Source organism: Ciconia boyciana, chromosome 26, assembly GCF_034638445.1.
Source record: "Ciconia boyciana chromosome 26, ASM3463844v1, whole genome shotgun sequence".
Classification (NCBI taxonomy): domain Eukaryota; kingdom Metazoa; phylum Chordata; class Aves; order Ciconiiformes; family Ciconiidae; genus Ciconia; species Ciconia boyciana.
The window spans coordinates 3,186,839-3,242,122 of NC_132959.1; the positions used below are offsets into that span (position 1 = coordinate 3,186,839).

General features: G+C 71.3%; 7 protein-coding genes across 13 annotated transcripts; 6 read left to right on the plus strand and 1 right to left on the minus strand.

The window, feature by feature from the left end:
* Positions 1-2,183: 2,183 nt before the first annotated feature.
* Positions 2,184-6,761, plus strand: LOC140644257 (uncharacterized). 4 transcript variants are annotated; one of them, XM_072846896.1, is made up of 4 exons: positions 2,198-4,243; positions 5,643-5,816; positions 6,033-6,167; positions 6,445-6,758. In XM_072846896.1, the coding sequence occupies exons 1-4, from the start codon at positions 3,025-3,027 to the stop codon at positions 6,510-6,512; spliced, it is 1,596 nt and encodes a 531-aa protein (XP_072702997.1). In that variant the 5' UTR covers positions 2,198-3,024; the 3' UTR covers positions 6,513-6,758. The 4 variants fall into 4 exon arrangements, with proteins under 4 accessions (XP_072702996.1, XP_072702998.1, XP_072702997.1 ...); XM_072846895.1 differs by having other exon boundaries at positions 2,184-4,243; positions 6,033-6,761; XM_072846897.1 differs by having other exon boundaries at positions 2,196-4,243; positions 5,676-5,816; positions 6,033-6,760.
* A 337-nt stretch (positions 6,762-7,098) lies between these two features.
* NECTIN4 (nectin cell adhesion molecule 4) lies at positions 7,099-18,535 on the plus strand. Its single transcript, XM_072846656.1, has 9 exons — positions 7,099-7,568; positions 11,459-11,812; positions 12,939-13,229; positions 13,789-13,903; positions 15,160-15,323; positions 16,194-16,341; positions 16,427-16,505; positions 16,986-17,090; positions 17,521-18,535. Exons 1-9 carry the CDS (start codon positions 7,490-7,492, stop codon positions 17,776-17,778), a joined length of 1,593 nt encoding a protein of 530 aa, XP_072702757.1. The 5' UTR covers positions 7,099-7,489; the 3' UTR covers positions 17,779-18,535.
* A 595-nt stretch (positions 18,536-19,130) lies between these two features.
* Positions 19,131-26,850, plus strand: ARHGAP30 (Rho GTPase activating protein 30). The gene is made up of 12 exons (XM_072846494.1): positions 19,131-19,239; positions 19,728-19,830; positions 22,063-22,207; positions 22,304-22,386; positions 22,463-22,570; positions 22,673-22,800; positions 22,893-23,046; positions 23,334-23,434; positions 23,563-23,637; positions 23,884-24,351; positions 24,441-24,643; positions 25,345-26,850. Exons 1-12 carry the CDS (start codon positions 19,131-19,133, stop codon positions 26,800-26,802), a joined length of 3,135 nt encoding a protein of 1,044 aa, XP_072702595.1. The 3' UTR covers positions 26,803-26,850.
* A 418-nt stretch (positions 26,851-27,268) lies between these two features.
* Positions 27,269-32,288, plus strand: USF1 (upstream transcription factor 1). Of its 4 annotated transcripts, none has more exons than XM_072846812.1 (11): positions 27,269-27,415; positions 28,481-28,549; positions 28,806-28,855; positions 29,097-29,215; positions 29,446-29,550; positions 29,634-29,826; positions 29,956-30,043; positions 30,282-30,340; positions 31,191-31,285; positions 31,397-31,525; positions 31,637-32,288. In XM_072846812.1, exons 2-11 carry the CDS (start codon positions 28,542-28,544, stop codon positions 31,724-31,726), a joined length of 936 nt encoding a protein of 311 aa, XP_072702913.1. In that variant the 5' UTR covers positions 27,269-27,415; positions 28,481-28,541; the 3' UTR covers positions 31,727-32,288. The 4 variants fall into 4 exon arrangements, with proteins under 4 accessions (XP_072702913.1, XP_072702915.1, XP_072702914.1 ...); XM_072846814.1 differs by having other exon boundaries at positions 29,103-29,215; XM_072846813.1 differs by having other exon boundaries at positions 27,270-27,415; positions 29,449-29,550.
* An 898-nt stretch (positions 32,289-33,186) lies between these two features.
* On the plus strand, positions 33,187-38,617 carry F11R (F11 receptor). The gene is made up of 10 exons (XM_072846817.1): positions 33,187-33,335; positions 35,616-35,672; positions 35,978-36,091; positions 36,193-36,336; positions 36,569-36,771; positions 36,848-36,950; positions 37,416-37,520; positions 37,617-37,626; positions 37,808-37,856; positions 38,137-38,617. Exons 1-10 carry the CDS (start codon positions 33,251-33,253, stop codon positions 38,170-38,172), a joined length of 906 nt encoding a protein of 301 aa, XP_072702918.1. The 5' UTR covers positions 33,187-33,250; the 3' UTR covers positions 38,173-38,617.
* Positions 38,618-39,904: 1,287 nt separating this feature from the next.
* Positions 39,905-41,047, minus strand: KCNJ10 (potassium inwardly rectifying channel subfamily J member 10). Its single transcript, XM_072846794.1, has one exon. It carries the CDS (start codon positions 41,045-41,047, stop codon positions 39,905-39,907), a length of 1,143 nt encoding a protein of 380 aa, XP_072702895.1.
* Positions 41,048-48,806: 7,759 nt separating this feature from the next.
* KCNJ9 (potassium inwardly rectifying channel subfamily J member 9) lies at positions 48,807-52,599 on the plus strand. Its single transcript, XM_072846697.1, has 3 exons — positions 48,807-48,855; positions 49,870-50,777; positions 52,280-52,599. The coding sequence occupies exons 2-3, from the start codon at positions 49,883-49,885 to the stop codon at positions 52,597-52,599; spliced, it is 1,215 nt and encodes a 404-aa protein (XP_072702798.1). The 5' UTR covers positions 48,807-48,855; positions 49,870-49,882.
* The last annotated feature ends 2,685 nt before the right edge of the window (positions 52,600-55,284 follow it).

A 55,284-nucleotide genomic window follows, 5' to 3' on the forward strand; every position in this document is an offset into this window, starting at 1 on the left:
CGGTGACGCTCCCCGTTGTCCCCAGGGCCCCCAGCGCCGGCCCTCGGCCATGGCCCAGCCGAGCCGGCCGCAGGCCGCGGTGACCCGTCGGAGCGCTGCGGGCCGTGCCACAGCCCCCACCGGGCCCGGGCGCAGGCCAACGGCACGCTGGGTGCCAGCGTCACCCTGGGGTGCCCCGTGGCGGGTGTGCCCCTGGGCCAGCTGCTGGCCGTGCACTGGCACTTCTGGGGCGGCCCCGTGGGTGCCGGGGCCGCCGTCTGCAGCCAGAGCCACGGCCGCCCCCACTGCGGCCCACCCTACCGCGACGACCGCGCCGTGCTGCTGGCACCCAGCGGCACCCCGGGGGTCCTGGTCCTGCGGCACCTGCGGGACGAGGACGCCGGCACCTACACCTGCCTGCTGCTGGGCGAGGCCGACTGCGCCTGCGGGGAGGTGACGCTGCTCCTTGGCCGTGAGTGGTGGCGGGGAGCCCCTCGCCCTGGCGTCGGGGCTGCGGGTCTTACGGGCATGGTAGGGGGTGGAGCCCTTGCCCCTGGCGTCGGGGCTGCGGGGTGGTGGGAGCCCCTCGCCCTGGCGTCGGGGCTGCGGGTGCTGTGGGGATGGTGGGAGGTGGGAGCCCCTCGCCCTGGCGTCGGGGCTGCGGGGTGGTGGGAGCCCCTTGCCCTGGCGTCGCGGCTGTGGGTCTTACGGGCATGGTAGGGCGTGGGAGGCCCCTGCCCTGGCGTCGGGGCTGCGGGGTGGTGGGAGCCCCTCACCCTGGCGTCGGGGCGGGGGGTGCTGTGGGGATGGTGGGAGGTGGGAGCCCCTCGCCCTGGCGTCGGGGCTGTGGGTCTTACGGGCATGGTAGGGAGTGGGAGCCCCTTGCCCTGGCGTCGGGGCTGCGGGGTGGTGGGAGCCCCTCGCCCTGGCGTCGGGGCTGCGGGGACGCGGGCAGCCCCTGAGTGGCTCCCCCCGCCCCCCCTCTCCGCAGGTGCCCCCTTCAGCCCCGGCCGCTCCGCCGCCCCCCCCCGCAGCAGCCTCGGCCTCGGCCTCGGCCTCCTCCTCCTCCTCCTCCTGCTGCTGGTGCCGGCCCGCAGCCTGTGACCGGGGAGTGCGTGTGCGAGTGCACGTGTGTGCGCGTGTGTGTGAGTGCGCGTGTGTGAGTGAGGGTACCGGCGCGTGCAGGGGCACACGCGTGTCAGCGTCCCCGTGAGCCTGCGTGTACACGTGTGTGCGTGAGTGTGCGCGTTTGCGTGCCTGCACGCGTGTGCGAGTGTGCGCGCACGTGTGCAAGGGCGCAGGGGTGCGCGGGCAGCGTGCGTGTCAGGGGCGAGGGCGCGGGGGGACGCGTGTAGGGGTGTGCACACGCGTGTGCACGAGCACGCCTGGCCCCGTGTGACAGCGTGTGCACAGGGATCGTGCGTGTCCCCCTGCCAGGGCACACGCGTGTGCAGCACGTCCCCCCCTGCGCGTGCCACCCGGACGGTGGCACCGGGGGGCGGCCCCGCCCGGCGGCTCCTTGGCCACCCCCGGGACTGACCCCCACCCTGGGGGCTCCCGCCCCCGTGTCCCCAGTGTCCCTTTCCTCTGTGTCCCCACGTCCCCCGTGTCCCTGTCCCCCCATCCCCCCCAGCCCAGTGTCCCCCATGTCCCTCCCTGTCCCTGCTGTCCCCAGTGTCCCCCATGTCCCCGTTGTCCCTGTCCCCCATGTCCCCATCCCCAGTGTCCCTGTCCCTGCTGTCCCCAGTGTCCCCCATGTCCCCGTCCCCGTGTCCCTGTCCCCCATGTCCCCATCCCCAGTGTCCCTGTCCCTGCTGTCCCCAGTGTCCCCCATGTCCCCGTCCCCCGTGTCCCTGTCCCTGCTGTCCCTGCTGTCCTCAGTGTCCCTCATGTCCCCATCCCCCGTGTCCCTGTCCCTGCTGTCCCCAGTGTCCCCAGTGTCCCCATGTCCCCATCGTCCCTGTCCTCCATGTCCCCATCCCCAGTGTCCCTGTCCCTGCTGTCCCTGCTGTCCTCAGTGTCCCCCATGTCCCCATCTCCCGTGTCCCTGTCCCTGCTGTCCCCAGTGTCCCCAGTGTCCCCATGTCCCCATTGTCCCTGTCCCCCATGTCCCCATCCCCCATGTCCCTGTCCCTGCTGTCCCCAGTGTCCCCCATGTCCCTATCATCCCTGTCCCCATGTCCCCATCCCCCATGTCCCTGTCCCTGCTGTCCTCAGTGTCCCCCATGTCCCCATCATCCCTGTCCCCGTGTCCCCATCCCCAGTGTCCCTGTCCCTGCTGTCCTCAGTGTCCCCCATGTCCCCATCATCCCTGTCCCCCGTGTCCCCATCCCCCATGTCCCTGTCCCTGCTGTCCCCAGTGTCCCCCATGTCCCCAGAGTCCTGTCCCCAGCCGGGTGGCCGTGGGGTCCCCAGCCCCGCCCGGGACTGATCCTTCCCGTGGTGGTGGCACTTGCTGTCCCCAGGGTGCTGGCGCCCCGACAGGGGACCGAGGGTGGGACCCTGGGCTGTGTCCCCTGCCCCCCGGCAGTGTCACCGCGGCGGGACACCGGTGGGGACAGGCTTTCGCTGCGTCAGCACCCGGGTGGCAGCAGCACCCAGAGCCTTCCCCGCATTGTGTCCCCGACAATGGCAGTGCCACGTGCGCCTGTGGCCCTGACCCCCCCGGGGGCCCTGTCCCCATCCCGGAGGGACAGAGGGACAGAGGGACAGAGGGACAGGCGGCCACGGGGCACCCGGCTGGCGGGTGCTGAAGGCGGGTGAGTGGCCGGGGGTGGGTGCCCGGGGGGGTCTGTCCCCAGTGTCCCCACCCGCCTCCCAGAGCTGTCACCCCTGAGCCCCCCCCCGCTGTCCCCTGGAGATGCCCCTGGTGTCCCCCAAGGTGCCACCCCCCGGGTGCCCCAATGTCCCCAGCGGTGCCACCCCCATCACTCCAGAGACCCCCACGATGCTGCCCTGATTACCCAGTGTCCCCAGAGGTACCACCCCTGGGTACCCCCATGTCCCCCGCAGTGTCCCCATGGGTGTCCCCTGCGTCCCCCGGAGATGCCACCTCCAGGTACACCCCTACCCCTGGAGATGTCCCCAAGGTTGTCCCCAACATCCCCTGGAGATGCCACCCACGGGTACCCACTGCGTTCCCTGGAGATGCCACCCCTGGGTACCCCCATGCCCCTGGAGATGTCCCCATGGTTGTCCCCAGCGTCCCCTGGAGATGACACCCCTGGTAGCCCCTACCCCTGGAGATGTCCCCAAGGTTGTCCCCTGCGTCCCCTGGAGATGACACCCCGAGTACCCCCTGTGTTCTCTGGAGATGCCACCCCTGGGTACCCCCATGTCCCCTGGAGATGTCCCCATGGCTGTCCCCAGTGTCCCCTGGAGATGCCACCTGCCTGGGTACTCACCTACCCCTGGAGATGTCCCCCCAGTTGTCCCCTGTGTCCCCTGGAGATGCCACCCCCGGGTACACCCTGCGTTCCCTGGGTGCCCCCACCCCTGGGTACCCCCATGTCCCCCGGAGATGTCCCCATGGTTGTCCCCAACATCCCTGGAGATGCCACCCCGGGTACGCCCATGTCCCCATGTCCCCTGGAGATGTTCCCATGGTTGTCCCCTGTGTCCCCTGGAGATGCCACTCCCTGGGTGCCCCCTACCCCTGGAGATGTCCCCACGGTTGTCCCCAACATCCCCTGGAGATGCCACCCCTGGGTACGCCCATGTCCCCTGGAAATGTCCCCATGGTTGTCCCCAACATCCCCTGGAGATGCCACCCCGGGTACGCCCATGTCCCCATGTCCCCTGGAGATGTTCCCATGGTTGTCCCCTGCGTCCCCTGGAGATGCCACTCCTGGGTGCCCCCTACCCCTGGAGATGTCCCCACGGTTGTCCCCAACATCCCCTGGAGATGCCACCCCTGGGTACGCCCATGTCCCCTGGAAATGTCCCCATGGTTGTCCCCAACATCCCCTGGAGATGCCACTGCCTGGGTGCCCCCTACCCCTGGAGATGTCCCCACGGTTGTCCCCCGGTGCTGCCACCCCCGGGTGCCCCCCGGGGGTGGCAGCAGCCCCCACAGCCCCTCCCCGGCGCAGGGGGATGCCGGCGGGCGGGGGGCTGCTGTGCGGGGCCAGCGGCCTGGGCCTGCTCCTGGCCGCCACCGCCACCCGCTTCTGGCTGCAGCGACGGGCACCCGGTGGCACTGCCAGCCTCGGGCTGTGGCACGTCTGCCTCGGGGGACACTGCCACCCCCAGCCTGGCACCCCGGGTAGGCACCGGAGAGACGAGCTGTGCCCGGCCTCTGCGGGTGGGGACGGGGGGGACACTGCTGTGCTGAGCTGTGCCTGGTCTCTGTGGGTGGGGATGGGGGGGACACTGCTGTGCTGAGCTGTGCCTGGTCTCTGTGGGTGGGGATGGGGGGACACTGCTGTGCTGAGCTGTGCCCGGCCTCTGCGGGTGGGGACAGGGGGGCACTGCTGTGCTGAGCTGTGCCTGGTCTCTGTGGGTGGGGACGGGGGACACTGCTGTGCTGAGCTGTGCCTGGTCTCTGTGGTGGGGACGGGGGGACACTGCTGTGCTGAGCTGTGCCTGGTCTCTGTGGTGGGGACGGGGGACACTGCTGTGCTGAGCTGTGCCCGGCCGCTGGGGGTGGGGGCGGGGGGGACACTGCTGTGCTGAGCTGTGCCTGGTCTCTGTGGGTGGGGACGGGGACACTGCTGTGCTGAGCTGTGCCTGGCCTCTGTGGTGGGGATGGGGGACACTGCTGTGCTGAGCTGTGCCTGGTCTCTGTGGGTGGGGACGGGGGACACTGCTGTGCTGAGCTGTGCCTGGTCTCTGTGGTGGGGACAGGGGGGCACTGCTGTGCTGAGCTGTGCCCGGCCTCTGTGGGTGGGGACGGGGGACACTGCTGTGCTGAGCTGTGCCTGGTCTCTGTGGGTGGGGACAGGGGGACACTGCTGTGCTGAGCTGTGTCTGGTCTCTGTGGTGGGGATGGGGGGACACTGCTGTGCTGAGCTGTGCCTGGTCTCTGTGGTGGGGATGGGGGGGGCACTGCTGTGCTGAGCTGTGCCTGGTCTCTGTGGGTGGGGACGGGGGGGACACTGCTGTGCTGAGCTGTGCCTGGTCTCTGTGGTGGGGATGGGGGGACACTGCTGTGCTGAGCTGTGCCTGGTCTCTGTGGTGGGGACGGGGCACTGCTGTGCTGAGCTGTGCCCGGTCTCTGTGGTGGGGATGGGGGGCACTGCTGTGCTGAGCTGTGCCCGGCCTCTGCGGGTGGGGACAGGGGGCACTGCTGTGCTGAGCTCTGCCTGGTCTCTGTGGGTGGGGACGGCGGGGGCACTGCTGTGCTCAGCTGTGCCTGGTCTCTGTGGTGGGGATGGGGGACACTGCTGTGCTGAGCTGTGCCTGGTCTCTGTGGTGGGGACGGGGGACACTGCTGTGCTGAGCTGTGCCTGGTCTCTGTGGGTGGGGACGGGGGGGGCACTGCTGTGCTGAGCTGTGCCTGGTCTCTGTGGGTGGGGACGGGGGACACTGCTGTGCTGAGCTGTGCCTGGTCTCTGTGGTGGGGACGGGGGACACTGCTGTGCTGAGCTGTGCCCGGTCTCTGTGGGCAGGGCGCGGGGGCACTGTCCTGGGCATGTACCCGCTCAGGGTCCCGTGTCCCCCAGGTGTCCCCAACGCCTCTGTGTGTCCCCCCCCAGCCTTATGGGAGGCCACGCGGGTGCTGATGCTGCTCTCCGTGGTCACCGCTGCCGCCGGCCTTGCCGTGGGGCTTTCCGTCGTAGCCAGTGCTGGCCGGCGGGCACGTGGCCGTGTGGCCGGTGTCACCCTGCTCCTGGCTGGTACGTGGGGACGGGCAGGGGGAGGCGGGCTGGGGCACGCGGGCCTCGGGGACTGTCCCCAGGGGAGTCACTGCTGAGCTGAGCGGTGCCCGGTCTCTGCGGGGCTGAGCTGGGCCTGGTCACTGCTGAGCTGAGCTGTGCCCGGTCTCTGCTGGCCTGGCTGGGGGCTGGCAGGCTGGGCCGGCCCATGCCGCTGACCCGTCCCCTCTGCCGCAGGTCTGCTGGCGCTGCTGGGGCTGGCGGTGTACACGGCCGGCACGCTGAGCCTCCTGGGGCCGGCCCGCACCGCCTGGCGCTTCTCCTGGTCCTACATTCTGGGCTGGGTCGCCGTCGTCCTCACTGGCTCGGCAGGTAGCGGCGCCCGTGGGGCCTGGTCACTGCTGCGCCGAGCTGTGCCCGGTCTCTGCAGGGCTGAGCTGGGCTGGTCACTGCTGTGCTGAGCTGTGCCCGGTCTCTGCAGGGCTGAGCTGGGCTGGTCACTGCTGTGCTGAGCTGTGCCCGGTCTCTGCAGGGCTGAGCTGGGCCCGGCCAAGGGCCGAGGGCACCCATGGGTGGGGCGTGGCAGCGAGGGCTCCCATGCTCACACCAAGCCGTCCCGCACCCCACGGCCTCCTCTCTACCCCCCCAGGGCTTTTCCACCTCTGTGCCGCCTCCAAGGACCCGTCTCCGGAGAGCTCTGAAGTGGCGGGTGCCTGAGGGGCCCTGGGTGCCTTGCGGGGCCCCCGCTCCTGCCTTCACCCCCACCCTCCTCCCCACAGGAATCGGATGGGGGCAGCCCGGGGTGTGGGTCACTGCTGTGCTGAGTTGTGCCCGGTCTCTGCAGGGCCAAGCTCCCCCTCTTCTCCCACCCCCTCACCCCCACCGCTCTTTTGCCCCCCCTTCCCCCCCCGACTCTTGCTGTGCCAATAAACTGCCATGCCCCCCCCCCACGCGGGCTGCACGGTGGTGTCCGGTAGGATTTGGGGACCCCAAATTTTGGGGAGGGTGTCGGTGCCAGCCCACAGCCCTCCCCCTTCCTCTGCCCCAGGGTTTGGGCAAAACCAGGGATGTTTGTGGGGTCTCACGCTGGGGGGAGTATGGGGGGGCCCGAGGGGGCAAACTGGGAGGCACTGGGAGGGACTTGGGGGTTAATGGGAGACCGTGGGGGAGAGGGAATGGACCGGGAGGGACATGAGGGGCACTGGGAGAGGCACGGGGTTACGGGAGGGTCACCGGGGACACCGGAGGTATCACGGGGGGGGTCACCGGGAGCCGCCGTCTGACGCGGCGACTGAGCACCCGGGTGGGGCCCACCCCGCCCCGTCGGTGACTGTCGCCCCTTTAAGGCCGCGCCCTCGGCCCCGCCCCTGCCCCGACCTGCCAGACCGGTCTGCCCCGCCCTGCCCCGCCCTGCCGACCCCACCCACACAGGCCCCGCCCCCGCCGATCCCGGCTCCGCCCCCCCCCCCGCCCCGTCCCGTCCCGGCTCGGAGCGGCGAAGCACCGGCCCCTCCGCCGCGCTCGGCCCGGAGCCGCCCGGCTCAGCCCGGCAAGGCTCGGCCCCGTTCGTCCCGGTGCAGCCCGGTTCGGCTCGGCTCCGCCCGGTTCGGCTCGGTTCCGCCCGGTGCAGCCCGGTTCGGCCCGGATGGTGCTGGCCGGGGGCCGAGCAGCGCCGTGAGCCCGCAGGTGTCCGCATGGCCCCCCGCGGGATGCGGCCCGGGACGCCCTCGACCCTCCTCCTCCTCCTCCTCCTCCTCCTCCTCGCCGCCACCGGTAAGGCACGACCGGCACCGGGAGGGGGACCGGGACACGGGGTGGGAGCGGGACCCTGGGGCGGGGAACCGGGACCGGCAGCTCCGGCTGCTCCGGGCTGGGAGACGGGACCGGGGGTGGGGACCGGGGCGGGGCCGGGCCCGGGGGCAGCGGCTCCGGCTGCCCCCGGGGTGGGAAACCGGGAGCGGGGGCGCAGCGGGTGCGCGGGGGCTGCGGGCCCGGGGGGCGGGGCACCGGCAGCCCCGGGGCGGGGGACCGGGGAGAGAGCGAGCGAGCCCGGGGCGGGGGGGGGGGGGGCGGGAGCCCGGGCAGGTCCCGCGGGGAGTGGGGTGCACACGCGTGTGCAGACGGCGGGGGGAGCGTGTGTGTGTGCAGGCGGTGGGGTGTGCACACGCGTGTGTGTGTACGTGTGTGCGCTCGCGTGTGCACCTGTGGCTCCGCGCACCTGTGGCCGCGTGTGCGTGTCCGTGTGTCTGTGTCCGTGTGCGTGTCCGTGTGCCCAGGCAGGCAGGGTCGCGCTGTGCGTGTGCGCACCGTGCCGGGGATTGTGCCGTGGGCGCCGCACACGCGTGTGCGCGCACCCCCTGTGCGTGTCCGTGTGCGCGCACAAGCGCGTCCGCGTGTGTCACCCCCCCCACCCCCAACCCCAGACGAACCCCTCTGGAACACGGGGGACACGCACCGTGGGAACGGGGCGCACCCCTCGGGGGACACCCGGTGCGGGGGGGGGGACACGGCGCGGGGGGCACCGGGCAGCCCAGGGGGTCCCCGCCCCCTCCCCATTGTCTGCCCCGCGCTTGGGTCCCCCCCCACTCCCCCCGCGCTGTGCCACGCTGGGTGCTGCACCCCAGGGTGCCGCAGAGCCGGGGGGGGGTCCAGTGCCCTGCCCCTCCCCCCCGCCGTGCCTCAGTTTCCCCACTGGCGGAGAGCCCGTGGGAACGGGCTGGGCGCCGCGGAGGGTGACGGGGAGGTGCTGACCCCCCCCCGCCATGACTCACAGCTCGGGGAGGGGGGGTCGGGGGCTTCATACCGCGAGTGGGAGGTGGCCCAGCCATGGCCCCCGCTAGCCGGGGGCACGGAGCCGCACCGAGCCCATCGCCGGGCGTCAGGCCTGCCCCCCCCCCCCCCAACTCGGGTGGGTGCTGCCGCGCCACCCACGAGTGGGGGGATGCGTGTGCGCACACGCGTGTGCGCAGCGTGCATGGGGCGAGCACGCGTGTGTGGGCGCTCTGGAGAGGGGTCCACGTACGTGTGTGTCCGTCGGGGCTGCACACGCGTGTGTGTGTGTCCCGGGGCACGAGCGCACACGCGTGTGCGGGCACACGGCCCCCGCGCACACCCCAGGGGCGACGCTGCCCTGTGCACGCGCATTGGTGCCGAGGCGAGGCCGCGCCTGCACACGCGTGTGCACCCCCCGGGGCTCACCCCCCACCCCCCACCCCCCCCCGGGACCCCCATCTCCCCGGTCCCGCATCCCGCGGGCGCGAGCCCGGCCGGGGCGTGGGGGCTGCGGGATCCGGTCGAGCCGGTTCCCGGCTCCGTTCCCACGCGCTTGGCCCCGCTGGGTGGGGACGCCCCGCGGCGGGGGCCGCCCGCCAGCCCCGACGGCACCCGGCACCCACCCCGGCACCGGCACCCCGGCCCCGCCGGGACCCCTCGGGGATCCCACCGCTGCGCGAGGGGAAACTGAGGCAGGGTGGGGGCCGCGCAGCCGTGACTCACGGCCCGGGCAGCGCCGCAATTATTTAATTAGTCCGGCGACTAATCGGGGGGTAATTAGGCCGGGCACGGCGAGCGGGGGGCTCGGCAGGGAGGCCCCGGGGGCCGGCGGGGGCGGGAGCCCTCCGCAAGCCACGGCAGAGCCCGGCATGCGTGCCGGCCGGTTGGGCTGGCCACGCCGGCCCGGCCGCTTCCCCCGGCGTCGCCGAGCGGCTGGGCGGGCCCCGCGCCCCGCCCCGACACCCGCCGGCCTCGCACGCGTGCGTGCGGCTGGGGATACGGGAGCGCGCGCGTGTGCGCGCGGGGGAATACAGGAGCGTGTAGGAGCGAGCGCCAGCGTGCAAGCGGGCCTGAGTGCGTGCAGGTGTGCGTGAGCGTGCCCAAGCACAGGTGAGCGTGTGTGCATATGTGTGAGGGTGCCCAAGTGTGCGTAAGCATGCACAGGTGTGTGTGAATGTCTGCAAGCGTGCCCAAGCATGCCTGAGTGTGCCTGCACATGTGTGAGTGTGCCCGAGTGTGGCTATGCCGGCGTAAGGATGCCCAAACATACATAAGCATGTACAAGCGTGCAGAAGCACGCCCGAGCGTGCAGGAGCGTGCATGACTGTGTCCAAGGATGTGCAAGCGTGCCCAAGCATGATAAGCCTGCGTGAGCACACCCAAGCATGCATGAGCACCTCCAAGCATGCATGAGTGTGCACGAGAGTGTGTGAGCATGTCCAAGCACGCATGAGTGTGTCCAGGGGTGCACAAGCATGCATAAGCATGTACAAGCATGCTTGAGCATGCTGGAGCGTGCCCAAATGTGCATGAGCATGCCCGTGCACGTGCAAGCGTGCCTAAACACACATGAGCATGTGTAAGTGTGCCCAAGCGTGCCTGAGTGCGTGCAAGCATGAGCACGTCCAAGTGTGCACAGCCGTGCCCAACCACGCTGGAGCACGTCCAAACGTGCACAAGCATGCACAAATGTGCTGAAGCGTGTGTGCACATGTGTGAGCACACCCAAGCACGCATGAGCGTGCGGAAGCTTGCCTGAGTGCTCACGAGCATGTGCAAGTGTGCCCAAGTGTGTGTGAGCGCACCCAGGTGTGCATGAGCATGAGAGCGCACCCATGAGCGTGTCCAAGCACACCCGAGTGTGCAGGAGCGTGCAAGCGCACCTAAGCCTGTATGAGTGTGCGCAAGTGTGCCTGAGCACACACGAGTGCGTTCAAGCATGCCTGAGTGTGCAGCTGTGCCCAAGCGCGCCTGAGCGTGCGTGAGTGCACCAAGGAATGCACAAGTGTGTCCAACCACGCCCAAGCCTGCACGAGTGTGCGCAAATGCACCCAAGTGATTGTGGGTGCACGCGAGGATGCACGAGTGTTTGTAAGAACAAGTATGTATGAGTGTGCACAAGCGCGCCTGAGTGTGTGCAAGCGTGCCCAAGTGTTCCTGCGTGTTTGCGAGTGCACCTAAGCATGCATGAGTGTGTGCAAGCACAAGCGTGCCTGAGTGTATGTGAGCGTACCTGAAGAAATGCATGGATGTGTGCAAGCACAAGCGTGCCCAGGTGTGCTGGAGCATGCGCAAGTGTGCCCAAGCATGCCTGTATGTATGTGAGTGCACCCAAGCACTCACAGGAGTGTGCAAGCACAAGTGTGCACAAGCATGCTGGAGTGTGTGCAAGCGTGCCCAAGTGTGCCTGGATATACGTGAATACACCCAAGCATGCACAAGTGTGCACAAGCATGCCCAAATGCTCCCAAGTGTATGTGAGTGTGCCTGAAGAAGCGCACGGGTGTGTGCAAGCACAAGTGTGCCCAAGTGTGCCAGAGCGTACGCAAGCGTGCCCGCGTGTGTGAGTGTACCCAAGCATGCAGGGGTGTGTGCAAGCACAAGTGTGCCCGAGTGTGCGCAAGCGTGCCTGCACGTGGGTGAGTGTACCCAAGCGTGCACGGGTGTGTGCAAGCACAAGTGTGCCAAGCATGCGTGAGCGTGCCCGAAGAAGCGCACGGATGCGTGCAAGCACAAGCGTGCCCAAGTGTGCCGGAGCGTGCGCGAGCGTGCCCAAGCGTTCTTGCAGGTACGCGAGTGCCGGCGCGAGCGTGCGTGAGCACGAGCGTGCCCGCGCGTGGCGGCACGAGCGCGCCGAGCGAGCGCGCCGGTGCCAGCCTGGGTGCCCACAGGCTGCCGCTCGGGGGTGGTGGAGGTGGAGCGCAGCGTGACGGCGGTGCTGGGCCAGGACGTGGTGCTGCCGTGCCGGTACCGGGCGCAGGAGCAGGAGCAGGTGGTGCAGGTGACCTGGCTGAAGCGGGGCCCGGCCGGACGCAGCGCCGAGGTGGCCGTGCTCAACCAGCAGCACGGGGAGCACGTGCAGGAGCCCTACGCCGGGCGGGTGCTGTGGCGGGCGGGCGGGGCGCTGGAGGACGGTGCCATCATCCTGAGGAACGCGGTGCAGGGGGACGAGGGCGACTACGAGTGTCACCTCATCACCTTCCCCCTGGGCAACTTCGAGGGGCGTCTCACCCTCAAGGTGCTGGGTGAGTGCCGGGGCGGGGGGCAACGGGCACGGGGCATCGGGCAAGCGGTGGGGGCAACGGGCATGGGGCATCGGGCAAGCGGTGATGGGCACGGGGCGGGGGCATCGGGCAGCGGTGATGGGCGCAGGGCGGGGGGCATCGGGCAAGCAGTGATGGGCGCGGGGTGGTGGGCAACGGGCACAGGGCATCAGGCAAGCGGTGATGGGCACAGGGTGGGGGCAACGGGCACGGGGCATCGGGCAAGCGGTGATGGGCACAGGGCGGGGGCATCGGGCAAGCAGTGATGGGCGCGGGGTGGTGGGCAACGGGCACAGGGCATCAGGCAAGCGGTGATGGGCACAGGGTGGGGGCAATGGGCACGGGGCATCGGGCAAGCGGTGATGGACACAGGGCGGGGGGCAATGGGCACGGGGCATCGGGCAAGCGGTGATGGGCACAGGGCGGGGGGCATCGGGCAAGCAGTGATGGGCGCGGGGTGGTGGGCAACGGGCACAGGGCATCAGGCAAGCGGTGATGGGCACAGGGCGGGGGGCAACGGGCACGGGGCATTGGGCAAGCGGTGATGGGTGGCGGGCACGGGGCATCGGGCAAGCGGTGATGGGCACAGGGCGGGGGCATCGGGCAAGCAGTGATGGGCGCGGGGTGGTGGGCAACGGGCACAGGGCATCAGGCAAGCGGTGATGGGCACAGGGTGGGGGCAACGGGCACGGGGCATTGGGCAAGCGGTGATGGGTGGCGGGCACGGGGCATCGGGCAAGCGGTGATGGGCATGGGGTGGTGGGCAACGGGCACAGGGCATCGGGCAAGCGGTGATGGGCGGGGGGCAACGGGCATGGGGCATCAGGCAAGCGGTGATGGGCACGGGGCGGGGGGCATCGGGCAAGCGGTGATGGGCGCGGGGTGGTGGGCAACGGGCACGGGGCATCGGGCAAGTGGTGATGGGCGCGGGGTGGTGGACGATGGGCACTGGGCACAGGGTAACCGGTACTGGGCGCCCAGTAAGTCGCACTGGGGACAGGGTTGGGGCAGGCGGGTCTGGGGTCACCGGTGCGGCAGAGCCTGGCGGCGGGGGCAGCACCCATGGGTGCCAGCGCCGGTGCAGGTCTGACGCCGGTGCCGCCCGCAGTGCCGCCGCTGCCCATCCTGAACCCGGGGCCGCCGCTGGAGGAGGGGCAGGGCCAGACGCTGGCGGCCTCGTGCACGGCGGAGGGCAGCCCGGTGCCCTCGGTGCGCTGGGAGACGGAGGTGCGGGGCACCAACGCCACCCGCCACTCGGCACACGCCCGCTCCGCCTCCGTCACCAGCGAGTTCTTCCTGGTGCCCGGGCGCAGCATGAACGGCAAGACCCTGACCTGCGTGGTGGCCCACCCCGGCCTGCGCCACGAGAAGAGGATCACCCACCTCCTCAGCGTGGCCTGTGCGGCACCGGGACGCGGGGGGACGCTGGGGACGTGGGGGGCATTGAGGGTCGTGGGGGCATGGAAGGCGTTGAGGGACGTGGGGAGGATTGAAGGACTTGGGGAGCGTTGGGGACGTGGAGAGGATGGGGGACGCTGAGGGACGTGGAGACCGTGGGGGTCACTGGGGGCACTGGGGACATGGGGGGCATTGAGGGACGTGGAAGGCACAGAGGACACGGGGAGCTTGGGGGACACTGAGGGACGTGGAGGATGTTGGGGACATGGGAGGCGTTGGGGACACGGAGAGCATTGAGGGACGTGGGGGGCATTGGGGAGGTGGAGGGTGTTGGGGACAGGAAGCACATGGGGACATGGAGGGCATTGGGGGACATGGAGGGCGTTGGGGGACGTTGGCGTGGAGGACTTTGGGGACATGGAGGATGGGGCGTTGGGAATGGAGGGGACATGAAGGACGCTGGGGACGTGGGGGAGAGGAAGGGCACGGGGGGGCACAGCAGGACCATGGGGACACGGGGATCGTCCCTGCTCATCCCCTCACTGTCCCCTTGTCCCCAGACCTGTCGGACGCCTCGGTGCTGGGGCACACGGAGCAGTGGCAGGAGGGCATGGAGGGGGCGACGCTGACGTGCCTGGGGGACGGCAACCCACCCCCCACCTACAACTGGACACGGTGAGGACACTGTCCCTGTCCCCTGTGCCTGGCCCTGCTGTCCCCCCTGTGCGTGTGTCGGTGGCCCTGCCACACGCCCGCGTGCCTCCCTGTCCCTGCCGTGGTGTCCCCTTGCCTGTGTCCGTGTCCCCTGCGCACATCTGTGTCCCTGCCGGGTGTCCAGAGCACGTTCGTGTCCCTGCTGTGTCCCCTGCCTCAGCTCTGTCCCCTGCCTGTGCCCATGTCCCTGCTGTGTTCCCTGCCACATCCCCTGTGCCGGTGTCCCTGCCATGTCCCTCCACCCACGCCATGTCCCCTGCGCCCCTGTCCCCGCCGTGTCCCTCCACCTGCGCCCCTGTCCCTGCCATGTCCCTCCACCCGTGCCGTGTCCCCTGTGCCGGTCTCCCCGCCGTGTCCCCTGCCCGCGCCCCTGTCCCTGCCGTGTCCCTCCACCCATGCCATGTCCCCTGTGCTCCTGTCCCTGCCGTGTCCCCTGCCCATGCCCCTGTCCCTGCCGTGTCCCACGGCTGGTGTCCCTGCCATGTCCCCTGCCCGCGCCCCTGTCCCTGCCACGTCCCCCGTGCCCCCGTCCCTGCCGTGTCCCCCGCCCGTGCCCCCGTCCCTGCCGTGTCCCTCCACCCATGCCGTGTCCCCTGTGCCGGTCTCCCTGCCGTGTCCCCTGCCCGCGCCCCTGTCCCTGCCATGTCCCCTGCCCGTGCCCCCGTCCCTGCCGTGTCCCTCCACCCATGCCATGTCCCCTGTGCCCCTGTCCCTGCCGTGTCCCCTGCCCATGCCCCTGTCCCTGCCGTGTCCCACGGCTGGTGTCCCTGCCATGTCCCCTGCCCGCGCCCCTGTCCCTGCCACGTCCCCCGTGCCCCCGTCCCCGCCGTGTCCCCCGCCCGTGCCCCCGTCCCTGCCGTGTCCCTCCACCCACGCCATGTCCCCTGTGCCCCTGTCCCCACCGTGTCCCCTGCCCATGCCCCTGCCGTGCCCCCCACCCGCGCCCCCGTCCCCGCCGTGCCCCTCCGCTGCCTCCCGCCCGTGCCCGTGCCCGTGCCCGTGCCCGTCCCCGCCGTGTCCCTGCCCGGGCGTGCCCGTGCCGAGGGCCGCGGCGGCGGCGAGCGCGGCGGGCGGTTCCGTGCCCGGGCAAGCCCGGCCGGGGCCGGGGCAGGGCGTCAGCCGTGGGAACCGGCAGCCCCGGCTTTGATGGCGGCGCCGCCCGCGCCCGCCCGGGGCCGAGCCGGGGCCGAGCCGGGGCTGAGCCGCCGCCGCCGCAGGCTGAACGCGCCGCTGCCCGCCGGGGCGCGGGCCGAGGGGGCCACGCTCGCCTTCCAGCGGCCGCTCGCCGCCGCCGACGCCGGGGCCTACGTCTGCCGCGTCGCCAACCGCGTGGCCGCCAAGGAGGCGCGGGCCAACGTCAGCATCAAGGGCAGGGCGGCAGGTGGGCGTCGGGCGCCCGCGTCCCCACCCCGGGGTGCCGCGGCGGGCGGGGGTCCCGGGTGGGCGGTGGGAGCCGGGCCGTGCCGTGCCGCGCCGCGCGCGCCCGTCCGTCCGTCCGTCCCCGGGCTCTTCTCTGGCTGCCGCCCGCCTGTCCCTTCCCGGGCGCCCGCCGGCGCGCCCGCGTGCCACCCCCCGACTCTTCCTACGTCCGTCCGTTCGCCCGTCCTTCCCCAGGTGCTCCTTTCTGTCTCTTCACCCGTTTGTCCCTCTGCCTGCCCGTCCGTCCATCTATCTGTCCTCTTGTCTGCCTGCCCGCCCGCCCGCCTGCCCATCCGTGTGCCGTCCATCCGGCCCCACCGCTTCACTCTACCCACCCACCTCTCCCTCCATTTCTTCATCCGCCCACCCATCTGTCCATCTGTCCGTCCATCCATCCCCTTTCGCCTCTCGCTGTCCGTCGTTCATCCGTCCCTGTGCCCAACCGCACGCTCGTCCGTCCCTCCGTCCACCCATCCATCTACTCATCCACCCACCCAGCTACTCGCCCGTCTGCTCACCCGCCCGTCCCTCCAGCCATCCGTCCATCTGCCTGCTCCTCTGCCTACCCATCCGTCTGTCCATCCATCCTCCCACCGTCCATCCCCCTCCCACCTCTCTCTGTCCCTCCGTCTCCCCGCCCGTTGTTCACCTAACCCCCCGACCACCCATCCGTGCACTCATCCGTCCACCTGCCCGTCCGTCCATCCGTGGACTTGTCCGTCCGCCCATCTGTCCACGGATGTACTCGTCTCTCCGCCCCCCCACCTCTCCACCCCCCCCGTCTTCTCGTCCCCCCTCACCGCCCCTGCCCGCCCCACGGGTGTCCCCGCAGACAACGAGGTGCGCAAGGTGGACCTGGTCTCGGCCTCGGTGGTGGTGGTGGGCGTCATCGCCGCTGTCCTGCTCTGCGTCCTCGTCGTCGTCGTCGTCGTCATGACCCTCTACCACAAGCGCAAGACCAAGCGCATCTCCGAGAAGTAGTAAGAGACGAGGGGGCGGAGGGGGTGGGGGTGGCGGTGGGGGATGTGGGGGGCCCGTGCTGAGCGCGTCCCCCCGTGCCCCCAGCGAGGAGGAGCTGACGCTCACCCGGGAGAACTCCATCCGCCGCCTGCACTCCAGCCACAGCACCGACACGCGCACCCAGGTGGGGGGGCCGGGGTGGTGGGGTGCCCAAGGGAGGGGGTCTTGGAGTACTCAAGGTGATGGGTGTTGGGGTGCCCAAGGGAGGGGGTCTTGGGGTATCCAGGGTGATGGGTATTGGGATGCCACGGGTGTTGGGGTACCCAAGGAAGCGGGTCTTCAGATACCTTGGGTGATGGGTGCTGGGGTGCCCAAGGAAGTGGGTGCTGGGGTGCCCAAGGAAGTGGGTGCTGGGGTGCCCGGGGTGAGGGGTATCGAGGTACCTGGGTGCTGGGTATGGGGGTGTCGAAGGAGGACTGGGGAGCAGGGTGCCCATGGGGCTGGGCAGTGGGGTGCCTGGGGGGCTGGATATCGGGGTGCCCAGGAGGAGCCAGGCCGTGGGGAGCAGAGGGCGCTGGGTGGGGGGATGCCCGGGGCGATGGCCGGGCCGTGGGGTGCCCGGGGGCTGGGCTGTGGGGCGCTGGGTCTCACGGGGCTGCCTCAGCTGGAGGAGACGCTGCAGCTGCGCACGGAGAGCCGGCAGGGCAGCCTGCGCGGGGACAGCCTGCGCGGGGACAGCCTGCGCGGCACCAGCATCTGCTCCGCCATGGTGAGAGCCGCGGCAGGGCGGGGGGGACGGGGGGACGCAGTGGGGCAGGGGGCCCGGCTCAGCCCCACGCCTGCTCCCGGCCCAAGGCTGCGGGTGTCAGAGCGTGTCCTCTGCCTCTGGCACGCTCCTTCCGTGGGTGCAACCCCCTCCCACGGGTGCATGCTCCCCTCGGGGTGTTCAAACCCCTTCCGTGTGTGCAAACCCCCCTCTTGCGCACGTGCAACCCCCCTCGCACGCGTGCAATCCCCCTTCTGGGTGTGCAAAGCCCTCCCGCCTGCACGCACCTTTGCACGCCCGCGCACTGAGCCCTCGTGCACCTTCTCGTACCCGCGTCCCTGGCCATGCCCCACAGCAGCACCCCAGCCCCGTGGGGGTCCCCGGGGGCGTTCGGTCGTTAGCGGTGACCCCGACCCGTCCCTCGTCCCCGCAGAGCGAAGAGCCCGAAGGTCGCAGCTACTCGACGCTCTCGACGGTGCGGGAGATCGAGACGCAGACGGAGGTTCCGGTGGCACCGCTGCTGCCCGCCCCGGCGGGGAAGGAGCCGAAGGAGGAGGAGGAGGATGGCGGCAGCAGGGGGGATGACCCCATCAAGCAGGCCATGACCCACTTCGTGCAGGAGAACGGGATGCTGCAGGCCAAGCCCACCACCAACGGCATCTACATCAACGGCCGCGGGCACCTGGTGTGAGCCGGGCGGGGCTGGGGGGGACGCCCAAGGGACCCCAGCGCCCCCCCCCTGCGGCTCCCCCGGCTCTGCCCACCCACCGGGCTGGCTCCGGTCCCCGAGCGTCACCCTGCTGCTGGCATGGGGTCAGGGACACGCACCGTGCCCCAGGATGGGCTCTGGTCCCCGAGTGTTACATCGCTGCTGGCGTGGGGCTGTGGACACGCATCGTGCCCCAGGATGGGCTCTGGTCCCCGAGTGTCACCTTGCTGCTGGCACAAGGCTGGGGACGTTCACTGCTGGCCAGCCAGAGAGGAGGTGACAGCAGCATCCAGGACCCACGGGTGCCGGAGCTGCCGGGCACCCACGGGTGTGGGGACACCCACCAACACGGGGACACCCCAAGGACAGGACAGGGGCAGGAGTCCCTGGCGGGGATCGGCCCCTCCCAAATATCCCTTCGGACTCTGGGTCAGCTCCTTCCCACGCGGCGCTGGGGACACGTGGCCGTCCCCACTCGGGATGCGGTTTGCCGGTGGCACTTGGGACGCTTGTGTCCCCTCCCTCCCCATGGCCCCCGAAAACCCCCCAAGCCCCCTGTCGTCGTCCCCCCCCGAAACTGCCGAGGGGACCCCCTCCCCCCCCGGGGCCGGGTCCCCCCCCGGGCACGGGGCTGGCGGCGGGGGTCCCTGGGGACAGCGTGCCCCGTGTGTACATACCTGTATAGGATGGGCCCCCCCGCCACGGCCCGGCCGCGCTTGTAAATAAACCCCCCCGCGCGGGACCCTGGGACCCTGTGTGAGCGCTTCTGGTCTCAGCAGAGGGGGGACACGGGGGGGGCTGGTGCTCCTGGGACGCCGCTCGTGCACGCGTGTGCGAGGACGGCCACACCAACCGCGTGCCGCTGGGCGTGCGGGTGAGCTGCGTGCAAGCGCGCACGAGCACGCCAAAGCGCGCACAACCTCGTGCAAGCGTGCACGAGCATCGCAAGCTTATACAAGCGTGCCCGAGCACGCGCGAGCCTGCCCGAGCTCGCGCAAGCACGCACGAGCGTGCAAGAGCGTGCGGAAGCGCACACGAGCGTGCGCAAGCGTGCCGCCCGCGCCCTGCCCTGCGGTTTCGACGCGCTGAGGAGCAGGAAGCGGCCTCGAAGGCGGCAGCCGCCTTCCTGCTGCCGCCAGCGGGACGCCCCGGGCCCTCGAGGCTGCGTCAGGGCCCCGGGGCTGCCACACTTCCTCCCCGGGGGCCGCTTCCGCTCGCCGCCCGCCTCCCCCGGCCCTCGCCGCCACCGCGCCGGGGCTCTGGGGCACCCGCGCCCGGCTCGGGCCATGGGCAGGATCTGACCCCGCCAACCGGGGGGGGTCCGCGCCGCCTCCATGTCGCTGGCGCTGAAGGCCCGGCAGAAGGTGAGGCGCAAGGGCGGTGCCAAGGAGCGGGTTTTCGGCTGCGACCTCCTGGAGCATCTCCAGCAGTCGGGGCAGGACGGTAAGCGCCCGCCGGCGAGCGCCGCCACCGCCCGCCCCCTCCGCCCGCGGGGTCCCACCGAGCCCCCTCCTTGGGGGGGTCGCCCCCGTGGATGCCGGAAGCCGGGAGGGTGCCGCGGGGAGGGGACGGGGGGTGACTCACGCCACGCGGTTGCATCACCGGCAGTTGAGCAAGCGTCGCAGCCGGGGTGCCTCCCGGCAAGGCCCCTCCGAGATTTGGGGGGTGGGGGGGGGTCCCGGTGCCTGGGCACAGCTCCAATCTCGGTGCCCCGCTGCGGCCCCGAGGGGACGCGGATGGGTGGCCCCGGTCTGCCAGGGGCTCCGGTGCCCCCGGGGCCCGGACGTGGCCGGTGCAGGGACCGGCCGCCCCGTGGGGACGCCGGGGGTGGGTGGCCCCGGTCCCCCCTGTCAGCCCCGGCTCTTGGCGGGGAGCTGGTCTGGGGCCGGGGGGAGGTGGGTGATGGCGGCCTCGGGGTGCCCGTCCCGCAGTGCCCCAGGTGCTGAGGAGCTGCACCGAGTTCGTGGAGCAGCACGGGGTGGTGGATGGCATCTACCGCCTCTCGGGCGTCTCCTCCAACATCCAGCGGCTGCGGTGAGCAGGGCCGGGTGGGAGGGGTGGAGACGGGATGGGGATGATGGAGGTGGTGTGGAGATGGAGCGGATGGGATGGAGCTGGAGACAGGAGGAGATGGAGGTGATGGAGGCAGGAGCAGGAGGAGATGGAGGTGATGGAGATGGAGGCAGGAGGAGACGGAGGTGATGGGATGGAGGCAGGAGGAGATGGAGATGATGGAGATGGAGGCAGGAGGAGACGGAGATGGAGGCAGGAGCAGGTGGGATGCAGGTCGGAGGCAGAGGGAGCTGGGATGGAGCTGGAGCTGGAGACCAGACGGGATCGAACAGGAGGGAGAGAGGTGGAAGACGGGGATGGGATGGCGATGGGAGCAGACAGGACGGAGGTGGAGACTGGAGGAAGAGGGGGCTGGGACGGGAAGGGAGGGAGATGGGGAGGGGTCGGAGATGGGACCAGGTGGGATGGAGACGGGGAAGGGGACAGGAGGGAGGCGGGACCAGAGAGGACAGAAATGGGGATGGGGTGAGGCGGGAACAGATGGGACGGAGACAGGGATGGGCTGGATGTGAGACCAGGCGGGATGGAAGTGGGACAGAGACGGGGTGGGATGAGACAGGGCCAGGGGGGAGAGCGGTGGGAGAGGACGGGGATGGGACCAGGTGGAGGGAGATGGGGACGGGAGGGGACAACCCCGGTGCTGAGGCGGCCGGATCCGGCCCCGCCGCCCCTCGCAGGCCCCGTGGCCCCTTCCTTCCCCGTCCTCCCCCACGCAGCGCTCGGCTCCGTCCCGCTCGCCGCTGCCTCGGCCCTTCTCTCGCTTGTGCCTTTTCTTCCTGTTTTCCTTCTGTTTCTTTTCTTTTCTACTCTTCCTTTCTCTCTCTCATTCCTTCCATATTTGGTTTGTTTTTTTCACTCTTTTGCTCTTTCGGGTCTTTCCTCGAGTGGTTTTCTCCTCCCCTTTTCCAGCGTCTCCAAGAACCCCAGCATTGCCAGCGTCCCCTGTGTCTGCAATGTCCCCGACAGCCCCAGTGTCCCCAACGCCCGCATATCCCCAGTGTCCCCAGCATCCGCCTGTCCCCCACATCCCCCATGTCCCCGCAGCCTCTGTGTCCCTGTATCACTGGCACCTGCAGCATCCCCCTGTCCCCAGCATTGCCTTGTCCCTGCCATCCCCCTGTCCCTGCCATCCCCCTGTCCCCGCCATCCCCCCGTCCCCGCCATCCCCCTGTCCCCGCCATCCCCCTGTCCCCGCCATCCCCTGTCCCCAGCATTGCCTTGTCCCTGCCATCCCTGTCCCCAGCATCCCCCGTCCCCAGCATTCCTGTCCCTGCCGTCCCCCTGTCCCCAGCATCCCTGTCCCCGCCATCCCCCTGTCCCTGCCATCCCTGTCCCTGCCATCCCCCTGTCCCCAGCATTGCCTTGTCCCTGCCATTCCCATCCCCAGCATCCCCTGTCCCTGCCGTCCCCCTGTCCCCAGCACCCCCATGTCCCCAGCATTCCCGTCCCCGCCATCCCCCTGTCCCCAGCATTGCCTTGTCCCTGCCATCCCTGTCCCCAGCATCCCCCCGTCCCCAGCATTCCTGTCCCTGCCGTCCCCCTGTCCCCAGCATCCCCATCCCCACCATCCCCCTGTCCCTGCCATCCCTGTCCCTGCCATCCCCCTGTCCCCAGCATTGCCTTGTCCCTGCCGTCCCCCTGTCCCCGCCATCCCCCTGTCCCCGCCATCCCCCTGTCCCCACCATCCCTGTCCCTGCCATCCCCCTGTCCCCAGCATTGCCTTGTCCCTGCCATTCCCGTCCCCAGCATCCCCTGTCCCTGCCGTCCCCCTGTCCCCAGCACCCCCATGTCCCCAGCATTCCCGTCCCCACCATCCCCTGTCCCCAGCATCCCCCTGTCCCTGCCATCCCTGTCCCCAGCATCCCCCTGTCCCCGGCATCCCCATCCCTGCCATCCCTGTCCCCGGCATCCCGGCCATGCACACAAGGACCCGGCTGACAAACCCGCCCCATTTGCAGCCCATGGGGGCTGCATCCAGGCCCCGGGGACCGCGGTGGCCCTTGTGCCTCCCCGAGCCCCGCTGGCAGGGACCAGCCCCGACACCCTCCCCACCCCCACAAGCACGGGGACACCCCGGGGACGTCCCAACCCACCCTGGTGAAAACCCTCCACGGCACGGCAGCGGAGCGGGGCCGGGGAGGAGGACTGCGCCGTCCCCGTCCCCCCACGCCGAGCCGGCCGCCTCGCTCGCAGGCAGGAGTTCGACAGCGACCGCTGCCCCGACCTGCAGAAGGACGTCTACCTGCAGGACATCCACTGCGTCAGCTCCCTCTGCAAGGCGTACTTCCGCGAGCTCCCCAATCCCCTCCTCACCTACCAGCTCTACGACAAATTTGCCGTGAGTGTGTGTGTGTGTGTGTCCCGCCCCCGGTGCTGCCACTTGTCCCCAGCCCCGGGAGGTGGCACTTGTCACCCCGTCCCTGTCCCCCGGCAGGATGCGGTGGCCATCCAGATGGAAGAGGCTCGTCTGGTGAAGATCAAGGAGGTGCTGAAGGAGCTGCCGGTGCCCCACTATAGGTAGGGGGGTGCGGGGGGACCCCACACCCGGTGTCCCCTGCGGCGTCGCTGTCCCTAACGCGCCCGGCGCCCGCAGGACCCTGGAGTTCCTGATGAGGCACCTCCTGCACATGGCGTCCTACAGCAGCCAGACCAACATGCACGCCAGGAACCTGGCCATCGTCTGGGCACCCAACCTGCTGCGGTGAGCGCCGGGGACGGGGCGAGGGGACGCGGGGTGACGAGCGTCCCCCGTCCCTGGGGGAGCCTAAGAGCCCCCCCTCCCCCCCCGGCATCCCCACGGCAGGTCGAGGGACATCGAGGCGACGGGGTTCAACGGCACGGCGGCGTTCATGGAGGTGCGCGTCCAGTCCATCGTGGTGGAGTTCATCCTCACCCACGTCGAGCAGCTCTTCGGGGACGCTCCGCTCTGCAGTACGTCCTGGCCGGGGAGGGGGGGACGACGGCACACAGACGGTGAGGGGGTCCCCAGCGGGACCCTGACGTCCCGTCTTGGTGGCCCGCAGGCAGCGAGTCCCCCCGGCGGTCCCTGCTGCTGGCCGGGGGGACGCCGGGGGACGGGCAGTCCCCGCCGTACCACGTGCCGGCCGTGCTCAGCCAGGGTGACGGGCCCCCCCCCATCCGGCCCTACCACACCATCATCGAGCTCAACGACCACAGGTAGGACCTGCCGCCACCCCGTCCCCTCCCGGGGGGGTCCCTGGGGACCCCGCGGCCCGGGCAGCGCCGCCAGCACGCGCGTGCCACGCACACGCGATCCCACGCACGCGTGTTCTTCCGCGCACGAGCGTGGGCACGCGCTCTCCTGCACGTGTGCTCGCAGGCGTGCATGAGCTCTTGCACGTGGCCCAAGGCTCCATGTGTGCTCGTGCACACACGCAAGCGTGCCCAGGCGTGCCCAGGCGTGCCCAGGCGTGCCCGCCCCCCTGACGCCCGGGGTCCCGCAGGAGGAAGGGCTCCCTCAAGGCCAAGAAGTGGAGGTCCATCTTCAACCTGGGCCGCTCCAGCCACGAGGCCAAGCGCAAGCTGGTGAAGGCGGAGGAGAAAGGTGGGGAGCCCCGGTCCCCCCGCCGGGGTCCGGAGGGACGGACCCCATCACTCGGGGATCGACGTGTCCCCAGACCCAGCCCCGCTGGTGCCCCGCGCGTCCCCATTCCCCTTCTCCTTCTCCCCCAGACAAGTGCGGTAAAATAAGCTTGCGGCCAGCCAAGAGCATGGACTCGCTCAGCTCTGTCCCCTTCGCCAGCGACGGTAAGAGGGACGGGACGTGCCGCTCTGCGGGAACCGTCCCCGTCCCTGGGGCGGGATCATCAGGACAGGGTGGGGATGGGGAAGGCGGCACAGGGATGGAGAGGGCACGGCGGGCATGCACGAGCCGCCCGGCATCGCCCCGGCCCTCCAGCTCGGCAGCTCCCGTGGTGCCGGGGTCCCCAGCAGCGGGGAGGTCCGGGGACAGGGGCCACCCCCGGGCCCTGACTCTTCCCCCGCTGCGCGCAGATGACCCCCAGCTGAGCAAGAAGCGGTCGGCGAAGCAGCCGCCGCAGCGCCGGGAGAGCTTCGACACCTGCCCCTCGCCGCCGGCACCGGAGAGCTGCCCTGAGCTGGACGAGAGCCTGGAGGAGAAGCTGAAGGGGAAGGAGGAGCTGCGGGGCCCCGAGTCGGAGGGCGAAAGCAGCACCAAGTCGGAGCCCACCACCCCCAAAGCCGGCCGGGCCTCGCTGGTGGCCCCCGGCCGCTCGCCCAAGGCCGCCCGCAGCCGTGCCGAGAAGTGCGCGGGGGTCCACATCTCCGGCCCCTTCTCTGTCACCGTCCCCTTCCACATCACCTCCAACCTCTCCCGCCTGACACGGGGGCTGCCGTGCCCGGCGCTGGCCCAGGCGGCTGCGGGCAGAGAGCCGCCCGCCAGCCCCCCGCCGCCCGCCCGCCGCTCCGCCGGGGACCCCGAGGCGCCCGAGCCCCGCACCGGTGAGAGGCGGCCGCGGGGACCAGCCGGCGCGGGAGCCGCGGCGTGCCGGGGGGGACGCGGGACTGAATCCCCCCATCTCCCTCCGCAGGCGAGGGGAAGGCGGACGCGGAGGAGACCCGGCTCTCCCTGGAGCTGCGGGACTCCTTCGCCTTCCTGGACAGCCAGGAGACGTGGCTGGAGGGCGGCGGGGACGCGGAGCTGGTGGCACGGTCCCTGCTGCCAGCGGCCGGCCCTGGGGACGGCGAGGGGTTCCTGGCCGTGGAGGAGGGGATGGAGAGCGGGTTCATGAACGTGAGCGGACGTGGCCATCCCGCGCTTGGGGTGCGGGGCGGCGGGGCTGGGGGCAGGCAGAGGGTCCCCTCCACCGTCCCTGGTCAGGGTGGGGATGGAGGGGACAGGGATGGGACAGAGGGGACAGGGATGGGATGGAGGGGACAGGGTGGGGATGGAGGGGACAGGGTGGGGACAGGATGGGATGGAGGGGACAGGGATGGGACGGAGGGGACAGGGACAGAGGGGACAGGGTGGGATGGATGGGACAGGGATGGGACGGAGGGGACAGGGATGGGACAGAGGGGACAGGGATGGGACGGAGGGGACAGGGACAGAGGGGACAGGGATGGGACGGAGGGGACAGGGACAGAGGGGACAGGGTGGGGATGGAGGGGACAGGGACAGAGGGGACAGGGTGGGATGGAGGGGACAGGGTGGGGACAGGATGGGACGGAGGGGACAGGATGGGGATGGAGGGGACAGGGATGGGATGGAGGGGACAGGGACAGAGAGGACAGGGTGGGACAGAGGGGACAGGGACAGAGGGGACAGGGTGGGATGGAGGGGACAGGGACAGAGAGGACAGGGTGGGACGGAGGGGACAGGGTGGCATCGCCTCCCCAGCCCTGGTGCTGGGCCCGGGGCCGTGCAGCGCTGGGTGCCGGGGGGGCTGGGGGTCTCCGGCGTGGCCGTCACCCTCCCGCTGTCCCCGTCCCCAGCCGGGGGAGCCCCCCACGGAGCAGCCCGCCAGCTACCTCTCCATCGAGGAGTGCATGGACGAGGAGATGTTCTTCATGGCTCCCAGCGGCTCCGATGCCGAGGACCGCGCCGGGGACACCGACTCGGACGACATGTTCCTCAGCGCCCACGACGACCTCAGCCCGCTGGTGGCATCGCTGGAGCCCCTCGACCAGCCGCCGGCTGAGGGTACGGCCCCGGGGACCCCGGCACCGGCCCAACCCGGCACCGCCACGCCGCAGGACAGGTCTCCGACGCCGGGGCTGGCAGGGCCGTGCCCCATGGAGGAGGATGCTCCGGGTGACGGGGAGCACCCCGGGGACCCCACTGGGGTGCCGGCAGAGGGGGGGGCACCGGGCGCCGGCCAGGCCCCAGGGGAGGGGGGTGGAGGGGAAGGGTCCGGCCCCGGCAGAACTGACGCCGGTGCCGAAGCCGGCCTGGGGGACGGGAGCGGAGGAGCCGGGGGCCCCGCGGGAGCGGGGACGGTTCTCAGCCCCGATGCGTCGGACGGGGAAGTCGAAGAGGATGGAGCTGGCTCTGGTCCCCCCAGCCCGGGGGAGCCCGGGGAGGGTGAAGCCCAGCCTTCACTGGGGTCCCCTCCCGCCGCCTCACCGGGAGAGGCCACCCGGGAGCCAGCGGAGCCCCCGGTCCCCGCGGCGGTCCCCGAGCTGGTCCCCGAGGCGGTCCTGCCCTCTGCGGCCAGCGCGGAGGGGACCGGTGCCGGCCCCGGGAGCAGCCCCGCGTCTCCCTCGCTCTCCGCCTCGGCCCCGGAGCTGCGCAGCTCTCCCCCCGAAGCCCCGGAGCCGAGCCGGGCCGAGCCCCCCGGGGAGCGGGGGCGCCCCGAGCCCGTGGCCGTGCTGCGCCGCGACGGCAGCGCCCCGGCGCGCCTGGCCGCCCGCACCGTCCGGGTGCAGCAGGCCCGGTCGGTCCCCGTCGTGCCCCCCAAGCCCCAGTTCGCCAAGATCCCCCCGGCCCCGCAGCCCTGGCTGCCGCCGGCCAACGGCGCGTCCCCGGCCGTGGAGGGGGATGCCGCCGCGCCGCCCCGGCGGCTCCCCAGCCCCACGGCGCCCGAGGGGCCCCTCCGGCAACCCGGCGGGGCGGCGGCGGGGGCGGAGGCGAGGAGGGCGGGCTGGCGGGAGGGCGGCAGCGTGTCCTTCGACGAGGCGGTGGCCATGGCCGCCGCGCAGCAGCCGGCCCAGGCGCCGGTGAGGAGGATCCAGACCTACGGCGGGGAGGAGCTGGCGCCCGCCGCCCCCAAGGCCCTGCCCTTCCAGAAGGCCCCGCTGAGGCCGCGGCTGCTGCGGCCCCTCAGCTGCGTGGTGACCCCCGAGGGCGAGGCGGCGGGGAGGAGCCGGCTGAGTCTGGCCCAGGCCGAGGGGGCGGCGCTGCCCCCGCCGCGGCGGCCGGTGGGCGCCGAGGGGGCGGCGGGCGAGCGCTGAGCCCCGGGGGCGCGGGGCCGGGGCCGGCGGACGCTTCTGCTCCTGCGAGGGCGACCAGGGGGTCAATAAAGGCGCTGGGCTTTGTCTACCGCTGTGGCCTCCGTTGGTGCAACGTGGCGGCGCCCGGGGTGGCCTCGGGGCGCGGGCAGGGCGGGGGCTCCCCGCGCAGTGCCCCGCGCCGGGCGGCCGGCAGGAGCAGGGCGGGGGGGTCCCTCGGCCCGCGGCGGCGGCGCCGGCGGGCCGGAACGGTTTTCGCGAGTGGGGTGTGAGGCACGGGGGGCGATGCCCGCCTCCAAGATGGCGCCGCCCTCACCCAAGATGGCGCCGGGCGGAAGCGGCGCGCTTCGCCGTCTAAGATGGCGCCCGCCGCGGCCGGCACGCACTGAGATGGCGCCGGCGGGGAGGGGCGGGGAGGCCGTGCCCGGCGCCAAGATGGCGGCAGCGGCGGCGCGCTGCGCTACGCGGCGCCCCTGCCCAAGATGGCGGCGGGGGCGGATGCGGGGCCGGCTTCCGCCCGGACCCGCCATGGCGGCGCGGCGGCGCCGTGCGCATGTGCGGGGCTCCATGGCGAGACAAGGGGCCGAGCGCGCGCAGGGCGGCCCGTCGCGGCGAGGTAACGGCGGGGGCGGGCGGGGGCCGGGGCCGGGGCCGGGGCCGGGCCGGGGGTCGCGGCGGGGCCGAGCCGGGCCGCCACCCCTCCCTCCTCCCCGGCCGGGGGGCCGGGGGTCGGGGCCCGGCCGCGCCCGCCGGTGGGTGCGGGCCCGGCCGCGCCCCCCGGCCCCACCCCCCCCTGCCCCCGGCGGGGTGCGGGCCCGCCCTACCCCTTCCCCAGCCCCCGGGATCCGTCGCCCCCCGCCGCCCTCCCCGAGGCGCGGCCCCCGGGCCTGTCACCTCCCTCCGGGCTGCGGCTGGCCCCCCGGCCTGTCACCCCCTCTGCCGCCGCCCCGGCCCTGTCACCCCCTCGTGGGGCGTCGCCCCGCTTCCCCCCCCCCCCCCCTCCACCGGACACCCCCATCTTCCTGCCCGTCGCGGGGGGCCGAGGCCGGGGGGGCCGGACCCGCTGGGGGGGGGGACGGGGGGCCGGAGGGGGGGTGGGGGGGAGGGGTAACGTGGGGCCGAACGGCCGGTTGCGGGGCGGGGGGGGCCGCGGCGCCGCCGAGCAGGGCCCGGGGTCGGTGCCGCCCCTCGGGCCGTGCCCCCGGCCCCCGCACCGGGTGACAAAGAAGCGGGGGGAGCGGGGTCACGGCGGCGGGGCCGGCACGGCCGCCCCGGGGTCACCGGGGGTCTCCGGCACGAGCCGGGCCCCAAACCTTCACCCGCCGGGCCGAGCCCCGGGGAGCTGGCGGCTCTGGGGACGGCCGCCGAGCCCGGGACGCAAAAGCGAAACGGGGGACGCCCGAGAACGGCGGCTGAGGCCCCGGCCGGTGCCCGGCCGCGGTGGCCCGTGCGGGGCCGGGCCGCCGGCACGGCCGGGGCCGGGCTTTGCTGTCCCCACGGCGGCGTCGGCCCCGGCACTGTCCCCGGGCGCCAGTGACCGCGGGGACCTGCCACCGCCGGGGAGATGCCCCTCCCGGGGCTGGCGTCGGTCCCGCTCCGGCGCAGAGCGGCAGGTCCCAGGGAGGAGGAGGAGGAGGAAGGCTGGGGCCCGTCCCTGAGCCGCCGCCTCTGCTCCCTGCAGGGCTGTGAAAGCCGGGAGGCTCAACCGCGACTGCCCCGCTGATGCCTGACGGAGCGAAGCGATGAAGGGGTGAGTGCCCGCACCCCCCGCCGGTGCCAGGCCGGGGGACGATGGCTGCGCCGGCCGCTCCGAGGCCCTCTCTGGCAAACGAGTTTTCTGCGGATGGCAAACGAGGGCCGGCGACAAGGCCGGTCAGGCCGACACCGGGCTGGGGCCGTCAAGGGGACAGGGTGACGTCCGGGTGGTCCTGGCTCCGGGATGGGGGGCGGGGTGGGGGAGTCCCCAGCCCCTCCCGCGCCTCACCCACCTCCCCCCGCCCTCGCAGGCAGCAGAAAGCAGCCGAGACGGAAGAGGGAACGGTGCAAATCCAAGAAGGTGAGCAGGGACCCGACTGCGGGCCCTGGGGGGGGGCCTCGGGGCTCAGGAAGCCCCAGGAAGCCCCGAGCCCCAGCCGTGCCCGGTTTAGCCCCGGCGCCGGGCACCGTGTGGCTGGAGGCACGTGCCGGGCTGACGCCAGACCCCGTCCTGGCCCCTGGCTCTGAGCTCCGCTCCGTGGCGCGGGAGCCCCGGCCCCTTCCCCGTCATGGGCTTTCTCCCCACCCCTTCTTGCCTCAAGGTGCAGTGGCCACAGGTGAGGATCCCACCAGCGTCGCCATTGCCAGCATCCAGTCCGCGGCCACCTTCCCCGACCCCAACATCAAGTATGTCTTTCGCACAGAGAACGGCGGGACGCAGGTACGCAGACCCTCGGGCTGGGTCCCCTCCGGGCAGGACACCGAGGGGCCGGAGCGGGGTTCGGCCCTTCCGGAGTGCCCGCTGGCTCGGCCGCAGCCGGAGGGGGAGCGGGAAGGGATCGGCCGTGGCCTGATCCTGCGCTGGGCAGGTCCGGACGCCGGGGTCGGCCGCGGGCAGGCCGAGCCGCGCCGCCGCCTCGCCGCCCGTCCCTGCAGCCGTGGCTCTCTCAGCAGGTGATGTACAGGGTGATCCAAGTGGCCGACGGACAGCTGGACGGACAGACGGAGGGCACCAGCGCCATCAGCGGCTACCCCGCCGCCCAGTCCATGACACAGGTGGCTGCCGGTGCCACGCGGGAGCGGGGCCATCCTCGGCGCCCCGTCCCGCCGTGACGCCCGCTGACGTCCCTCCCCTCCAGGCCGTCATCCAGGGCGCCTTCACCAGCGAGGATGCGGTGGAGACGGAGGCCACGGCCACTGAGACTCACTACACCTATTTCCCCACCACGGCCGTGGCTGACACCAGCACCTCTGCCGGCGCGGGGACCACGGCCACCGCTGTCGTCACCACGCAGAACTCGGAGGCCCTCCTGGGGCAGCCCACCCCCACGGGTACGGCTGCCGCAGGAGGGGTGTCGCGCGTCCCTGGCCCTCGGGACCCCCCAGGCGGTCGCGGTCCCCTCCGCCGGGCGTTTTGGGGCGCTCCCCGCCTGATCCCCTCTCTCATTTTGGGCCGTTCAGGGCAGTTCTTCGTGATGATGTCGCCCCAGGAGGTGCTGCAGGGCGGAGCGCAGAGATCCATCACCCCCCGCGCCCACCCCTACTCCCCGTGAGTACCGGACCCCTCCCCGGGCACCGGGGCGTCTCAGCCGCGCCAACGCGGAGACCGGCACAAGCGAAGGGCGGGGGGACGCTCTCGTGGTCCGGCGCTTTCGGGAGCGGCCCGGGTCTCCGCCACCCGCGCTGGGAGCCGGAGCGAGGCGTCCCCCGTGTCAGCGCGGGGCGGCTGGGACTCGGCCGGATCCCCACCGGCGTCGCCAGGACCGACGCCGCCGCTCTCCCCCCAGGAAGTCGGAGGCGCCGCGGGCCACCCGGGACGAGAAGCGCCGGGCGCAGCACAACGAAGGTACCGGCAGCAGGGCCGGGGGGGGGGGGGGTCATCCCGCCCTTGGCGAGGGGCGGTGGGCACCGGTGAGGGACGGCGGGGACCGTGGCGTGCAGCAGCGTGGGGAGCGGAGCCGTCCCTGGGTTAACGCTGTCTATTCCCACCTCCTAGATGGAAAAGCTCTAAGGACATGTCACAAAGCTCTTGTCAGTTAAGGGTAAAACCTCTTTTGGGAGAGCTGTAATTAGCAGCAGCAGGGGAAGCCAGAGCTCGGAGGATTAAGCTCAAACCTTGGGAAGCCCGAGCGCGCCCAGGTAAGGCACCCAGGCGGCCCCCGGCTCTGCCCGGCCCCCGGCCAGGAGGAGACGGCGGCGGGGGCGAGTGCCCGGCACAGGCAGCCCGGCCGGGTGGAAGCGCCAGCCAGGATCCTCCTTTCTTTGGCTTCAAAAACAGCTTCCCAAAACGCCAAAACCCGGGCGTCGGGCTGGTTTGACCCAAAAATCAACTCTCCTGTCCTCGCCGCCCCAGGAGCGGGCAGGGCACCCACCCTGCCCGCACCCCGAGGGGTCTGGCTTTGCCGTGGGCAGAGCTTGGGCCGTTTGGGTGCTTCACCTCCGCTTTCCCAGCCGCCCGAGGGGCTGGGGGGGCCGGGCAGGAGCCGTCCCTGCCCGCCGCTCCTGCCCCCTCACCCGGGGGTGCCGGGCTCGCTGCAGTTAGGGTTAGCGACCCCCAACCCCAGCCAGGAGGGTGCCGGTTGGGGGGGGGACGACACCCCGCCGAGGGTTGTGGGGGGTTCGGGGACCCGGCGTGAGGCTCGGTGCCCGCTGGGGGCTCGGGACGGTGCCGACGCCCCCCCTCTCCCCCCTCGCAGTGGAGCGCCGGCGCAGGGACAAGATCAACAACTGGATCGTGCAGCTCTCCAAGATCATCCCCGACTGCTCCATGGAGAACACCAAGTCGGGGCAGGTAGGAGACCCCATCCCCACCCCCCTCGCCATCTCCCCGGGGGGCTGCGGGGTGAGGGAAAGGCTCGGCGGGGTGCCGGTGCCCCCCCTCACCCCCCATCCCCTCGCCCAGAGCAAGGGTGGGATCCTCTCCAAAGCCTGCGACTACATCCAGGAGCTGCGGCAGAGCAACCACCGCCTCTCCGAGGAGCTGCAGGGCCTCGACCAGCTCCAGATGGACAACGAGGTCTTGCGGCAGCAGGTGAGGGGGCCGGGGGGTCCCTCCGGCCTGCGGGGGGGTGTGTGTGTGTGTGTGTGTGTGTCACCGCCCTCCCCCTCACCCCCGCGCGTCCCCCCCCCACCCCGTTGCCAGGTGGAGGATCTGAAGAACAAGAACCTGATCCTGCGGGCGCAGCTCCGCCAGCACGGCGTGGAGATCGTCATCAAGAACGACAGCCACTGACGGGGACGGCGGGGACGGGGCCTGGCGGGGGATGGGGGTCGCTCCCCCCTCCCCGTCCCCCCCGTGCCTAACACCCCCTCCCCCCGGCAGCGAGCACCTCCCCGGCGTGACATGAGGACCCTCCCGTTTGGTTTGTGTGTCATCCCGTGTCCCCCCCATCCCGACCCTCTGCCCTGCCCCACGTCCCCAGGGCGCCCCGCGCCACCGCGCCCCCTCCCCTGCCCCCCCCCCGTCCCCTCCGTCCCCCCGCGCTTCGTGCACACGCTCTCGGCCAGGCGGGCGCCGGCCCCGCTGCCCCCCCAGCACTGCCTCGGTCTCCCGGCCCCCCGCCTGTGCCCGCCACGCTGTCCCCGCCCCGGGGGACCGTCCCCTCGCGGGGGGCCGCGGCGCCTCTCGCCCCTCCCTGCCGGCCCCGGGCAGCCCCTGGGGGTGCTGGGGTCCTGGGGGACCATGGCCCCCCCCCTCTCTGCCCGCTGCGGCTGGACCGGCCCGGCGGGGCCAGACTTTTTTTTAAAACTCTCTGAATTTAAAAAGCGAAAATAAATAAAAATAGTGATTTGTTTTTCCAGGTCCTACAGTTTATTCCCCCCACACACACACCTTGTAGCACCCCAGGAACCCCCAGGCGCTTGGGTGGGGGCTCCCAGGGACCCCACCTCTCCCCTGACCCCCATGCCCACCTTGCAGCACCCACGGGACCCTCGGGCATGGTGGTGGGGGCACCCAGGGACCCCCCAGCCCCTCCTGCCCCCTCCCATCTTGCAGCACCCGCCAGCACCCTGCCACCCCTCTCCTGTCCCCCACCTTCGGCACCCTGGGGACCCGTGGGCACTGGGGTGGGGGCTCCCAGGGACCCCCCTTCCCTCCTGAGCCCCCCCATCCCCGGCACCCCCCCTGCCCTGTGATGGGACTCTGGGTCCCTGTGATGTCACCGTGTTGTGGTGTCACTGCGCCATGATGTCACCGTGCTGTGCCACCGCTGTGCCGTGATGGCTCCGTGGGAGCACTGGGAGCGTACCAGGAGCAGAGGGAGCGCTGGGCCTGTGGACTGGGAGGGCACTGGGAGCACTGGGGGGGGGCAGTGGGACCGTCTGGGGCCTGAGGAGGCCGAAGGCCCCGTCGCTATGGCAACGCCCGGGTCCCCGCCCGGGTCCCCGCCCGAGGGCCGCCGCGAGGGACGCAAAGCGCGCCCATTGGCCAGAAGTTAAAGCGCTCTCTCTGATTGGTCGGTTGTCCTCGCCCTCTCCACACCTGTCGCGCGCGCGGCCCCCTCACCTCAGCCAATCAAGCCGGCGCTGCTGGGCCGAGCTAGCCAATCACCGGAGCGGGGCGCGCCCCCTCCTCGAGGAGACAGGCGGCGCGGCCAATGGAGCCGGGGAAGGGGCGGGGCTCCCCAGCACCTGGCGGAGGGGCGTAGCCGGGTTGGCCCGGCCCCGGGGGCGGTCCCGGGGGCGGGGCCCACCTGGGCGGGGCGGGGCGGGGCCGCACCTGGTGCGGGAGCGGGCGTGCAGTGCGGCGGCGGCCATGGCGGGAGCGGCGCGGCGGGGCGGCCCCGGGCCCCGGCCCCGGCCCCGGTCCCTGCTGCTGCTGCTGCTCGGTGCAGCGGCGGGTGAGTGCCCGGGAGGGGCGGGGCGGGCCGGCCACGAGGTGCCCGAACAATGGGCCGCCCGGGGCCCAGGGCGCCGCCGGTACCGGGGGGGGGGCGGTGGATCGCCCGGAGGGGGCTGGTACCGGTCCAGCGGGTCGCTCGGGGCGGTGCCGGTACCGGTACCGGAGCGGTGGCGGGGGGTCCCCCGGAGCGGTGCCGGTAGCGGGCGGTGACCTGGTGGCCCGGGCGGTGACCTGGTGGCCCGGGCGGTGCCGGTACCGGGGGCTCGCGGTGCTGCCGCCTGGGGCGGGGCTGGTGCCCGGGGGCGGCGGGTGGGTTGCCCGGGAGGGGACCCGGTACCGGGCGGCGGGTCCCCCGGTGCCAGGGCCGTGTGCCAGCCACCGTCCCCGCTCGCGGGAGCCCGGTTTGTATCGGGGCGGGGGGGGGGAGGTCACGGGGGGGGCCCCGGTGCCGCCGTACACCGCGATAACGGGCTGTTAATAACGCGGCGGTGTCCGCCCGCCTCCCGCGGGACCTCCCGCCCCGGGGGAGCCCCGTTAGTGCCCGAAACCCCGGGACACCCCGATGCCGGAGCCGCCACCGCCCCGTTATTTACAGTTTACGGTTGGTTTTGTGGGTGCGCGAGACCTTCCCCACCCGGGTCACCCCACCGGGGAGGGGGCACCAGCCCCGGGACCCTCCAATGGTCCCCGTGACGCCCGGCTGAACCCCACTCCCGGGAGGGCAGGAACCGGCCCCCCGCGTTTGGCCGGACACCGGGGCGAGGGCTGTGCCGGTGCCGCTGGCCCCGTCCCGGCAGCTCCGCTCCCACCGAGCCCGCCGTCGGCTTCTCGCTGACACCCGGTAACGTGGGGGGAGCTCAGGCTGCCGGGGGGCTCGGCGGGGCCGGCAGCGGTGGGTCCGGATCCGGCCGCACTTCCCGGGGCCGGAAACCCGCTGTGGGAAAACATCCCGGCCGACGGCTGTCGGCTTTCCTCGTGCCGCGGGCTCCGGCAGAGTCCCCGCCGGCGGTGGCGGGGGTGTCCCTGTCCCGCTCCCCCCGTGGCAGGCGTCGAGACGTGCCCCCGCACCCCGGGTTAATGAGTAGCCGGTGCCGTGCCACCGGCGCTCCCAAAGGCCAAAGTTACAGGGTTTGTCACCGGCGAGCGGGCTGGGCCGGCGGTGGCCTTCCTGTCCCGGCCCTGACGTCCCCTCCATTGTGCTGGAACAATCCCAGAGCGGGTTGGGATTAACCCGATCCCAGCTGATTTGGGCCCGGAGCCGGCAGCGCCTGTGTCCCGGCCGGGACGCCCACCCCGGGGACCCGTCCTGCTCCGGCTCCCCCCGAGCACCCCCACGGTGGTCCCACGGGGCCTGCGGGATGTCACCTTTCTGCTGTTTCTGCCCCAAATCCACCCAAACAAACCCCAAATCCTTTTCCCCTCCTCCCTGAGCCGTGGCACGGTTCAAGACACAGCCACGATGGGGATCCAGTGGCGTCCCCGGCCAACGCCGTGCCACCGTGCCGGCTCTCGGGAGCGGTGCCAGCCCCCTGTTGGGAAGCACTCCGTGCTTTGGGACACCAGCCGCCCTGTTTTCCTCCTGTTTCACCCTAAAATCGCGAATTTCTGCTGCCACCCGCCTGGGTTTTGCTTGGCGGCGGTTCGGGGTGCAAAGGCGCAGGTGGGTTGGGGACAAGGCCGTGCCAGTTCCTGGTCACCTTCCCCTGTGGTGTGACTCCCCAGCCGGCGTCAACGCCTTCCCAGGCCCAAAACCGGGAGCCGGGGCGGCTGTGCTGGGAGACGCCGGCTTCGAGCGGCCTCGAGGACAAGGGACGCGGCCGGCGTCACCAGCCCGTGCTGCCACCGCCATGGCCGACTGCGGCCTGGCAGCGGCGACGGCCGCGGGGAAGGGCAGGAGACACGCGTGTGCAGGCTGTGACGAGGCGTGTGCGCACGTGTGTGGGGACGCGGGGGTGTCTGCGTGCGGGCGTGTGTGTGTGCGCAGAGGGCAGGGAGTTGTGAAACATCCTGGCCAGTTTCCTGCGAAACCAAGCAGAAACCGGGCAGGGCGGGAGGTGACGTGACAGCGCAGGCAGCGCCCAGAGCAGGCAGGACGGGATTTTCCAGCTCCCAGGGCTGCGACACGGCACAACATGCCGTCACCCCTGCCCTGGGGACCGTCACCGCTGCCTCCGGGCTCCCGGTGACCTCCCTGACCCGGCTGCAGCCTCCCCTGCTCCCCGTGTCCCATCTCTGGGGCCACCCCCGATTTCTCAGCCGTGTCTTTTCCCCCCTGCAGTGTCCCTGGTGGGAGCCCAGGTCACCTCCGAGACCAAAGAAGTGCCTGAAAACAAGCGTGAGTGCCCGGCTCCAGCCCCAGCCCCCCCCAGCTCACCGGCGGTCCCCCCCACCCCGTTATCCCGGGGGGTCACGGCCGAGCTCTATCCCCCAGCACCTCCGGTGCTGCAAACGGGGGTCTCCCCGAGGTCCCCGGACCCCCAGAGGAATCGGCGCCCGAGACCGAGGGTGGATTTCCCACGCGGGGCTGGACCGGGGAGGGTTTGGGTGTTCCCGGTTCGGATCGCCACCCACCGCGGGGCGCGAGCGCGGCGCTGCTCCGGTGCGGTGGCACGCGCCCGCAGCGTCACTGTCCCCTGGCAGCCGCCGACATCCCCTGCTTGGCGTATCGGTCCAGCTGGAGCAACCCCCGCATCGAGTGGAAGTTCCAGAAGGGCTCCTCGCTCGTCCTCTTCTACTACGGGGGAGAGCTGACAGGTACGTGCCCGGGGACCCCCCGGCTCGGGGCATCCCCCCGGTCGGTCGCTCCGTCCGTCTGTCGGAGCCGGTTCCCAGCCCCATCTCCTCTCTCTCGGCAGAGCCGTACAAGAACCGGGTCCAGTTCTCACCCACCACCATCCGCTTCAGCACGGTGACGCGGGAGGACACGGGGAAGTACATCTGCGAGGTGGTGGGGGACGGCAGCCACATCGCCAAGTCGGAGGTGAACCTCATCGTCCAAGGTGCGTCCGCCCCCGAGCCCCCTCCTCGCTCACCCCTTGCGTGGCGTTGCTGTCCCGGGACCCGCTTCTCGTCCCCCTGGCTGAGCTCATCCTTGTCCCCCCGCGTCGCGTGGGGCCGGCCGGCCGGGGGAGGGACGCCGGCGCCACCGTCCCACGCCCTTCGAGCACCCCGTCCCTCCCCGGCGTGAGCCGCGCCGTGCCGAGCCACCCCCGACACCGCGCTCTCCCGCAGTGCCTCCCTCCAAGCCGGTGGCCCACGTCCCCACCTCGGCCACCATCGGCAGCAAGGCCGTGCTGCGGTGCACCGAGACGGACGGCTCGCCGCCCCCCACCTTCCGCTGGTACAAGGACAGCATGCTGATGCCCACCGACCCCAAAACCAGCCTGACCTTCAGAAACTCCTCCTACACCCTGGACCCCGCCACGGGGGAGCTGGTGAGTGCGGGGCGCTCCCAACTTGGGCCCCCCCAGCCTTCCCCTGCCCTGCTCTCACCTCTCCGCTCCCATCTAGGTCTTCGACCCCCTGAGCGGCTTCGACACCGGCGACTACTACTGCGAGGCGATGAACAACGTGGGCTCCCCCCAGACGTCGGACGTCGTCCGCATGGAAGCCAGTAAGGAAACGGCAGCAGAGGCCGATGCCGCGCCTTCCGCCCCCCGCGGCGTGGGGCTTTTCCGGGCTCTGCCTGGGCTGCGCTGGGCACGGGTCGTGTTTTGGGGGATGCCGGTGCAGGGCGATGCTGTCACCCCTTCGCCCTTCGGGTTCAGAGCCGTTAATTAGCTGCGACGTTAACGACTCTGCGGTACGGCCTCCAGCCGCCCAGGCTGAACGAGCCCTTGGCGCGATGCTGCGGAGGGGGCCGGGGGAAGGCTGCCCTCGGGGATGCGAAAAGCTCGACTGCGCAGCCCGAGCCGCCTCTGAACTGGATCCAGCTTCGATGCCGGCCCCGCTCGGAGCTGGATTTGGGCCGGGGGTCCCCTCCGGCCACTCTCACACCGGGATTTCCGCGGGGGCCGAGCTGAGGGTTTCCGTGCCGGCACCCAGCCGCCCTCTGACGTCCCGGTCCCTCGCTTTCCAGGCAAAGTCAACGTGGGCGGCATCGTGGCTGCAGTCGTGGTGCTGCTGATGGTGCTGGCGCTCGTGGCCTTCGGCATCTGGTTTGCCTACAGCCGGGGCTTCTTCAGCAGTGAGTACCGCGCCGGCCGCCCCGGGACCCGCTCGCCTCGGTGCCCCCCCTGCCCCCCGCCTCAAACCCCTGTTCCGTTTCTTTTTATTTCAGAGAGAAAAGAGTAAGTGAAGCCGTAACGCTGCTGCCTCCTCTTCCTCCGCCAGCGGGGACGGGTGGTCTCTTCCTCCCCCAGCCCCCGCCCGCGGGCTGGGAAGGTGCCTCGGGTGTCACCGGGTGCTCAGGGTGGGGACGAGGGGGACCCTGGGCAGCGTGACGCCTCCTAACGCCCTTGCTTTCTGCAGCACCGCCGGCAAGAAGGTGATTTACAGCCAGCCCTCGCACCGCAGCGAAGTGAGTACGGGCTGGGGCGGGCGGGCGGTGACGGTGCCACGCGGCTGCGTCACCTTCCCCGGGGTGCCCAAAGGCGATGGATGAGCGGGGACCCCGGTGCCCCCCGGGGCTCGCGGGTGCCGTCCCTGTCCCCAGCACCCCTTGTCCCTGTCCTGCTGGGAGCAAGCGGGGCTCCTCGGGGACCACGGCAAAGCCAGCCGGGTGCTCCCCACCCACGGCCCTGTCCCACCCGCGTCCCGTCACCCGCCGCCGTTAACCCTTGTCACCCTTGTCCCCGCAGGGAGAGTTCAAGCAGACGTCCTCCTTCCTGGTGTGAAGCTCCTCCCGCGCCGCCGGCTCTTGTAAATGTTTCCGAATTACTGTAGCTACGCCGTGATTTTAACTATTATTTTTTTAAGTATCACCCGCTGCCTTTGCAGTCACGTCAGATGTTTTTTTGGGGGTAGGTCTCCTGTCCCCCCGCCTTGTCCCCTCCCCAGCAGGACCCGGGTCCTGGCCGTGCCCCTGCGCAGGGACTGCCGCCCCTTGGGGACGTCACCGCGTCCCCGGGGGGTTTTCTCAGCCGTGTCCTCGGAGGGGACGAGTCTGCGGTGGGGGCTGGTGTAACCCCACATGCCCCCCAGCTGTTCTGGGGGGTGGGAGCGCGCGTGGGACCCCCCCCTGACTGCCGGTCCCAGTCGCCCACTGGTCCCAGTTACCCCCATGTACTGGGGGGGCTGCGGGTGGCTGCTGCTGGAAATAAACAAACCTGTGTCCTTGTACCGAGCGCCTGGTGCCCTTTCCCGGGGGGGGACAGGTTGGGGACGGCTCTGCCCCCCCCGCCACCTGCTTTTGGGGGCTGAGGGGGACCCTGGGGGCATCGGGACCCAAGGGTGACGCACAGGGCCCCCCCCCCGCCCCCGGCGCAGGCTGCAGAGCCCTTCCCCACCATCAACGTAACCTTTATTTAGTAACTGCTTCGCCTTTTCTCCCCCCGAATCGAGGACGAGACCCCGGGGTGCCCCGGCGGCAGCGGGGCTTGGGCGAGCCAGTCTTTCCGGGGGCAAACCTTCCCCGTTATATATATATAGATTAGTTGCACTATATATATATATGTGTATGTATATGTATCACCTGGCCTCAGCGCAGCGAGGGGGGCAGCCGGGGCTGCGCGTTAATAGCAGAGCTCTACGTTAGCAGCAGCGACGGGCTCGAGCGGGGCCGGGGGCGCGCCCGGCCCGGGGGGACGCGGCGCCGCAGCCGTGTCCGATTATCGGTGACGCCCCGGGGTGTCCCCCCCCACAGCCCGGAGTGGGGGGGTCAGCGCAGGGAGGAGGGCCCGGCTCTGGGGGTGGTGGTGGAGGACAGGGGGGCTCGGGGGGCTTCTCCTGCCTCAGTTTCCCCTGTTGAGCGTGCGACGACCCCGGACGCGGGGGTGCCCCCGGTGGTTTGGGTGCTGCGGGGCTGGGGGCCGTGGGGAGGTCGAAGGGGCTGCAGGGGGGAGATGGGCTGGGGAGGGGGTCCACGCCCCCCGGCCTGAGCCTTCCCAGGGCTGGGGGGGTCCCACGAGGCCGGAGCTTCCCACTCCCCGGCCCACACGTGCAGCGAGCGGCTCGGGTCTCAGCCCCAGCTCACCGGGGCGGGGTCGGGCAGCGGGATGGCTCCTGGCTGGCGAGAAGTGGTGTCCCCGGCTGTCCCCGGGGGCTGGAGGTGGCCGTGCCCCCCCGCCCCTGCCAGGACAGCATCTCCCAGGAGGATTGTGTCCTGTGGTGGGGCCGGGGGTCTCCGGCTGGCGTTAGCAGAGCATTAGGGGAGGGGGGTGACGAGGACAGCCCTGTCCCCAGGCGGGCTGGGACGAGGCGGGGGGGGACAGCCCCACCGGCAGGTGGGCGAGCACCCACGGGGTCTCCGAGGGAGCTGCCCCGTGCCGCGAGGAAAACGGCCCAGGAGGACGGGACGGGGGGAAGAGCCGGTGGCACCTCCGGGGGCCAGTGGCACCTCCGGGCGCCGGTGGCACCTCCGGGGGCCGGTGGCACCTCCAGCGGCGTCAGCGGCATCCCGGCAGGCGTTCAGACGTTGCTGATGCGGACGCTCAGGGGTGCTCCCTCCCGCTCCCGCTCCGCCGCCTCCCGCAGGGACTCCTCCAGCTTGACCTTCTCGGGGTCCCCGAACCGCACGGTCTCGTGGAGGCAACAGGGCGCCGTCACCTTCACCACCTGGTCGAAGAGGCTGAAGTCGGCCACGTACTTGCCGCTGGCCGAGAGGGAGATGGCCGGGGTGAACTCGTAGCCCCAGAGGATCTCCTCGGGCAGGTAGGAGGTGCGCACCTGGCACGTGGCGCTGGTGGACTCCACGGTGCCGCTGAGGATGACCACCAGCTCGAAGTCGCCTTCGCCCGTCCGCAGGGCCACGTCCCGGAAGGGGCTGGCGTCGTCCACCACGTGGTAGAAGGTGAGGGGCAGGATGAGGAAGGGGCTGTCGGAGGAGGTGTCCACCTGGAAGTCCACGTTGACCTGGTTGAGGCGGACGCTCTCGCCCTCCTTGGTGAGGTGGGTCTGGAGGAGCTTGCCCGTCACCTGGCAGCCGATGAGGAGGCTCTTGCGCATGTTGGCCACGCGGATCATCAGGCAGGTCTTGCCGTTGTGTTGGGCCACCACCGCGTTTTGGCTGAACTTGATGGTCTCGGCGCGTTTCTTGGGCCGGGCGATCTTGGCCAGGAAGGTGCCGGTGATGAAGATCTCCATGATGGTGGTGAGGACCAGCTGGGTGATGAGCAGGACGATGGCGAGGGGACACTCCTCGCTGATGTAGCGGAAGCCGTAGCCGATGGTGGTCTGGGACTCCAGGGAGAAGAGGAAGGCGCCGGTGAGGGTGTGCACCTGCATCACGCACGGCGTGTGGTTGGCCGGGGGGTCAAACTCCAGCAGATCCCCGTGGACCACGGCCACCAGGTACCAGATGACGCCGAAGGCGAACCAGGTGCCGGCGAAGGTGGCGGAGAAGAGGACCAGCTTGTACCGCCACTGCATGTCGATGAAGGTGGTCCACAGGTCCTTGAGGTACAGGAAGCGCTTGTCGGCGATGTGCTCCATCCGCACGTTGCTGCGGCCGTCCTTGGTCATCACCCGGCGCCGGCGCAGCCCTGAGCCGATGAGCGGGCGGCTGTCGGTCTGCGTGGTCTGGCTGTAGTACACCTTGGTGGCCGACGTCATCTGGAAGAGGCGGTGATGGGGAAGGGGGGTGAGGAGGTGCCAGCCGGGAGAGGGGGGTGCCGGGTGGGGGACAGGGGTGGGGACGGGGACGGGGGTTGAGTCAGGGGCTGGGTGAGTGGGTGGAGGGATGGGAGAGGAATGGGTGGATGGACGGAGGTAGAGGAGGGACGGGGGGAAGACGGGTGGAGGAGAGGGATGGAGAAGGATAGAGGGGTGGATGGAGAAGACTGACAGATGGACAGGATGGACGGTGCGCGGTGCGAGGATGCATGGATGGTGCGCGGTGCGAGGATGTGCGGTGCGAGGATGTGTGATGCGCGGTGCGAGGATGCGCGGTGCGTGGAGCGAGGACGCATGGATGGTGCGCGGTGCGAGGATGTGCGGTGCGAGGATGCATAGATGGTGCGAGGATGCATAGATGGTGCGAGGATGCATAGATGGTGCGCGGTGCGAGGATGTGCGGTGCGAGGATGTGCGGTGCGCAGTGCGAGGATGCATGGATGGTGCGCGGTGCGAGGATGTGCGGTGCGAGGATGCATGGATGGTGCGCGGTGCGAGGATGTGCGGTGCGCGGTGCGAGGATGCACAGCTGAGCGAAGGAATGGCCGGACCTGCGGGATGGGCGGGGGGACAGAGGGTGGGCGGGGGGCGAGGACGGAGGTTTGGTGTTCACTGGGCGGACGGGACGGAGCTGAGGGGGTGGCAGATGGAGAGGGCGGACGTGGGGGACACGGATGGATGTGGGGGTGCGCTGGGGCACGGATGGGTGGGCGGGAGCTATGAGGGGGACACCCCCCCCTTCCACCCCTCCTCGGGGGAGGGCGAGGGCAGGCGGGGGCTGAGGCCGGGAGGATTCGTCTCATGCAGAGCCCCCGCGCTGTCCCCGGGCCGTGTGGGGACACCGGTCCCGGGGCTGGTGGAGACCTGACGGACTCGTGGCACCTCAGTGCCGGGGGCTGCTGTCACTCCCACCCCTCCTGCAGCCTCCGTCCACCCGTCTGTCCATCCAGCCTTCACCCAGCCATCCGGCTGTCTGTCCCTCGCCCTGTGAACCAACCCACCCGTCCGTCTGTCCTGTCTCGCCATGCACCCATCATCTCTCCATTCCTCTGCTCATCCACCCACTGTCCGTCTGTCCATCCCTCCAGACTCGATCCACCTGCCTGTCCATTGCTCCTGCCCAGCCGTCCGTCTGTCTATCCATCCACCCCTTTATCCATCCATCCATCCACCCATCTGTCCATCCAACCGTGCACGCACAGATCCATGCCCCTGTCTGTCCATCCCTGTATGCATCCGTCTGTCCAGCCATCCCTCTGTCCATCCTTCCATCCACGTGAGCTCTCACCTGTCCGTCCGTCCATCCATCCCTATATAGGCGCATCCATACACTTGTCCACCCATCCGTCCGTCCATCCATCCATTTACTCACCCACCCACCTGTCCGTCTGTCTGTGTGTCTGTCCCCCTACGAACTCATCCCTGTCCCCTCTGTCCCCGGCCGGCTCCCCCCATTCCCCCCCGGTCCCGTAGAGGGGACCCAGGCGAATGGGAGGTGACAGGGACGAACGGCTGGTGGCAGCGCCAGGCACGTTTCCGTCCCCGTCCCCTGCCAGCCCCGGCCACCACCGCCGGCACAGAAAGGGCCTTTCAGCCCACGCCAGCGTTTGGCCCTGCCGCGGTTTCCGCCACGGATGCGGCAGGGCAGCGGGCCGGGGACGCCGGGGACGCGATGGCACCATGGGGGGTCTCCTTGGAGCCCGGTGTCCCTGCGCTCGCCAAAGCCGGGAGACACGGGTGACACTGCCGCAGTCCTGGCTGCACCGCGTCCCCTCCTGGGGAAAGGCCCTGCAGAGGGAACGGTGACAGCGGGGACACGGACCTGCCCCATCCCAGCTGAGCTGCTGGGGCTCCCCAGAGCCACCACGTGTCCCTGGAGCCACCACGTCCCCAGAGCCACCGTGTCCCCAGGGCCACCACAGCCCCAGAGCTCTGCCCACGCCGGGCAGCGACAGGCGCCGGCACATCCCCACCATGACCCAGGGGGACACAGCGGTCCCTGCAGCCCCTCGGGGTCCCGGCACCCCCCAAAGTCCTTCTGCTCCTCTGGGGTCCCTTTGCCGTCCTCTCTGGGGTCCAAGCACCCCTCTTTGGGGTGCCTGCACCTTGTTTGGGGTCTAAGCACCCCTCTTTGGGGGTCTTCCACCCCTGCAGGGTCCCTGCACCCCTCTTTGGGGGTCTCTTCACCCTCCAGGGTCCCCCACACCCTGGTTTGGGGGGGTCTCTGCACACCCCAGGGTCCCCTGCACCCCTTCTGGGGGGTTCCCACACTCTCTTTGGGGTCTCTGCCCCCCCCATTTTTGGGGTCACTGCATCCCATAAAGCGCCCGTCAGGGGCCACGTGCCCCCGTGCCCCCTGGCCAGGCTCCCATGCCTGGACACGGGTTGTGACAAGCCGGCGCTTGTTCCCGGTGCGGGGACGGTGCCCGCGGGCAGAGCCGCTGCCGCCACGGCCAGGCCGGTTACCCATTAACCCCCCTCGCCTCCGTGCCTCGGTTTCCCCCCCGGGGATGCTCGATGCTGGGGGTGAACGCAGCGGTCCAGCCCTACCTGGGGGGTCCAGTGTGGGATGGGGGGGACACGGGGATACGTCCCCCCCTCGCCGTGTCCCACTGGCACCACCAGCCCGGGCACCGTTCCCATGCCTGCGCGGTGCCAGCCGTGGCCGGGCTCCCCGCCAGCGGCATCCCCCCCATCCCGAAACTGGGGCGCTGGGCTCCACGGTACCGGTGGCAACTGGGAATGGTGGAGATGGGACCCCATCCCCATGGCGGGGTCGGGGCGGCGGGGGGCCGCGACGTGGGGCGGGTCCCGTGGGGCTGGGGGTGTGGGGCGGCCGCGCGGGGCTGGCGGGGGGGGGACGGGGACGGGGACAGTGGGGCCATTGTGCGCCCCGGAGGAGAGGCCTCAATGGAGCTGGCGGGGCACAAAGGCGCTTTGACGAAGCCCTTCGTTAGCATGCAGGGCCCCGCGCGCCCCGCCGCCAGCGTGGCCCCAGCGGGGTCCCGGGGGCCCTGCCGCCCCCCGCCACCCACCCTGCTGCGCCAGTGGCCACTGAGCCCCGAACACCTGGGTCCCCCTCGCCACCCCCTCCTCGTCCTGCAGACCCCCCCCACCCTCCCCAGCACCCCCCTATTGAGGCCAGACCAGTTTGAGCCCAAATTTGGGGCCGGTGACGGGGCCCCCGGGGGAGGGACGTCCCCGCGCCCTTCACACTGCCACCCCCACCCGGGAAGCGCCATGGGGGGCAGGAGCCCCTCCCTGCCATGGCCATGGGGGCAATGGGGACCCCCATTCTCCCCCGCAGCACCGGGGGGACCCCAAAATGATGATTTGGGGGGGTTTTTCCACCCAGGGCTACCCAACCCCTGTCAGCCATCGGCGGAGGCTGCAGACTGGGGCAAAAAAAGCCCGTTCTGGCGCTTTTTCGAGCTGCCCCCACAGCGCAGCCAGTGAGGCCACGGGCGTCGGGCTCCCACAGGACCCCTGCAGCGCCGGTGCCGCCGATGGGGTGGATTAGGGTTGGGGGCTGGCAGCGATGCAGGCAGTGGGGCTGGCAGTGGGGCAGGCAGCGGGGCAGGCAGCGGGGCGTCCCCACGGCCACCCCGCTCCCCGGGGACAGCCAGCGCCGGCGCGGCTCAGCCCTCTGTAGCCATCGGAGAAGCCATCCACGGCACCAGCACCGGTAACTGCAGCCCCCTCCAACCGGCCCCCTTAACCCCCTTAACCCCCAGCCCGGTTAAACCCCAGCCTGGCTAACCCAGAGCCTCGTTAACCCCCAGCCCCGTTAACCTGCAGCCCGGGTAGCTCACAGCCCAGCTAACCTGCAGCCCAGTTAACCCACACCAGGGGTAACCCACAGCCTGGTAACCCTGCAGCCCGGTCAACCCACAGCTGGGTTAATCCACAGGCAGATTACTCTGCTGCTGGGATAACCTGCACCCCGGGTAACCCACCCACAGCTGGGATAACCCACAGCCGGGATAACCCACAGCCCGGGTAACCCACAGGTAGGATAACCCACAGCCTGGCTAACCCACAGCTGGGATAACCCACAGCCCAGATAACCCACGGCCAGGATAACCCACGGCCAGGATAGCCCACAGCTGGGATAACCCATGGCCAGGATATCCCACAGCCCGGGTAACCCACAGGTAGGATAACCCACAGCCAGGATAACCCACGGCCAGGATAACCCACGGCCAGGATAGCCCACAGCTGGGATAACCCATGGCCAGGATATCCCACAGCCCGGGTAACCCACAGGTAGGATAACCCACAGCCTGGGTAACCCACAGCTGGGATAACCCACAGCCCAGACAACCCATGGCCAGGATAACCCACAGCCCAGATAACCCACAGTCGGGATAACCCACAGCCGGGATAACCCACAGCCCAGCTAATCCAGCGTAGCTAATCTGTGGCCCCACTAATCCACATCCCAGCTAATCCAGCATGACTAACCCACAGCCCAGCTAATCCAGCGTGGCTAATCTGTGGCCCTGCTAATCTGCAGTCCGGCTAATCCAGTCTGACTAACCCACAGCCTGGTTAACCCACAGCCCGGTTAACCCACGGCCTGGTTCACCTGAAGTCCAGTTAAGCCACGGCCCAGTTAACCCACAGCCTGCTTAACCTGCAGCCCGGCTGGGGCCACTAACCCAGAGGCCGGCAGGTCCCCACTTGCCCACTGTGGGGACCTGGGGGGGGACGGGGACGCTCCAGCCCCCTCCACCCGAACGCCCTTGAAACGCCCCGTCCCCGGGGACCCGAGCCCACGGGGGGCTGGGGGGGATTAACCTCCTCCAGCGCCAGGCTGAGGCCACCCGGCATCGTTACACCAGTGGGGGGACCCAGGATGAGCGAGGTGCTCGGGGGGGGTCCCCTATTTGGGGGTGACCTCCTGGGGTGGGGAAGGGGCCATCCCCGGGGCCTCAGGCCTCATACCCCGGGGGCTGTGGGGACATTTGGGGACGGGTGGCCCTGGAGATGCCTGGGGTGGGGAGAGGGGTGGGCACGGCTGGGGGCTGCTGCGCCCCTCCATCCTCTGTCCCTCCAGGTCCCCCTGCGCTGGGGAGAGAAGGGGGACACCCACTGGGAGTGGGGACAAGGGGACATGAGGACAGGGGGACATGGGGATACGGGGACTTGGGGATACGGGGACATGGGGACTTGGGGTACAGGGGCAGGGGGATATGGGGACTTGGGGATGTGCAGAACGGGGATATGGGGATACAGTGACGGGGGACGTGGGGTACAGGGGAGACGGGGACACAGGGACACAGAGATGGGGGACATAGGGATAAAGGGACGTGAGGATACAGGGGCACGGGATATGGGGACACAGGGATGTGGGGACACAGGGTTGTGGGGGTATGTGGGGCCATGGGGGTGGGGGGCTATGGGGACATGGGACACGGGGACATGAGGTTATGGGGTCATGGGACGCAGGGATGTGGGGAGATGGGGACAGAGGGATGCGGTGCTGTAGGGGACAGAAGGACGTGGGACTACGGGGGACACGGGGCTATGGGGGACGTGGGGTGCGGGGGACATGGGGACGTAGTTCTGTAGGGACGCAAGGACACGGGGCTCCGGGGACGTGGGGTTATGGGGTCCCGGCGCCGGGGGCTGCGGGGACCCGGGGACCGATCCCGCTCCAGCGGCGCCCGCAGGTGCCCGCAGCCCTCGGGGCGCCCCGGAGGGGACGGGGGACCCCCGGGCCCCCCCCCCGGCCGCCCTTACCTTGCTCGGGGAGGGCCCCAGGGCGCCCGGGGTCCCGGCCTCGCTCAGCCCGGCCGCCGCCGGCTCCCCATGGGCTTTATGGCTCGGCGGGGCCGGCGGCGGCGGGGCGGGCCGGGCCCCCCCCGCCTGTGCCCCCCCCCCCGGCCCGGGCCGCCTCGCCGGGCCCGGCTGGCACCGATTGGCGGGGCCGGGGAGGGGGCCCGGGGCGGGGAGGAGCCGCCGGGGGCGGGACGGGGGTTAATGGGGTGGAAAACGAGCCGGCCCGCGCCGGGTCACGTTACCGGCCACGGGGGGGGCGAGGGGACCCCGCCCGCAGCCACCGGCCCCGGCCCCGGCCCCGGGGAGGGTCCGGGCGGGGTCTCCCGGGCTCCGGTGCCGGGCAGGGTCCGGGCGGGGTCCCCCGGGCTCTGGCACCGGGCAGGGTCCGGGCGGCGTCCCCCGGGCTCCGGTACCGGCCCCGGGCAGAGCCCCCCCGGTCACAGCAGCACCCACCCGGGTGGTCCCCAGGGATCCCCCTCCGGACCCCCGCCCCGAGCATCCCTGTGGGTGTGAGCGTGGGGTGACGAGGGTCCCGCCAGAGCCGGGCGGGGGCTGGTGTCACCCGTGTGCACAGACACGCACACACAGAGTGGCCCCCCCAGCGCCCCCCGTGGGGGCAACGCCAGCCCCGATGCTGCCGCTTGTGGGGAGCAGCGGGGTGGGGGGCCGTGGGGTGCGGAGCTGTGGGGCTGCGGGACCGTGGGAGCGCGGGGTGCGGAGCAGTGGGTCCGCGGGGGCGTGGAAGCGGTGTGGGACCGTGGGGGGCGGGGCCGTGGGTCCAGGGGGCGTGGGACCGTGGGGTGCGGAGCCGTGGGTCCGCGGGTCCGTGGGAGCGCGGGGTGCGGAGCCGTGGGTCCGCGGGTCCGTGGGGCCCGGCGCCGCGCCCGCCCCACACAAGGCCCCGCTGTTCCGGGGCCGGGGCCGGTTCCCCGGGGCCGCGGCACAAAGCGCCTTTGTCCGCCCGGGGGGGCCGGGGGGCCGGGGCTGCGCGGGGGCTCCCGCAGGCGGCCTCGGGCCCCGGGGAGGGCCTGGCCACCGACGGGGGTGGCTAGTGACCACAGAGCCCTGGCTAGTGATGGGGTGCTGGCCAGCGCTGGGGGTCCTGTCTGGCGATGAGGGGTCCTGGGCTGGTGATGGGGCACCCTGGGCTAGTGATGGGGGGCCTGGGGTACTGGGGGGGACACCTGGGCTAGTGAAGGGGGATCTGGGCTAGTGATGGGGGGCCTGGGCTGGTGAGGGGGGCCTGGGCTAATGAGGGGGCTGGGCTAGTGAGGGGGACCTCGGGCTAATGGAGAGAGGGCTGGGCTGTTGAGGGGAACCCTGGGCTGAGTGGGGGGGGGGTCTGGGCTAGTGATGGGGAACCCTGGGCTAGTGAGGGGGGCTCTGGGCCAGCGGGGAGGGCGGGACCTGGTGTGCACCGCCCCGCCGTGCTCAGTGTCACACGCGTGTGCACACACCCCCCGCTGTGCCCTCTGTCACCCCCCACTGTGCCCCACGTCACGCACATGTCCCCCGCACTGCCCCACGCACCCACCCCGCCGTGCCCGTGGCCCGGGTGTGCGCACCTGCCCCCCCGCGCCCCCGCCCCGCGTGTGCGCACCCCCCCGCTCCGCGTGCTTTCCCACGCGTGTGCACCGCACCGCCGCCTCCCGGAGCCCGCCGGCCCCGCCCGCCCGTGGCGGGGGTCACTCGTGGGGGTCCGGGGGCGGGCGGGGCCGGCGGGGGCGGGCGCTGGTCGCTATTTTTAGCCGCGCGCTCCCGGGGCGCAGCCGTTGCCGGGCAACGGCGGGAGCGCGGCCACGGGAACGGCGCGGGGGGTGGGGAGGGGGCTGCTCCGGGACCGGAACCGAGCCGGGACCGGGCGGGAGCGATCCGGTGCGCCGGGCGCTGCGCTCCCCCCGCGCCATGCGCGCAGCGCAGCGGGGCTGCGCGGCCCGGCGGGAGCGGCGGCCGCGGGGCGAGCGGTGAGTGCGGGGCCGGGGGGGGACGCGGCCGGGGGGCTTGGGGGGGGGGCCTGCTGCCCCCCGCGCCCCACCGCCCCCTGCACCCCCCGCCGAGCACACGCGGGTGGCACCCAGGACCCCCCCACCACACACACACACACTCCGCGGGTGGGGGGTGCGGGGGGCACGCGGGGGCCCGGCCTGCGCAGAGGGGGCCCCCCCAGCACAGACCGCGGAGGATGCGCCCCCGCCCCCCCCTGCCTCCGCTCGCCCCCCAGGCTGGAGAGTCCGTCCCCACGAACCCGGGTGGGAGTGGGGTGCCCCACGGCGGGGAGGGGGGGCACAGCTGGGTGCCGCAGGGCCCCCCCCCAGGGCGGGGGGGCACAGGCGGAGCGTGTGCGTGTGCAGGCGTGTGTGGTGTGCAAGGAGGAGCTGTGTGTGCGTGTGCAAGGCCCAGCAGCGTGTGCACGCGTGTGTGCACGCCTGTGTCCACGCATGTGCGTGTGGCCCAGCTCCGTGTGCACGCGTGTGCCGCCATTGGTCCGGGCTGTTGCACACCCCATCTCGGTGCACGGGGGCGTGCAAGGAGCCCCTCGGGGTGCACACGTCGGCCTGCACCCACCGGGGGCAAACGCGTGTGCGTGCGTGTCCCGGGGGGGCTTGTGCACACGTGTGCACGCCTGCTCACGTGTGAGTGTGCAAGGCGTGCGTGCCCTGGTGCCGCGTTCACGCGCGCGTGTGTGAATGCACGTGCGCGTGCACGCGTGTGCGTCTGCAGGCATCTCTGTACACGTGTGTGCAGGCGCGTGCGTGCATACACGTGTGTGCGTGTGCGTGTGCATGGGTGAGCGCACATGCGTGGGCTCAGCACCCCTGGGTGCTCCCGTGCCTCAGTTTACCTCTCCCCCAATGACCCGGGGGGGACCCAGGCATCCCTGAAGCCCCCCCGCCCCCCCAGGCTGGCGCCCCCGTCCCCTCCCAGTCCCCCCAGTTTGGAGGAGGCGACCGGCGCCATTAACCCCTTCCCCCCCGCAGCCTCTGAGGGGCCATGGCGCAGGACAACGCTGCCTTTTGCGGGGTCCCCGAGGGGCTCCCCGGGGAGGCGAAGCCCCCCCCGGTCCCGCCCCGCCGGCGGGGGCCCGGCACCCGCAAGCGCCAGCGTTACGTGGAGAAGGACGGGAAGTGCAACGTGCAGCACGGGAACGTGCGGGAGACCTACCGCTACCTCACCGACATCTTCACCACGCTGGTGGACCTCAAGTGGCGCTTCAGCCTCCTCGTCTTCATCCTCGCCTATGCCGTCACCTGGCTCTTCTTCGGCCTCATCTGGTGGTTCATCGCCTACTGCCGGGGGGACCTGGACCACCTGGAGGACCACGCCTGGACGCCCTGCGTCAACAACCTCAACGGCTTCGTCTCCGCCTTCCTCTTCTCCATCGAGACGGAGACCACCATCGGCTACGGCCACCGTGTCATCACCGACAAGTGTCCCGAGGGCATCGTGCTGCTGCTGCTCCAGGCCATCCTGGGCTCCATGGTCAACGCCTTCATGGTGGGCTGCATGTTCGTGAAGATCTCCCAGCCCAACAAACGAGCCGAGACCTTGGTCTTCTCCTCCCACGCCGTGGTCTCCCTGCGGGACGACCGCCTCTGCCTGATGTTTCGCGTGGGCGACCTGCGGGACTCGCACATCGTGGAGGCCTCCATCCGCGCCAAGCTCATCAAGTCCAAGCAGACGCAGGAGGGCGAGTTCATCCCCCTGGACCAGACCGACCTGAGCGTGGGCTTCGAGACGGGCGACGACCGCCTCTTCCTCGTCTCGCCCCTCATCATCAGCCACGAGATCGACGAGCGCAGCCCCTTCTGGGACGTCTCACGGCACCAGCTGGAGAAGGACGATTTCGAGATCGTCGTCATCCTCGAGGGGATGGTGGAGGCCACAGGTAACGGGGACGCCGCCGGCGGCTGGGGGGTGGGATGCGCTCGGGGACACCTCATCTCCGTGGGGACACATCACCTCCGTGGGGACACCTCATGTCCACGGGAATACCTCATCTCCCTGGGGACACCTCATCTCCGTGGGAATGCCTCCATGGGGACATCTCCTCTCCATGGGGACATCTCGTCTCCATGGGGACATCTCCTCTCCATGGGGACACCTCATGCGGACATCTCATCTGCATGGGGACATCGCGCCCCGTGGCCCACAGTGTGTTCCTGCCTGGTCCTGGCTGGGAGGTGACCCTAAATCCACCCTTACCCCCAAGCTCAGCCTGGATGTGGGTCCCCCCACCCAGAATAACCCCAGTGCAGGATGGGGGGGAGGGGGGGGCAGCTTCCCCCTGGCCCCCCTTCGCCCCACGGGAAGCCTTTGCCTGTCCTGGCCCCACAAGGAGCTTGGGGAGGGGACCCCGATGACAGGGACAGCCCCTGATGTCCCAGCCTGTCCCCTGTTTGCCGGGGTGTCCCGTGCACTGGGTGCAGCGCAGACCCCCCAGCCAGGACCGGGATGCCCCTCCTAATGGGTGCTGCACGTACCGGGGTGCCCCTCGCACCGGGTGCTCTGCAGACCCCCCCAGCCAGGACCAGGGTGCCCCATGCACTGGGTGCTGCAGATATCGGGGTGCTCCATGCACTGGGTGCTGCACAGATTGGGGTCCTCCATGCACTGGGTGCTGCAGTATCGGGGTACCCCATGCAGCGGGTGCAGCACAGCCCCCCCAGCCAGGATCAGGGTGCTCCATGCACTGGGTGCTTCACGTATTGGGGTGCTCCCTGCAGCAGGTGCAGCACAGCCCCCCCAGGCCAGTGTCAGGGTGCCCCATGCACTGGGTGCTGCAGATATCGGGGTGCTCCATGCACTGGGTGCTGCACAGATTGGGGTCCTCCATGCACTGGGTGCTGCAGTATCGGGGTACCCCATGCAGTGGGTGCAGCACAGCCCCCCCAGCCAGGATCAGGGTGCTCCATGTGCTGGGTGCTTCACATATTGGGGTACCGCATGCAGCGGGTGCAGCATAGCCCCCCCAGCCAGGATCAGGGTGCTCCATGTGCTGGGTGCTTCACATATTGGGGTACCGCATGCAGCGGGTGCAGCACAGCCCCCCCAGCCAGGATCAGGGTGCTCCATGCGCTGGGTGCTTCATGTATTGGGGTGCTCCCTGCAGCGGGTGCAGCACAGCCCCCCCAGGCCAGTGTCAGGGTGCCCCATGCACTGGGTGCTGCAGATATCGGGGTGCTCCATGCACTGGGTGCTGCACAGATTGGGGTCCTCCATGCACTGGGTGCTGCAGTATCGGGGTACCCCATGCACTGGGTCCAGCACAGCCCCCCCAGGCCGGGGTCAGGGTGCCCCTCGCACCTCCCCGTTGCTGGGGGGGGGCACCCTGCCAGCCCTGGGCTGGGGACGGGTGCCCACCGCCTGCCCACCGCCTGCCCGGCGCAGGGATGACGTGCCAGGCTCGGAGCTCGTACCTGGCGGACGAGGTGCTGTGGGGCCACCGCTTCACCCCGCTGCTGAGCCTGGAGGAGGGCTTCTACGAGGTGGACTACGGGGGCTTCCACCAGACCGTGCCGGTGCCCACTCCGGCCTGCAGCGCCCGGCAGCTGGCGGCAGCGGCTGCCCGCCGCGACGCCCACCTCTACTGGTCCATCCCCAGCCGCCTGGACCAGCCGCTGGAGGAGGCGGCGGCCGCGGCGGGAGAGGGGGACCCCGACACCCCCCGGGAGAGCAACGGCACCCTGGCCAGCCCCGAGGCACGGTGATGGGCCACGGGCGGGTGCGGAGGTGCTGGGCGCCCCGCCGCTCCCTGCCACGCTTTCTTTTAATAAATCCCCTTAAATCCCCCCCCCGCCGCTTCTGATGGTGGTGGTCTTGGGGTGCGGGGTCCTGAATTTGAGGGGGGCTGTGCCTGGGTTTGGGGGTGCCAATCCAGTGCCCCCACTGGGGAATTTGGGGTGAAACAGGGGTGGCAGAGCCCCCCCCCCCATTGCCACGGGTGATGCCAGGCAGGGATTAGTGCCCCCTCCCCCCGAGGATTAAGGGGGGGCTCCACACTATGGCACATTACCCCCCCGGCATTTTTGCCCTCCTGGGGGTGCTGGCTTAGCCCTAACCTTCCACCCCCTCATTTATTATTGTAGGGCCTACAGTAACCCCAGGGTGAGGGGTACCTCCTGGGGCCGAATGGGGGTGATCCCCGGGGGGGTATCATGCAGCTTCATTAACAAAACTCAAGCTCCAAATGAGGGTGTTTTAATGAAGGGGGGAAACCGAGGCAGCACCTCCCTGGGCACCCATGGGTGCCCCCCAGCAGGTTTGGGGGGCAAAGGGGGGGACACTGCCCCACTCCAGTGTCTCCACCCCCCCATGGGTGCTCATGGTGTGGTCTGGGTGTCCTGGGGGTGGGCACGGGTGGGCGCAGGGGCCTGCGGGAGGGACAGAGGGGACAGGGAGGGGTGGCACCGCACACCCTGTGCCCCCCCAATGCACTGTGAGCCCCATAGCACTGCGGGCATGAGGACCCCCAGGATGGGCAGGGGGGGGCTCTGAGGACATGGGGACCCCCAAGGTGGGCAGGGGGCTCTAAGGACATGGGGACCCCCAAGGTGGGCAGGGGGGTCTCTGAGGACATGGGAACCCCCAGGATGGACAGGGGGGATCTCTGAGGACATGAGGACCCCCAGGATGGGCAGGGGGGCTCTAAGGACATGGGAACCCCCAGGATGGACAGGGGGGGTTTCTCCAAGGACATGAGGACCCCCAGGGTGGGCAGGGGGGTCTCTGAGGACATGGGAACCCCCAGGATGAACAGGGGGGGTCTCTGAGGACATGAGGACCCCCAGCGTGGGCACGGGGGTCTCTAAGGACATGGGGACCCCCAGGGTGGGCAGGGGGGATTCTCCAAGGACATGAGGACCCCCAGGGTGTGCAGGGGGGTCTCTGAGGACATGGGAACCCCCAGGATGGACGGGGGGGTCTCTAAGGACATGGAGACCCCAAGGGTGGGCGGGGGTTCTCCAAGGACATGAGGACCCCAGGATGGGCGGGGGGCTCTGAGGACATGGGAACCCCCAGGGTGGGCGGGGGACACCAAGACCCCCATGACACCAAGGGCAGGAGGACACTAAGGTGTGGGGGGGGGCACCGAGCCCTCCCCTCCCCCGATGCCCCCCCACGGACCCCCCCAGCAACGGGGGGGGCGGTGCTCGGGAAAGCGGGCGGAGCCGAGCCGGGGTCGAGTCATCCGGACGCCCCGCCCACCGCCCGGGCCCCGCCCACCGCCCCGCCCAGGCCCCGCTCCAGCCCCGCCTCCGCCCCGCGGCCGACGCGCCCCCACGTCCCGGGTGGGTCGGGGGGGGAGGGAGCTGCCCCCCCCCAGCCACGACGCGTGGCTCCCCCCCGGGTCCAACAGCGGGGCGCAGCCCGGGGCCCCCCAGGACTCCCGGGTCCCCACGGGTGTGTGCACACGCGCTTTGGCCGGGGGGGGGCGGTCTGTGTGCACACGCGTGTTGGCGTGAGCGGCGGGGGGGGTGACACGAGCCCCCCGTGTCCCCGTGTCCCCCCCGCTGCCACATTCCTCCCGCCCACGGGCAGCAGCTGCGCGGTGCGGGGGGGGCGGCGGGGCACAGTCCGCGCACGGGTAGGGGCACACGCGTGTGCGTGGCGCCAGTCCCGTACCTCCCCCCCGCCACCACCGGGGCACGCGTCACCAGTGCTACCTCCGGCAGGGAACTGGGGCAACTGGGAGGACTGGGCTGCCACGGGCAGCGGGTGGGGGGGTCGGGGGCCGGACACTTGGGTACCCCGTGGGGCCGGATGCCGGGGTCCCCCGTGGGGCCGGGGCGGGGGCCCAGCACGTGGCGCCTGCGCCCGCGTCATCTGTTTGCTCAGCTTGGGGGACAGCGGGGGGGACAGCAGGGAGCACAGCCTGGGTAAACGCCCCCCAACCGGCCTCAGCGTGCCTGGCCCCAGCTGGGACGGACTGGAGGGATTGGGACGGACTGGGGGGGACTGGGGGACTGGGACGGACTGGGGGACTGGGATGGACTGGGGGGACTGGGGGGACTGGGACGGACTGGGGGGACTGGGTTGGACTGGGGGCACTTGGACGGACTGGGGGCACTGGCATGGACTGGGGGACTGGGAAAGACTGGGGACTGGGGATACTGGGGGGCACTGGAACAGACTGGGAGGTGGTGAGGCAGTTGAGGCAGGGACTGGGACAGACTGGGGGGACTGTGGGTGCTGGGGGCTATTGGGGCAGACTGGGGGGACTGGGGCAGACTGGGGATGCTGGGGATACTGGGGGGCACTGGGACAGACTGGGAGGTGGTGGGGCAGATGGGGGCGACTGCAAGAGGCTGGGGAATACTGGGAGAGGCTGGGGTATACTGGGATGGACTGGGAGGTGCTGGGGAATATGGGCAGATTAGGCAGTACTGGGACAG

Coding starts and splice junctions, on each gene's coding strand:
- ARHGAP30 (XM_072846494.1), top strand. CDS start 19,131: ATGTCGCTGGCGCTGAAGGCCCGGCAGAAGGTGAGGCGCAAGGGCGGT. Junction 22,387..22,462: donor CTGCCGGTGCCCCACTATAG/GTAGGGGGGTGC, acceptor CGGCGCCCGCAG/GACCCTGGAGTTCCTGATGA. Junction 23,435..23,562: donor GGTGAAGGCGGAGGAGAAAG/GTGGGGAGCCCC, acceptor CTTCTCCCCCAG/ACAAGTGCGGTAAAATAAGC.
- LOC140644257 (XM_072846895.1), top strand. CDS start 3,025: ATGCCACCTCCAGGTACACCCCTACCCCTGGAGATGTCCCCAAGGTTG. Junction 4,244..5,642: donor CCCCCAGCCTGGCACCCCGG/GTAGGCACCGGA, acceptor CGTGTCCCCCAG/GTGTCCCCAACGCCTCTGTG. Junction 5,817..6,032: donor TGTCACCCTGCTCCTGGCTG/GTACGTGGGGAC, acceptor CCTCTGCCGCAG/GTCTGCTGGCGCTGCTGGGG.
- USF1 (XM_072846812.1), top strand. Junction 29,216..29,445: donor CAGAGAACGGCGGGACGCAG/GTACGCAGACCC, acceptor TGGCTCTCTCAG/CAGGTGATGTACAGGGTGAT. Junction 30,341..31,190: donor CCGGGCGCAGCACAACGAAG/GTACCGGCAGCA, acceptor CCCCCCTCGCAG/TGGAGCGCCGGCGCAGGGAC.
- KCNJ10 (XM_072846794.1), bottom strand. CDS start 41,047: ATGACGTCGGCCACCAAGGTGTACTACAGCCAGACCACGCAGACCGAC.
- NECTIN4 (XM_072846656.1), top strand. CDS start 7,490: ATGGCCCCCCGCGGGATGCGGCCCGGGACGCCCTCGACCCTCCTCCTC. Junction 15,324..16,193: donor CATCAAGGGCAGGGCGGCAG/GTGGGCGTCGGG, acceptor GTGTCCCCGCAG/ACAACGAGGTGCGCAAGGTG. Junction 17,091..17,520: donor CCAGCATCTGCTCCGCCATG/GTGAGAGCCGCG, acceptor TCGTCCCCGCAG/AGCGAAGAGCCCGAAGGTCG.
- KCNJ9 (XM_072846697.1), top strand. CDS start 49,883: ATGGCGCAGGACAACGCTGCCTTTTGCGGGGTCCCCGAGGGGCTCCCC. Junction 50,778..52,279: donor GGGGATGGTGGAGGCCACAG/GTAACGGGGACG, acceptor TGCCCGGCGCAG/GGATGACGTGCCAGGCTCGG.
- F11R (XM_072846817.1), top strand. CDS start 33,251: ATGGCGGGAGCGGCGCGGCGGGGCGGCCCCGGGCCCCGGCCCCGGCCC. Junction 36,337..36,568: donor GGTGAACCTCATCGTCCAAG/GTGCGTCCGCCC, acceptor GCTCTCCCGCAG/TGCCTCCCTCCAAGCCGGTG. Junction 36,951..37,415: donor CGTCGTCCGCATGGAAGCCA/GTAAGGAAACGG, acceptor CTCGCTTTCCAG/GCAAAGTCAACGTGGGCGGC.